The 69,618-nt window shown below is 44.0% G+C and overlaps 6 protein-coding genes across 9 annotated transcripts; 2 read left to right on the forward strand and 4 right to left on the reverse strand.

Moving 5' to 3' along the window:
* The first annotated feature begins 4,239 nt into the window (after nt 1–4,239).
* Nucleotides 4,240–6,141, forward strand: LOC133924790 (RHOMBOID-like protein 2). Its single transcript, XM_062370498.1, has 5 exons — nt 4,240–4,769; nt 4,855–5,018; nt 5,130–5,293; nt 5,386–5,627; nt 5,733–6,141. The coding sequence occupies exons 1-5, from the start codon at nt 4,441–4,443 to the stop codon at nt 5,842–5,844; spliced, it is 1,011 nt and encodes a 336-aa protein (XP_062226482.1). The 5' UTR covers nt 4,240–4,440; the 3' UTR covers nt 5,845–6,141.
* A 245-nt stretch (nt 6,142–6,386) lies between these two features.
* On the reverse strand, nt 6,387–12,209 carry LOC133924789 (probable pectin methyltransferase QUA3). Its single transcript, XM_062370497.1, has 7 exons — nt 11,728–12,209; nt 10,775–10,978; nt 10,484–10,694; nt 10,147–10,408; nt 9,677–10,048; nt 9,032–9,127; nt 6,387–6,846 (listed from the first exon to the last, which is right to left on the reverse strand). The coding sequence occupies exons 1-7, from the start codon at nt 12,100–12,102 to the stop codon at nt 6,624–6,626; spliced, it is 1,743 nt and encodes a 580-aa protein (XP_062226481.1). The 5' UTR covers nt 12,103–12,209; the 3' UTR covers nt 6,387–6,623.
* Nucleotides 12,210–22,648: 10,439 nt separating this feature from the next.
* LOC133924791 (protein IQ-DOMAIN 22-like) lies at nt 22,649–25,457 on the reverse strand. 2 transcript variants are annotated; one of them, XM_062370500.1, is made up of 5 exons: nt 24,905–25,457; nt 24,210–24,386; nt 24,059–24,136; nt 23,237–23,982; nt 22,649–22,925 (listed from the first exon to the last, which is right to left on the reverse strand). In XM_062370500.1, the coding sequence occupies exons 1-4, from the start codon at nt 25,295–25,297 to the stop codon at nt 23,266–23,268; spliced, it is 1,365 nt and encodes a 454-aa protein (XP_062226484.1). In that variant the 5' UTR covers nt 25,298–25,457; the 3' UTR covers nt 22,649–22,925; nt 23,237–23,265. The 2 variants fall into 2 exon arrangements, with proteins under 2 accessions (XP_062226484.1, XP_062226483.1); XM_062370499.1 differs by lacking the exon at nt 22,649–22,925 and having other exon boundaries at nt 23,018–23,982.
* A 6,466-nt stretch (nt 25,458–31,923) lies between these two features.
* Nucleotides 31,924–34,340, reverse strand: LOC133923624 (cytochrome P450 87A3-like). The gene is made up of 9 exons (XM_062368907.1): nt 34,129–34,340; nt 33,683–34,007; nt 33,446–33,592; nt 33,075–33,359; nt 32,914–33,009; nt 32,631–32,709; nt 32,341–32,447; nt 32,124–32,254; nt 31,924–32,014 (listed from the first exon to the last, which is right to left on the reverse strand). The coding sequence occupies exons 1-9, from the start codon at nt 34,338–34,340 to the stop codon at nt 31,924–31,926; spliced, it is 1,473 nt and encodes a 490-aa protein (XP_062224891.1).
* Nucleotides 34,341–46,886: 12,546 nt separating this feature from the next.
* On the reverse strand, nt 46,887–50,534 carry LOC133924792 (probable methyltransferase PMT15). The gene is made up of 6 exons (XM_062370501.1): nt 49,715–50,534; nt 48,677–48,887; nt 48,289–48,586; nt 47,808–48,200; nt 47,636–47,713; nt 46,887–47,367 (listed from the first exon to the last, which is right to left on the reverse strand). The coding sequence occupies exons 1-6, from the start codon at nt 50,432–50,434 to the stop codon at nt 47,145–47,147; spliced, it is 1,923 nt and encodes a 640-aa protein (XP_062226485.1). The 5' UTR covers nt 50,435–50,534; the 3' UTR covers nt 46,887–47,144.
* An 11,407-nt stretch (nt 50,535–61,941) lies between these two features.
* LOC133924793 (E3 ubiquitin ligase BIG BROTHER-related-like) lies at nt 61,942–68,002 on the forward strand. Of its 3 annotated transcripts, none has more exons than XM_062370503.1 (8): nt 61,942–62,368; nt 62,891–63,068; nt 65,719–65,938; nt 66,027–66,091; nt 66,164–66,208; nt 66,581–66,705; nt 67,094–67,202; nt 67,688–68,002. In XM_062370503.1, the coding sequence occupies exons 2-8, from the start codon at nt 62,925–62,927 to the stop codon at nt 67,724–67,726; spliced, it is 747 nt and encodes a 248-aa protein (XP_062226487.1). In that variant the 5' UTR covers nt 61,942–62,368; nt 62,891–62,924; the 3' UTR covers nt 67,727–68,002. The 3 variants fall into 3 exon arrangements, with proteins under 3 accessions (XP_062226487.1, XP_062226488.1, XP_062226486.1); XM_062370504.1 differs by lacking the exon at nt 67,688–68,002 and adding an exon at nt 67,355–67,560 and having other exon boundaries at nt 61,943–62,368; nt 62,913–63,068; XM_062370502.1 differs by having other exon boundaries at nt 61,946–62,368; nt 62,913–63,068.
* The last annotated feature ends 1,616 nt before the right edge of the window (nt 68,003–69,618 follow it).

The following is a 69,618-nucleotide window of genomic DNA, read 5'->3' on the forward strand; positions in this document are numbered from 1 at the left end:
GTGCGCGTGACGAAGAAGAGGTGTACTATGTCGGGAATCTGCGATGCACGCTCGGAGATGACGACAATGTGACTAAGGACCGGATGATCCACGCATGTGACCGAGGCGGAGGAGGCGGATCCCCGGAGAAGACACGAGAAATGGCTCTGGCGGCTTCAACATCAACATCAATGCGTAAGTTTTTCCTCCCCTTAGATTAGGGTTATTGATTTGGGGATGTGGTTCGGATTTGGGCTCGAAATTTGAGGAATATCCCTTTAGGTTTCGGTTAAGGACAAGAAATTGGAGATTTTAGGGTTTTAGATTAGAGAATTGGGTACTTTCTTTAGGATTTGCATTAGGGTTTCTCAAATTTCTCCAATTCCCCTCCTTCTTAATGCTACTGAGGCTAATTCTTGCCCTAAAGCTCTTAATTCGAGCCCATTAGCACACAAGAACACATAAACACGCATGGATAGAGTCTAATACGTGATCTAAAAACTCTGATCCGAGCCAAAAACTGACAAAAACACATACATAAACATTAGATGGAAACCTAATTCATGAATACATAAGCATAAGGGCCACCTAATTGTATTGTTCCAAGGTCAATTAGGGCTAACTGGGGTTAATTGATCCTAAATTAACATTAATCAGTACTAATTTGATATACTTGAGACCAATTAAACATAATTGATGAACAATTACGCATAATAGTGATCTAATTTCACTAATCTGAGCCTAAACATGAGTTAATCATCATGAATTAACTTATACAGAGGCATAAAACCCATCACCCGAAACAAATTAAGACTATTAATCAATAATTCACATTAAACATGAATTAATTGGTCATAAGATGGCATCAACCGAGTATAGTTGAACTTGATTAACACTAATTCATTTTCAATTGGATTCAATCTTGAGCTAGACCGGCTCTGGTGCCAAATGTTAGGTCTAAACTTTAATCTAATCTTCATGAACACTAGCTCTTGAACACCTCTAAACATTAGTGCGGAAGCGTGAGATCAAACCTGAGTTCGGCCGATGCCATTAGGCCTTGATGTTAGGGCTCGGTAGATGATGTTGCAGCGGATGCTGGTGTGAGGAAGAGGTCTCGGCCTGGTGTTGCTGCGTGTTGATGATTGCCGGTAGGTAGTCGTGACGAAGCAGCCGGCCGTGAAGGAGCTGTTAGTGGTGACAGCGATGGTGACGACGGTCTTCACCCTGTTATCTATGACCCTCTGATCGTCTTAGTGTTTGGGAGACTTGATTCAGCTCAACCTCACGGGCTCCCCTTTATCTTATATAGGCACAAGATGAAATAGGATCGCAACTAAAACATCGGTTATGCTTCCTATCAAAGTACTTACGTGAGGGACGTAGTCCTTCTTAGTACTCGGTCTCCAGTTAACTCCTGATGAGAGCTGAGATCACACCAGCAGATGCACAACAGCTGCTGCACCTAACCTGAATTGACAAAACCGTGACGTGTTGAAACGTTTCCTGAGCTTGCACGAGGATACACAAATACTTCAAAAATCCACAAGAAATCCTTGTTTCCCGAGTGACCGGAAGTTCAGATCGGATGAAACACACACCAGATCCTTCTTACAGAGCTTGCACGAGGATACACATGCACTTCAAAAATCCACAAGAAATGCTTGTTTTCCGAGTGACCGGAAGTTCAGATCGGACGAAGCACACACCAGATCCTTCTTGCAGACGTCCGCATGCAGCGGACACTCTGCCTGCAGGTTCGTTGCCAGACGGCGACAATTTACATTGCTGTTGTTGCTAGGATGATCAGCTCGCACACAACGAACATGACCGACATCGCTTGACTTTGGCACCGCACATTATTCTCTCTTCAGTTAGCATGGTTGGTCGGTTTGAGCGGGTGATTGGCCGTATCAAACGGCAGCAGACAGTATCAGGGAAGTACCTGCTCTTGGACTCTCGCGTGGTTTAATCGTTTACGGGCATCATCATTAACAACAACAACGACTAGCGGTTGGAGGATAGATTATTCGAAAGCGTAGCAAGAGGCTAGTCGTATGTGTATGCACGAAGGGGCTGACGCCTGATGGCCTGCTTGCTGCTATGTACCAGCAGACGTAGCAGCAACGCGACGAAACTGCAAAGCGTACGGACCCGGTTTCATTCCGTAATTAACCCGTGTTTAACCGGCTCCGACTGAAATTTTGTGTGCGTATTGCTCATGCAATCTCGTGTGACCATGCTCCGTTCCTTGGTGCCGTCGCCGTGTGTTCTCGAGTCGGCTTGAAAAGTTGAAGCTGCAAACCATCGACCATGCGTTTTGGCGCTGCTGAAGCCAACGGAATGTTTTTTTTTCAAAAATAAATAAGTATAGAAGCCAACGACGTTGCAGTAGCATTTGGCGACCCAAGCATAATAAAGGAATATAGAACGAGAAATCTTTGTGGACCAGTCCGCGTTTTCCATGGGAATCGAGAGAAATGCTTCCAGTTCAGCGTAAGACGGATTATCAATCCACGTTCCCTCTTCACATTTCCTGACCCTTGTTTAAAACTTAAAACTGGATACAGAGGCCAATACACGGTGACATTTGTCTTTGTTTAGAAGACGATGAGTGCGATCCCATTAACCTTGGTAAGCACTATCCAGCAACAGCGTGATGCAACTATAAAGAACATCTGGCAAAAATGGGAAAAGAAATGCCAGGCCGGCACAAGCAGAAGGGAAGGAGAAACGGAAGGAGCCTTTGAGAGGAAAATGATTACAACCTTTCGGAAAATGAGAGGAAAACGATAAGGTACAGGCTGTTTCTTGCTCTACGTTAAGGAAGAGGGGAGAAAAAGCAAGGATGAGATGGCTGTATGGGTCAGTTTGGGGGCGCGCGTCAACATCGGAATCAACATTGCACCGATGGTAGGTGAAAACTTGACAATTTTATGAAAGGTTAACCGCACCCAAAACCAAAAAAAGGGGCTAAATATGGTTCAGAAAGAGGGAAAATGATTTAGTTTGCAGAAACGCGTGGGATGGTTCGTTGAAATGGCAATGTTGAACTAACGCGCCTCTCACATCACATTCGCCATCACAAAGAGCTTTCAACCGTAACGATAGGTGGATGAAAACTACCTCGCACTCCACAGAACTAGCTAAATTTCCTAGAGTTAACCTTAAACTAGCTTGTCCAAGCTATGAAAAAAAATTCAAGAAGTGTAGCCAGGGAATATTGAAGACTATAGTATAATCTGAAGATCGTAAGAAAACATTGCAATTGGCAAAATTCCGGTTATAGTTGACCTGTATGTTGAGAGTACTTTAGCCATTGTTTAAGCTAAAGGTTAGCCAGGTAAAAAAATTGCAGCAGCTGTACCGTAGCATCAACGAGAGCCGACAGTTCAACTCCTAATTGCATCACCAACTAAACTCGAACTCCGCAGAAAATGCCCCGCCAGCTTAGCCTTTCCAGCAGCTACGATTATAACACACAGACACACGCCTACACTTATATAATATCTACTGAAGACCGAAGATATAAAAGCTTAAAGATTTACAAAATTACTATAAATATTTTGCTGTTAATAAATACATCATCTATCACTGAAAGAAAAATCCACTTTAGCGAGACACATAAAGAACAAAACTAAGGTTTAGTCTCTAATAGGTAGAAGATACAACCACATCCGCTAACTATCGAACCCAGGCTTGATTCTCCCAAGTCCCAACAACCACTATTAACATATATATGTATATATATATATATGTATATATAGGATTATCACAAGATTACGTGGAGAAACTTATTCTCACTAGATCGTTGATTGTATGGACAAGATTATGTGAGAAAGCTTATTCCCACTAAATTATAAATTGTATAATTTTTTTATATAAAGGTCTGTTTGTTTTAACTGAAGATTTTAAAAAATAGCTTATAGATTATGAACCGTAAAAAGTTAGATTATAAAAAACTTTTAGATCGTGGATTTAAAAAAAATTAAATACAATTTAGTAAAATAAATTTTTATAATTTATGAAAAACTAAAAACACTAGCTTCTTAAATCTCACAAACTAACAAACATATTGTAAAAGTTATGACAAAAAACTGTCTATTTATTTTAACTTCGGACTATAAAAGCTAAAAGTCACAATCTAAAACCAAACAAATAAATTGTAATTTAACTGGTGAATGATGAGAATCTGCTTTCAGAATATGATCAAAGATAGAATCCATAATTAGGATAAAAAACAAACTGAACTTTAACCTAGCCAAAAAAAAATATGTAGGCAAAAAGATCAAACAAGAAAGATGCAGAAGCCCACCGATTAAAACCTCCCCGAACACCGAGTCTCTGGTCATCTCCGCGTCCAGCCTCCCTCTTCATCTCCACCCCAGGAACCGAACCGACCATTGCATTGCACCGAGAGGAGGCCAGCCAAGAAGCGCGTCCGTTGCTGGTTGCCAGGCGATGTCGAACGCCGATGTGGAGGCCGGCGGTCCGGCGAGGGCGGCGACGACGGGGATCAAGCCGCCGCCGGGGCGGTACAACATAACTAGCAACGGGCCGTACGTGCCGCCGTCGCCGTTCTACTACGACCACGCGGTGGCGCACGAGCGGCACCACTGGTCGTGGCTGGTGCCGCTGGTGGTGCTCGCGAACGTGGCCATGTTCCTGGTGGTGATGTTCAACAACGACTGCCCGCGCAGCGGCGGCGACTGCGTCGGCCGCGGGTTCCTCCGGCGCTTCTCCTTCCAGCCGCTCAAGGAGAACCCCCTCCTCGGACCCTCCGCCACCACGTAAGAAGCATCCTTCAGTCTAAGGCGATCGCGTCGTTGGTCTCATCTCATCTGGTTCCTAATCTCCAAAATCATCGCGCTGCAGGCTGCAAAAGTATGGAGCCCTCGACTGGTACAAGGTCGTGCACGGGAACCAGGCGTGGCGGCTCGAGAGCTGCACCTGGCTGCACGCCGGCCTCATCCACCTGCTCGCCAACATGATCAGCCTCATCTTCATCGGCGTCCGCCTCGAGCAGCAGTTTGGATTCTGTAAGCCCCCAAATACCCGACCGCTGTGTCTGTCAATAACGACAGGTCCCTCTGCCTCTGCGACATGAACGCGGTTCCTGACCGGCATTTGTCGCCGTCATCCTCCTGCAGGGAAGGTGGGGATGGTGTACCTCGTGTCGGGCTTCGGCGGTAGCGTGCTCTCGGTGCTCTTCATTAGGAAGGGCGTCTCCGTCGGCGCCTCCGGCGCGCTCTTCGGCCTCCTCGGAGCGATGCTATCGGAGCTCATCACCAACTGGACTATCTACACCAACAGAGTACGCGTCTCATCCCGACCATCTTCTTCAGTTCTTGGAGCAACTCCTCGCCATCGTGTAGCTGATCCTGAATCCATTGAATTTCACCTCAGTTTGCAGCCGTGGTGAACCTGATCATCATCGCCGCCATCAACCTAGCGTTGGGGATACTCCCGCACGTCGATAACTTCGCGCACATCGGCGGGTTCGCCACCGGTTTCCTCCTCGGGTTCGTGTTGCTGATCCAGCCCCAGCTAGGGTGGCTGGAGCAGCCATTCGGTGGCAAGTCCAAGTCCAAGTACAATGCATATCAGATCATTCTCCTGCTTGTCGCATTGGTCTTGTTGATTGCAGGGTAAGCATAACTCTTGGCCCTACAACTCAAAAGGTTCTCCAAGAAGGGCGTATAAATCTGATCAGAAACAGAGCCAGTCTAACATGAGCTCATGCGTGTCCGCAGGTTCGCTGTTGGATTGATCATGGTGTTCAGAGGAGAGAATGGAAACGATCACTGCAGCTGGTGCCACTACCTCACCTGCGTGCCGACGTCAAGCTGGAAGTGTGACAATTGAATTGAACAGAGATCGATGACGCATTAGCTGCTTCCGTCTCACAGAAGTGGGAGAGAACATGCGTCCCCACCATCGAAGACAATGTCGAGGATACGTGCTCCTCACCTTCGACGACATTGTCAATGTATTGCTTTCAAGTTTGGTTTCTTAAACGCTACATTGTATAGAACTTCTAGCTTGCCCCTTTTGCATTCTTCGCCCATGAGGAGTTGGTCAGTAATTGTAATTCTTCTTGTAATATGTTAGAACTCTGTAAATCGCTCTGCCTATGCTCTGTTTGATGGGTTTATTCCTTGATTTTTTCTTATTTCCTGCCCCGTTTGCAATGTTCAAACTCGTACAGGTTACACCTGACAATTGAATCACTTCTTTCATGTTGCTGGGTGGATCAGGTGCAAGCCTTTTTTGGTAAGCGCGTGAAACAGATAACGGTTGGTACACAAATCGTGTCAGGATTGAAGCAATCTCTTGTACAGCTAGATCGATTGGTCTTCTGATCATTGGGTGCCGTAGCCCCCCACGGAATAAACCAAATCACTTGAAAAAGTGTTACGAGACTATAACAACATCAATCAGAATTCTTCTGTCAAATGGGATGGAGCAATTACAACTAATTTTTCACTATAGAACAAAAATAATAATGAAGAAAGAATGACTACCTTGATGAAACTTTTTCAGGAATCAGCATTAGCATGACATATTTCCCTCCAGTTCATCCCCAAAAACACAAAATCAGGGGATGTTAAGAGAAACGAGATTAAACAACGAATAGAGTTAGCCTATCGTGGTGTTAGTGGTAGCTTCCAAAATGTTTTCGTAGCTACAAGTATTTTCTCAGAACTACCTGATTCAGGCTCACTGTCGTGCACCTGGACATTCCACCTAATCGACTGAGCAACCTGTGATGCCTTGCCGATCACATCTGGGGATCCCCTTATAACAGCAGTTCCTTCTGGGCGCAGCATGCGGTCCATCTCCAACATGACATCAAATAGGTCACATCTGAAAAAGAATTGGAGTCATATCATATGTACCTCTTTGTATGATTGCTCTACTTTTTTTAGGTAAAATTAATCTAGTTCATGCACATGATTAATAAAGGCAAAACTATAAAATAATATTTGCTTGAATGATAGCAAGACAGCGATAAATTGTATTTTGAATATATATACTAGAGTTGCTAGAGGTCAACACATATGTACAGGAACAACTCCTAAAGTACTTCAGTTCTCTGTGCTATAATTGTTCACTTAAGTCAACTGTAACTCAAGCCTCTGTAGATTTTTTCCTCTGTTCTTTTTTATTTTTCCTTTTAGGATCTATGCGGTCAAACTTCTAAATGTTTGACCACTAATATGTCTAAACTAGTCAAGATTGACTATATGAAAATTATATCACTAGATTTGTCCTTACAAATGCTTCAGTAAAAGTACACATTAATTAGTGTATATTGATAAAAGTTATAGTCAAAGTAACAAAGTTGTATTTCAAAGACCGCGAACAGTCAATAAGGACAAATAAAAAAGAAAAAAAGAACAGAGGTAGTATTGCACTGACCATTGAAAACAAATAACCGATTGGACCCAATGGACCTAACATTAAGCAATTGGAACACATGCCGCAGAAAAAAATTGGAAACAAAAAAGGATAGAACTTAAACTAAACAGAAAATAAGTCTTCATGAGGTTCGTGAGGAAAACAAGGGTTCTTGTTCATTTATTTGGTGAGTGGTTCACCTTTTTTTTCTTTTTGTGAGGGAAATGATACATATGTCAATGGTCTTTACTTACTCGGCAGTACAAATTGATGCTTGCACCATATCTTATACACTGCCATCAAGATAGTAAACCAGTAGTGGATAGCAGGAAATGGACCATTTCACCATAAGTTAGTAACCTACCAGTGGGCATAGGTTTCAGGAATAGCTCACTTAGACTCACTTCCCTAGTGAAGGTCGATTGTTATGTCACCAATATACATTATACAATTATAGTGAAGGGGATAATTTATATTGCAGAAACTTTCAACGATATTTTTATAGATTACGAGCTCCTGTAGAATGCACCACTAAAATTGTACAAACCATGAAGTTTGCTATCATGGCAAAAAATAAATAAAAAAATAAAGCAGGGCCAACGGAGATGGGTAGTGATGATGATTTAATAATTAAGGGTTTATTAGAAATACAGTATATCTTGAAGATATATCATTGTCGTACACGTGTTCTTTATCCGATATGGTAAGTTTCATAACCGTCATGAGATAAATATGGCATGTAGGTTTCATAACCACCATGAGTTAAATAGTGCATGTGCCGATATTTCAGGTAGTTCATCGTGTTCTACACAAAAATCATCCCCGGATTAGGAAGGGTCCTCCAGATATTCGGAAGTAATACAATCCGAGAATGTTACACTCAGAGACTCCGAGTATGGTACACCTCCCCGATCTGACTATATAAGGAGGGGAGGGGGTATCCAAGGGGGGATAAGGGAAGCTAGGTTGGAAGCTGGAAGTCGGGCAAACAATATGAAGAAAGCCTAGTCGGATAGAAACTGAAACAACTTATTAAGATTCACAGCAGATTCGAGGCATGATTAGATTCATCCGACAATAGCTTCAAGATTTAGAACACGAGAGAACTCGTCGAGATGCTTAGGATTATATCTAGACACCCCCCCATTGTAATTGTTTTCTCCTGAGATAAAGACAGAACAAGATATAAGGCTATTATCCCAAGAGAGATTTGAACCTGTATAAAATCATGTGTCCTCTTCGATACGCACAGTTGGTGAATAGGTATCCCTACTTTAAATAAGGATAAATCCACAATATGCCACTGAATAATTGTTTAATCCCTAATATGCTATCTATTGTGAGGATTACATGTGGGATTTGGACCCATATGCCATCGACACAACGATGTCATTGGCATATAAGGGACATGGCAAGTTATCAGTGGCAAATTGTGAAATCTCCCAAATAAGTATTTGCATAATCGAACAGGTAATACTCATGTCAAACAGCTTAAATGGAGTATGAGATAAAAGACTTCCCTTATGACACTTATAAACCGAAAATCAGTCCAAGTATTTGAAAAATAAATTACTATAATAAACAAGGGGAAAAACAAAACAAGACGAGGATACTTGAACACGGGACCACCCCAGGTTCATGGCTGGTGTACCTGTTATTCATAGAAACCGGGTCACTTATCAAGGAGTTGATTCCATCAGCATGAATGAGATCATAAGTTCGAGGGTACGTTGAGAATGGTTCACACCTGACATCAAAAGCACACAAACAACACATTTCAGGACCATAATTGTATGCATCAACATGTGTTTCTTCAATATATTAGAGGAGCATTTGCTAGTTGATCAAATAAGATTTGAAATTCAATGGATAGTGAAATAACCAGATCTTGCAGAAAGTAACAATGTAAAGGCTACAGGGTATCTCAGGTCTATTACTAGAGGTGAATACCCAATGTGTAGCAATAGTATCAGGAAGACAGTTCATGTTGAGTGCGGCAACCTGCAACAGGTCTGAGCATTTCCAAGCATTGTAACTTATAAACTTCATTTGTCCATACATGCTAATTTGTCAGATGAGCTCAAGCAAAGAGCTGATGAGTAGCAACATGGTAATTTAAGCTAAATAACCCATACGACTAAGTCCAACAAAATTCATAAAAGTGAAAACTTATAGTTGAATAGGGCATTAGCATCCATAACTTAGAATTTAGCTGAAGATAAAAACGCTTGAGCAGCAAGGCATCCCTAAACTTCAACAAATTTGAATAAGAAAACAAATAGTGTTAGATTCATACCAGTCATGATAAACTCCAATAAGCCCCCTATCATATATTACACCGAGTGTCAATGGTTTTTGAGCAGGAACAACGTTCATAACCCATACAGGATCAGACACTATAGTGGCTGCAAATCCTCCAAAGAATGCATTCATGTCCATGACATTGCGTACATGTGTAGTCCCAAGCTTCACACCAAGTGATTTCTTATAATATGATATTCTTCTAGCCCACTTCTGATTATCTACTTCAAATAAGCTTGCTCCATTGTTGATAAGTGATGCCCTAGCAGAAGGTTTAGACAGCCTATATGGCCACCTGTGGATGGAACCTATGGCTATTTCTTCCACCATAGAAACTTTACTGATGCATTTCTTCAACTTGAAGTACCTGCGTGAAAACCCTCAAACAAATCAAAATATACAACAGGCTTTCTGGCACACTCAAAGGCAAAAATATGCTTTGCATGTACATGAAAAAAGAATTACCATGCTTCATCTGGATCATCATCAGTGCTACAAAAATCAAGGCCAAATTCATTTTGTTTAGGAAGAAATGAAGCCACTGCAGGTTTCTTCCAAATGGCAGTATTACCATCTACAGTGATCAATTCGTAACACAAAGCTTGTGCCATTGCTTGAAGTTCACCCCATTCTTTCTCCTGCTTCTTCCATCTCACCGGGGGTCCTGATATGATTAGATACCCCCCTGGTCTAAGTAGACGGTCAACTTCAATAAAATAAGTTCCATCTGCCAGTGTGTACAAGTCAGAGAGGTATACATGTTCATGCAGCATATGAAATGCAGAAGATGTAAATTACTTACTATAGGCAGTAAAAGGTATCAAACACCGGGAGCAATGGACAAAATCAAAGGCCTGTGCTGGAAATGGAAGACGGCGTGTACCCAACATCAAAAGAAATGCAGGAATTCCTCTCTCCAAAGCAAATTGTATTTGAGACTTATGTGAATCTCTTGGTGCAAATGAAAGCGTCGTGATATTCTCCTTAAGCAAAAAGCCTCCAAAACTAGCAACCTTCAGAGAGGAGAAGATCGTTATATCCATTGTTTCTTAAATAAAACCTAGAATGTTCCAAGTAAAGATTAACTTATTACCCCGCATCCCATATCAAGACCTATCCTGAGCACACCAGTTTTCAGTGGAACGTACTGGGTAAGCTTTTCAATGTATTGTTCAGCTCCATCAGGGAACATAGTGCCACCACCAGGGAAAATAAAGTATGAACCTTCATGCTTCATCCACCCTTGGTGACCTTTTCTTTCAGCAATCTTACCATAAGGCATGTTGTCATGCCAGATCTGAATGGAGAACAACAAATATGACTAATATCAATGAAATATATTTAATTAATCTACATCCTATTTTAACACATGCAAAGAAAATCACTGTACTTAATCAAAACTGTAATCACCAGGCCAATTTTGCATCCCTTGTGTAAGGTAAAATTAACCAACTCAGCACTGAATGTTCCAATAGATAGGCTTAAATTTTGAACTATTTTGTTTTGATAGCTCAAAGCCGTCACGCCCGGTGACCGGTGTCTTATCGTTTGCTTAATCTTATCTTTCCAAGAAACTGTTACCTAAATTGAGGATGCATATTTCACCTCGTAACCCTAAAATAAATCTCTTAACTAAAACGAAACCACCAGTAAGCAAATCCTGAACCAATCTAGCACTTGGCATGGAGAACTCAAATACATAAGTGCATACCAGGAAATACATTTCTCACCTGAATGGCATAGAAAAACAATGAGCATTTGAGTACTGAGCCCTAGATGCAGAACCCAGTCATACACTAACACCAAACTACAAATACAATACACCACCAACCAAAGCAACAAATAGCCACACTTCAAGCTTAATAACAAATTAGCCAAATCGACATCAAACTACACATATATCAGATCAAAGTAACCACTCAAGTTTACGTTTCACATCAACCAAGTCCTAACCCAGCATTTGACTTCGAACACACTAACCGACATTCCAAATAGGAGTGCTAAAATTAACTAGCGCTTCGAAAGGCCAATGCAGACACCACGCACCTTATGGAGGCTCTCGGGCCAGGGCACAGGGACGCGGTAGCCCCGCGGCGGCGGGACGAGGCATGCGGGCGCCTCGCCCCGCGCGGGACAGTGGCGCTCGCGGTAGTAGTTCATCTCGCGGCTGAGGCGGGAGCTGCGGCGCGGATCCTCGCAGGGGAGGAGGTCCACCTCCGAGGCGGCGCACGGCGGCACCGCGCCTCCGGCGCGGACGGAGGCGGCGGCGAGGGGATCACCGCGGTGCGGGGTGAAGACGAGCGCGAGGAAGACGACCACGGCGAGTAGGAAGACCGCCCAGACGACGTCGAGGAACGACCACTGCCAACCACCGGAGAGGGCGCCCCGGCGATGCGGCGGCAGGGAGTTGAGGAGCCCCATGGGGAGTGGGAGGCGGTGGCGGTGGGCCGGTGGCAAGTGTGCGAGCTCGATCGGATCAGGCCATCAGGGGTTTGGTTTCCGTCCTTATTTCTGTTTTGCGTGTTGGATTTCGGTGCTTTAGCGGGATGAAAGAACGTGGATTGTCATGCTTTTATTCCTGATCCGTTAGATTCGTCCAATTAAACAACCATCACATCTCCATATAGATCTAACGGCCACAAACAAAACTGGCTTACAAGAAAAAACCAGACGTTTTACAAAGGCAAAAATCTGCTGAAAACTTTAGGCCCTGTTTGTTTCAGCTGTAGATTGTGAAAAGCAGCTTATAGATTGTGGATTGTAAGAAGCTGGATTGTAAAATCTGGATTGTAAAAAGCTGGATTGTGGATTGTTAGAATCTGGTGGAAAGCAGATTGTTGGATTGTTAGAATCTGTGTGTTGGATTGTAACAATCCAGCTTTTCCAACCAGCTGTTTGTTTCAGCTTTTGGATTGTGATCAGAATCCAGCTTTTACAATCCAGCTGTTTGTTTCAGCTTTTGGATTTTGATCATAATCCAGCTTTTATAATCTGAAACAAACAGGGCCTTAGTCAAACTTTTTGACTACTACTCCATTCCACTACAAATACATGTTGTTTTGAAAAAGGTTTAGTCAAACTTTTTGACTAAGAATAGTTTTTAAAATATTTAGTTTGAAAATCTTAAAATTATTTGTATAGATTTATCTTGAAAATATCTTTTATACTATCACAAATTTAATAGATTTTATAAATATATTCTAATAAAAAATACAATTTTAACTACTACTTCTGTCGATCATAAATACATGTTGTTTTAGAAAAAGTTCAGTCAAACTTTTAAAGCTTTGACTAATAATAGCTTTCAAAATATTTAGTTTGAAAATCTTAAAATCAAATGTATAGATTTATCTTGAAAATATTTTTCATAATATTATAAATTTAATAGATTTTATAAATATATTCTAACAAAAAAATAGTGGTCAAAGTTATGTATTAGAGACCATGTCTTATCCGAAATAACATGTGTTTATGACTAGAGAGAGTATTTTTTGTTGTAATATATTGATAAAATATAGCAAAAATATACTATTCTAAGAATATTTTGAGATAAATCTAACCGTCTCATTTTTAAGTATCCAAACTCAATACATAAATAATAATTTATAGCTAAATTTTAAAATAGTTGACTATATATAACTAAAATAACATTTATTTTAGACTAAAGAGAGGACATATAACCTTAATAAAGCCGAACAGCATATGTATCATACTATATGCCACCCCACCTCGTTTGGGGGCCTCCCACCACCGAGACTCTCTTAGGACGCGTTTGGTTCAACGGATGATGCGAATCAGGTGATGGCCATCCATCAAAACGCGGTGTTTGATTGGGAGCGTGGGTGGACGGGACGGCCGGGTTAGTAGCATATTCGGTGAAGATGCTGGATGAAGCGATCCGCCAAAACGGTCGGACCAACCATCCAGTTCGCTCCGCTCCCATCTCGTGTTATGTAATGCGTTTAGTGATTTTTTTTTATTTAACTCACGATTTTATTTAGAAGTATAAAAATAGTCTAAATTTTTTAAATATTTTTATGAGTAAACTAGAATTCACTAGCAACCTGTTTTAATTAGTTTGATCAAAAAATATGAGCTAATATTTAATTAAAATTATCAAAAAACATACTTTTATAACTTCTAGTAATTTTTAATGCCTCAAATAAATTTCCAAAAATCTAAAAAAAAATTACTAATATTCTTCTCATATGATGTACTATAAATATGAATAGATCATACTATCTACTATAATCTCACCAACCAAACAGAAAACTGATTTATCATATCTACTCTCATCCCACCAAACAAAAAAAAAACCCGACTCATACCATCCATCTCAATCAAACAGAAAATTGGATTATCACATCCAGAAATATATGAATGGTTTTATCCCATCCAACCTTGTCCTCCAATCAAATACACCCTTAAAATCCAAAAGATATCGCACTTAAACAATAGTGCAAAGCTAGATGGAGCTAGAGTGGTGCATAGGCACTAGGGTAAATCAAAATTTCAGTAAATCAACTTATTTTCTACTATAACTTTTAAGCTAATTTTTTTTTTATGATAGCACACCATCATTATTTCGATTCTAGTTTCGCTGACACATCATTGTTGTCATCGTTTGGACCATACCACATGTTTCCTCTTTCACTTTAACACCACCAAAACCCTTTTACCAACCATCTCCCATCCATCTCCGGCATCTTGTCATCATTGACGCCTTTCCCTCCTTCACAACACTCTTGTAGTCATGCGTTCGGTGGTGCCACTATCACTTCACCGCATTTGTCTGTGTCACTGCTCGTTGTTTCTATGCCATCCCATGCTATATATTTAGAATTGGAACTCTTTGTGAAACCCGACGCGGTAGTTGCACATTACGTCACCAGGGAGAAAGAGGAAGCAAAACCATACTCAACGGGGATTCAAAGATGGGCAAAATGGTTTGGAATACAAGAACCACAAGTAACCGAATTGTAAAGAAACAAAAGCTTTGAACACCATGCGTCAAGTTTTTGAAACTAACAAATTTGGTCGGCAGTGTTCCATACCGTCGGAGTAGCTTGTCGTTACGAAACCAGCGGAGCTTTACTACATTGTTGTTGGCAGACATCTTATTGAAGGGAAGACGAATTTCACAGATTTAGGGTCACATTTTGGCACAAACAGAACACGCCCCAAACTAACCATGATTCAAGACAAAATGATTTGCAGTTCCATACAGTTAACAAGGGCAGCTCAGACTAGACCCATAAAGGTTGGCATTTCGTTCCAGCCCAACCCAATAAGGCTATCGTCTTGGAGGCCTCATGCCATTTACGATCACTCTCACGTGGCCGTGAGCTGGCGTCTCGTTTTCATAATGGGCCTTTGGCCCATCTGAACTTTTCTCTGTGGCACACATGGTGGCAATGAACAGGCTTTGAGGATTCACGCAAGCAATTTTGTTCAGGAGGTAGGGATGGCCCTGAATCGATTCGTAGATGCACTTTAATCCAACTTAATTAATTAACTTTGGATCAACTAACTAGTCAATTTAATCAACTAACTGATCAATTAATATTATAGTATTAAATCTTGTATATCTATTTACGATCCAACAGCTCGAGTGCCCGTAAAGTCAAAGGGATCCCATCCGAGCATCTAAAGTGAATCTACTGATCCATATGTGCCCATCCCTGACCTCGCTGTCACATTGTACGTACTATGTACACTCATCGTTTCTGAAGCAAAAATACATCCGGTTGACCTAGTAAATCTAGGTCAAGAGAATCTTTTAAGCTGACTAACTACTAGTACTTCCACACCAGTGTTAACTGTTTAATCCACGTTCTCTGACCGTACGTAAACCACTATGCAAATCTCCGGTGCAAACACTTCCTCCGTCCTTCATTAGGTGACTCCGAGGATCAGGCTAGGTGACGAAGAAGACATGAATGAAGTACCACTGTCTCTGTCTGTCCAGTACAATGCATCACATCTGTTCCATGAAAAAGTTCTTTCCGAAGAACAAGCTGTGAAACGTGCGGTCCTGCACGGATTAATGGCGTTGAGATAGAAACAGCAAATGCTTTTGTGCACTGTGCCGCAGTAGCAGGGTACCCTCGTCCCCCACCATGGCCGCCAGGTCCAAGAACAAGGTGTGGACTGATGCTCCAGTTTGGTGGTTACGGCCACCACATGAACTGATGTGAAATCGTTGAAGCGGTGGCCGTTTTAGCTACGAGGAGCAAGGGTCACCTACTCCGCTGTCCACTTGCAGTAGCAATGGTAGTGGTAGTAGAGTATCGTTGAAAATGTGTTGAAGGAGCAGCGACTGATGCACGTACACAAACAGTGCGCGTAGTACAAGATTATCAGAGTTCACCGTTAACGCGACTAGCTCACAGCCGTCTCAGTTGGATACGTAGGATCGAGAATGTGAGTGAATAAAAGTATTAATATTTTTTTAAAATAGATAATTTTTTCTATTTAATCATCTAACGTATCTCTAAAATAAAATCACAACAAAATATAACACAAACAAGTAATGGAAAATCTTCACCTAATATAGAAGTCCCAAAGGTTCCAAAAAATTATCCAAAGAGTTCGAAGAATACGGAGTATCTGAAGTTAGGTCTGTAGATTCCGAATTTTGCAGAACAACGAACGAAAAATTAAAAACCAAACTTAAAGATCCAATAAGAAGTGAGTCTCACATACTCATGGTTAGAATAGAGCACAATGTGTCTCTGGTTAGAATAGAGCATAATGTGTCTCAGCAAATCAATTCATGATTCAACCTCACACAAATATGGGATTTTGAGAAGAATCACCAAAAGATCAAAGATGGTCATCGGGTGAAGATGTTCCCCAGGTTGATGATTTAGATGTAAGGGAACTCATATACATGAGTATATGAGATTTATGCATCTAGTAACAAGAAGAATAACTCAATAGATTAAAAGATTGCTGCTCAAAGGCAAAAACAAAAATCAACTTGAAAAAGAAAAAACTTAAATGAAAACAAGGGAACCAAAAACAGGAGACTAAAAGGAGATGAGCACGAGCACAAATATATGCAAGAGAAACATCTTCATTAAGCACAAAGATCAGCCATATTTTCGGCAGATTATAAAAATTTCTCTCACAAAAGCTCTAACATATTACAAAGGTTATGCCTATCATCTTTTCTCCTCAAAAACTATGTCTAGTCACTCAAATGGCTGGCTCAAGTGGTTACACAACCCTATCTCTCTATTTATAGTCCTAGTGAGCTCCTTAGTGGACAAATTTTCTTGTTACCGAAGTACCCATCCTACCTACCATCTTTCAGTGTACTCACACCTACCACTGAGGATATTTTCACCCATTTTTAGCTTCAATCATCGAATGGTCATGACTTCTCCACCACTTAGCTTTGCCTCAAGCTTCAGATAGTGTCATGTGGTCCTCCAGCTCTTTCATGGTTTGTTGCCCAATCCGTAAAATTCTAGCATGCTTTTCAAAGCGTGACTAGTCGCTACTTGTTTCTCCGTAAGCAAACGCTCTGATATCAACGCGTGTTCTCCGTCTTAAGATATTGATCGCCGGCAAGTTATTTCCGCTCCTGATCCCTCGGGCTACCTTGTCACTTGCACCAATATTTCCTTAGCTTTACTTCGTCAACACGCCACCTTCATCATCCTTCATACTATACCTTGCTCGACCTCTATGTATACTGCTAGTATCATTCTTAACTCTACTCGACCTTTTCGATCATCTGACACTAAGTTCCCTGCTTAACTCTGATCATCCCACCGTTGATCGCCAAGTTGCATCCACCACATACACACCATGAGATAAGAAAGCATATATCTCCAACTCTAATTCCAGTTAATTTATAACCGAAATGCCCAATTAAAACCTCAAATCAATTCAAAACACTTCCAAAAAATTCCAATATATATAAAAAATTCAAAGCTGAAAATACTACTCATCATTACCGAAAATTCTGTTCAAATATGGACTCTCTGCTCAAACTATTCAGACACTTGCAATAGTACGAACTCTACGTAAAAATATATGGACATTCCGTAAATCCCAGATAACTTCAATTACATAGATCCTCCACACATGTCAGGTAATCAGAAACAAACTTGACAAGATAAAATGACAACTCTATCGACTTTCTCATGACCAATCGCACTTACTGACACCACGTTGTCTTACCCGGCTGGACTTTTCCGGAGATAAAAAATATGGTCTGATCAGAGCTGATGGCATTTTGTTCTCACGCCGGGCCGGACCGTTGTGGCCTGTCGATCCGTCAAGATTCCTGCACAGTAGAGCCTGCGGTTTATCTACGACGCCGTACAGAGCATGTGAATAAGGTAAGGGTATAGCATGTACATCTGTACCAGTCCCTCCCTAATCCCTATGCTACTCCGTCACGCTTGCTTGGCTTTGCCTTGGTGGTAGATGGATAGGCTTTAAGGGAGCCGTCGCGTCCTACACCTACTCGCGTGCAGGGGAGCAAGGCTCCGGCTCGGCATTTCGTGCTCGTGGACGATTTCGCGTTTGCGGGTGCATGCGCTGCACGCCCGTCGGCCCGTCGTACGTTTCCCACTCTGTTGTTTTCGGTGGTGCTGTGCTTCAGGACGTCGGCGGCAGCGACCTCACGGGCCCCATCCCACATTGTCTTTGACCTAAGACCCCTGTGCTGCATCAATGATACTGGCACTTTCAGCCGGCTGTATTGATCGTACAAGAGCAAGCTTCATCAAGCCAGGTGAATCCGCAGCAAATGTTCGTGCGAGTACTATTTGGACCTCAGTGTCGGTTATTACGTGCCATGGTACCAGCATCCGCGGCAGAAAAAATGACAAAGATGAGTGCGTGTGGATGACCCACCCGTGCCGACGCTAATTAAGGAACGTTAATGAATGAGTAAAAGAGCACGATCAACCACAAGGAAGCTACGCAGCGCCCCTTCTCAAGACCGGCGCTCAAAACCGAACCAAAAAGAAACGCCCCCAACCCCTGCCCTGCACAGACGCGCAGGCTGACAGAGACGTGGAACGAGATGCATGACGCGCAGGGAGGCAGAGAGGGGCAGCCAGGCTAGCCAGTCAGTCCTTGGCCTCTGGCCTGGGACGAGCACCACCTTGCCAAACAGAGCGTTCCGGGGCTTTTTTAAGCCTCTGCAGCCACATGCTGCCCTGCACACGACGACACAGCGTGAGGCGCGTCGAAGCAACCGGTTGGTTGTTGGCTGCGCGCACAAAGGAGGAGACGACGACGGAAGCAAGGACATGCAGCGTGGCGCGGCCGCGGTGTCGCGTACCCGGCGTGGACGCTTGTACCGCTGCGCCGCGCGCCACTGATCGGGCAGATCCGCCGCCTCCGGCCGCTGCTGCGCGCGCCTGCGTACACACCGAGTTGCCCCCGATCGGTTCAGCGAGTGGAGGCAGGTTCATGTGCTCCCGGGGGCCGCGATCTTGGTCGCATGCCCGGGCGCTACGGCATTCTCGTGGCGTCGCTCGAGACCCGTGCTCGTGTCTGACGCTGCTGTTCCCGGGTCTATATGTTCAACAGTGTGGCAACGGCGAGTCGATCGGCGGTAGATTAATAAATGGCGCGTGTGACATGAGGCGATACAGTTCCGGCTGCAGATCGAGTTTCCGACGCTGGTTCCCGGACAGGCAGTTTGCGTCTTCGGGGCAGTGTGGAGACTTGCCTATGAGCATGACGAACGGATTGTTACTTTGATCAAATTCACAAATATTAGCAGTGCCACTACTTCAAATAAAAAAATTATAATGTACTATGCATTATAACAGCAAAAGTTGTCCCGTTGATTAACACAAGTTAGGACGTTTGCCCACTGATCACACAATCATTCCAATTTTGTAGAGTACCAAGATTCTTTGGGTCAAGATCACTTAAAAATTGGCCCAGAAAAGCTTGACAGAAAGGGAAAAGGGCCATCATCAATCCCTAAATAGTCTTTGCCTCCATTTCAAGGCCTAATGGCCTAAAACGTCAATTGGGAGCGATGGTTGGAGCCACGTAACTTTCGCTGCGGTTTCATCAGGCATCACAATGAGCCGGGTATGGCACTTCCATGCATGCCAGGCTTTCCTTGGTCCCCATCGGCTGCTAACAGACACTCATCTCTATCTTCTCTATCTAAAGCAGAGCCGTGTGCAACTGTGCATGGGTTCTTAGATTATTGGCACAGCCAACAGGCGCCAAATCCAGCTTAATCAGGACACAGGGTTTCTCATGCACAATGCCACAAACAACTAGACTACTGCATAGCATTGCCATTGACAGCTTCGAGGAAGGTACTACCACGTACCATCAAGCTATGGATGTGTATGAATTGAATACAAGCTAGATTGCTGTACAAGATGTCAACGAAAATATTGGGGAGCTGTGACCACCCACCAACTTTACAGGACGAGCATGCATGACCATGAACAAGCAAGTGGCAAGTGGCAACTGGCAAGTGGCAACAACCTCTTCAAGGCTTCGTTTTTTGTTTGGTGCCGCAGTTGTCTTCGAAAATAAAACGCTTATTGTGCTATTATCGTGGTTAGCGAGTTTACCGGATCGTATCAAATTCATAATACAAACAGTATTTGAATTTAAATTCAAAAAATTAAAAATTAAACAATCTTAAAAAACTAGAGACAATTCTAAGACCTTCTATAAATTATTTTTTTTCAAAAATAATGTTGTTTGCATTATATTCTACAGGAAGAAAGTTAAAAAAAAGAAAAAAGTTGAAACGTGCACCTCATTTATTAACTTATGTTAAGGAACAGCTTAACATGCAAACACATATTTTTCTTGTGTAAGACATATCTGAAGAGGATCTTTAAAATTAGTTTAACTTCATTTAGAGTTTTATTATTTTCTCCATAATATTTACAAAGTTTACAAGCATAAAGTGAGTATGTTAAGAAACAACGCTGTAATTAATTTTTTCATGTCTACCATTATTTTTTACAAAGTTCACAAGCATAAAGTGAATACATAAAGAAGGCTAACAAAATTAATTTCATGATTTTTGATTAGTAAAGAGTTAATTATACATTTAACTAGGTTTAACAAATACATTTTATCACAGAAAATAATCAACTTTTTTACGAGTATAAATACTTTTATCATGTAGATCATATTACAAGTAAACCAACAGAATTTGTTTTACTTGATTTGAAGCTCAAATGAATTAGTTGTTGATTTTATAAGGTTAAGCTATTTTTTTTTCTACACTATAAGGTTAAGCTATTTTATAAGGTTGAACTTCACTGAAATTAAAAAAACCACTATATAAATCGGAAAAACAGAACAGTTACCAATGCGAAAAATACGAAAAAACCGATTAATAAATCAATGAATTCACTCGGTAACCAGTCCAATTAGAGCGGTTACCGAATGCCAATTCGATCGATTTTTCCTTAAATTACAAAATTTAACTGAGTAAATTTTGAATGAATTCTCACCGAATTTTAAACGGTCTTCGGGATAACCACGAATTTTAGTTACCGACAGAGACCGGTTTTCGTGGCTCAATCATATTGTGAACCGAACTCTCCCCCTGCTTCACATCGTTCTTCAATCAGTCCTCCTTTGTTTTTTCATGTTAAGTCACATTAATCGCCGACTCCTCTGGAAAGACATCATGCTAGTACGGAATGCATATTGCGACATTCGGAGATAGCGGAATTCATGACAATCCCCATCGCTCATTTCCACTAGACTATAAACTATCTCCAACGGTTTTTCTTCAGAGGACAGAATCCCTTCATAACGGGATTTTCGTTCCTTTCAGCGTTCCAACAGTTTTCCTTCACGGTTCCCGTCACGATAGGATTCCCAGGGTCTACCCTTCAGGACGGGATTATCTCTCTATTCCCTTCGCGATTTCCCTCGAGGGAAAACTGTTGGAGATGAGAGGAAATAAAGAGAATGAGAACGGGGAAGGGAATCAGGAAGGGAACGAAATGAAGAGAATATGGTTGAAGGTAGTCTAAGGTTGATAAAGACATCTACTGCTCACTTCAGTATTAAGCTTCTGCTGCACGACATTAAATCATATCCACTGATGGAATAGCGACTGCAGCCAACTAAATTGAGTATACTAGTAAGAATAAGTAGACCACCATGTCCGATTATAAATTTGCCCTGATCCTTCCTCCCTGTCTGGCCTCCATTTGTTTTTCAACCATCACACGAGTGACGAGCCGAAAGCCAGTAGACGAGGGTCCTAGATGAGATTAGTATATGCATGCATGGGCGGAGGGCGGTGGAAGCACACATAAAGAATTCCACGGCGCCGTCCTCACTCCTCAGGGGCTCCATCCGGCCATTCGCAGCGGAACGGCGAATGCTAAAAATAATCTGGTGATGGCCTCGGAAAGCTCAATGCAGCAGCAGCGTTGCTTCACCGGCCCATCACAGTGGCCGCACCTGCTCACCGACACCTCCCGTCTCCCTCACCGAGTGCAAAACCCCTCCTGCTCGTCTCCCAAAACACGCTCCAAGGCTCCGTTCGAGACAGCAAGAACGAACGAAAGTTTCTGCACCTTCACACTCCGTTCTTCGGAACCTGGCGGCGTCATTGCGTCATCTTCACGCCGGCCTGCGGTTAACGATGAGCAGGGTTGCTTAGCTCTCGCTTAAGCTCCTCTTTTCAGGGTGGTGGAGAGTACGAGTACCACGTTAGTTTAACCCCATGCTGGTGTCTGCTCTCGATGCCGCCATGGCTTATCGGCTTTGTTTTCACACCGGTGGTTGGTACGAGCGAAAAGGCAACTGATTGGCGATTGCCCAGCGTATCGCAGGCTCCAGTAGATCCAATGGCTACGGGGCGAGAGAGCTAGTGCCATTAAAACAAGTCACAGCTCACCAGATAGGCCCGAGACCGGGACAAACATACCAATCGGTCCACCAATGGACATAGTAATAAGGCACCTTTCGCTCAATTCTAATGAAATGAAGGAGTACGGTACTATTAGTACTAGTTGTAGCAGCAACGCATCTAATTGTTAGGTCTAATTGAGCACTAATTTAATGATTGCTAGTCCTTAGATCAGACACCTATGTTATTGTGGATGCGTGACGACTTACCTGAACCGGACGATGCCATTAGTGTAGGGTGTGTAGTAGATGTTGTGGTCACCGGTGTGGAGGACTATGTGCAGTTGCGACGGCGGCAATCTTCGCTCCGTTGCGGCGCGCCGAGAGGACAAGAGCTCCATGCATCAATATTTCTGAAGAGAATTGCAGTATGAGAACATTCGTAACTAGTACATCAGAGTGCAATCCAGCTTCAGAATTTACGCATGAATGAAGGCATATAGTATGTATCACGGAAATGTAGACTGCAGTTGTTAGCAGTTAAACTGTTAACGCAGACATAGTATATTACAGCAGACTAGCAACTTACACTCCGCTACTCAAAAGCAAGAAACAAAAACTGTGACGGTAATAGCACCATATGAAGGCACAAAAACCTAATGACCACTACTAAATTTACTTCATCCTTGCTTGAGACAATGATCAATCACTTAGGGAGCAACACCTTTTTATCATGATGCAAATTTAGTAGGATCAGAACTTGACAGGCATGCCAAGTCGATCCAACATGCCGGAGCCTGGGTACGCCTTGTTGGTGAACTTGGCATGCAACGAGGCCGACCTCTGTGCCGCGGCGGCCGTCGGCGCGCATGGCCCCGCCGCCTTGCGGAGAGAGCTGGACTTCTCGTACTGCAGCCTCTGCTTAGGCGCGCTCTGGGAACGCGCCTTGGCACGGAACGACTCCGTGTTCGCCATGTAGTTCGGGTAGTTGGAGTAACCCCCGAAGAGGCTGCGGGAGCACTCGCTCTTGGTCGGCGTGAATGGTCCCCTCCTCGAGCTCCCTGGCCGCGACGTCGCCGAGAAGAACTGCGGGCTGTCGCACAGGTCGGCGATGTCCACGGGCATGCGCAACGGACTGAGGGCCTCAGCCAGGCCCACTGACGACGGGCTCGGCACGGACTGCTGGGCGGTTGTGGAGTCCTTGGACGGCGACTCCGGCATGGTCGCAAAGCTCCGGCTGTTCTGGTCAGACGTCATCGTCGAGGACGGCGACTGGTGGTGCTTGCCGCCGCCGCCGCGCCTCTTGGAAGTATACCGCCCTGGTTTGCCGGTGTCTACCTCAAGGATCTTGGCGTTCTTCTCGTCATCCACGTACCTCTCCTCCACCCACCGGTCCAGCCAGTTCCTCCCGCAAGATTCTGACCTCTCCCTGCCTAGCCTCTCGCTGCCCGGTGTCTTCGAAGAGGCCCCCTGCACAGACCGCCTTACCATCGTTACGGCCATCACAATGCACAAAGAAACATTAAAAAACAGAGCAACGACTCACCTTTAGAGAGCCAGAACGCCCGTGCCTGGCCGCACCGTCGAGAACCGCCTGATCGTACTTCTCCGGCGTTGGCGGCCCCTGCAACCATAAGAACGCGTCCAGAACGAACCTCGCAAAGCGGAGCAAGCCAGCGAGTGTGATCTTCACTTACCGGGTGAGCCGCGACCTGCTGCGAGCGAATTGCGCGGCAGGCGCGCGCGCGCGCCTGGACGCGTACAAGAGCGTGCATGCACCGTAGCGTCTCGGCCGCCTGCCGCCGTACGATGTTGCCCCGGACCAGCGCCTGCAGCTTCACCAGCCCCCGGAGCGCCTTCAGTGCCCGCCTCGCCTTCGCACGCAACCCCCAGCAGAAGCAGAGATTAATCAGTAATGGTCCCATGGCCATGGGCATCTGCAGTGCAAACTGGAGGCTGGCATGCCAACCAGCACCACTGCCATTACTACTGCTACGGCGCTAGCAGCTTCCAAGAACAGTAACGCAGTAACTATGTGCAAACGGCAAAAAAGGGCTTCCCATTTTTTGTGAAGGAAAAGGAGTTAAAGCGGCGATGGCCATGCCCTGCTTCCAGAGACGAAGCCTAGAAACTAGAGGCAGTAAAGACGCTGGCAGACCAGCCGCTCAACGTGGCTTCTACTATCCGGAGGGGAAGGGGATACCACAGCAACTGGTACGTTACACAGGAGTAGAGAAATCTCTATCCAAGCAAAAAGGGAGATTTTTTGAACAATACAAGTTCCTCCTTTCGCTGTAACGGAAGAGTGAAGCTTAAAACGGTTTGTTTTTCTTTGGAATTTCCACGAAAGATTAGTTGTAACGGAAGAGTGAAAAGTCTGGGAGAAGCTAACCAGGTAGCCACGGAAAGCAGCCTGGATCCGAACCGCCGCCCACTCCTCCCGCTTCGCGGCGGCCGGGGCGCACCTTCCGCTGCTCGTCAGCCGCACCACGGCGGCGGCCGCCTGTGCCGCGGCGACGGCCGCCTCGGCCACCGCCGCCGTCGCCGCGGCCACCGCAATGGCCCGCTTGCTCTGCTCGTCGTCCCCCTGGTCCGGCGACGCGTACCCCCGGCGAGGCGTCATCGCGCGCTGCACCGGAGGCGTGGGAGGCCGCGCCGGCGCCTTCTCCCGGAAGGACTTCCCGAACCCCCAGCGCTTCTTTTCCTTCACCGGCTTCGGCTCGCCGCCGCCGGTTTTCTTGCCGCCGCCGAGCAGCCCGCGCAGCCACCTGGGCGCCCAGCTCATCTCCCCCGCTCTACCGCTGCTCGGCCGGCCACATGGGCTTTTCTTGGTTCCAGCACTTCGACGGAGCAAGGGGCAAGAAAGAGCGGGAGATGAAACCAAAACAGTGAAACACGCACACGCTTACACCGAGAAAAGAAAAAGGCAGCAGGAGAGAAAAGAAGAGCCTAGTGGAGGATTAGAGGGGCTAGTCTTATAGAGGAAGCAGAAGCGGTGGGCCCCCTTTGTGCGAATAGTTTTTCCGGGGTGATAGTGCTAAACGGCTGCAGTGTTTTTCAAGGTGAGGACTGTAAAGCTGTAAAATAAGATTCTTTTGAGGGCGACATGGGGAAACTGGTAGGTGCTGATCATCTGCTCCGCCGAGGTCGTATAGCCGGAGTGCCTGACGGTCGGATTGTCGTCTCCTTGGTCAAACGCTGCCAGATATTCATCCGAGTTGGCCGTTTTTCCGGCTCAAATCTGCATTTTTGGCACAAAATGAATGGACGAGCAAATTCGTTTCTTTAGAGTACCAAACTTTAGTAGTACTCTAAATGGTACCTGCATTAAGTGAAAGACCAGATTTTGCAGCATGAACCAAACGTCTCCTGTATGCTTTATGCATTCTAGTGGCCACCCCATTGCAGAATTGCTAACGGGCGTTTGAGCTCCCTTCCCTCAGAAGATCCTGTCCTGCTCTACTGTTTCCTTCCTTGAACAGCTCGGATCGGCCCACCGAGACCACGGCAGCCGCAACAGTGTGATTCCCCGCCTCCGTGACGACGCCTTCTCCCGTTACCCCCGGCCCGGCGCGTCGTTATCCCTCCCGACCGACCCGCCACCGCGCCACCCGTCTCACCGCCGCAGGCACCAGCCTGGCGGGCGTCCCTTGGTAGTACTATGCCAGTTGTGCTTCCTCTCCTGTTCGTGAGAGACTGTAGAGAACCAGACGAAAGGGCTGGGCTCGTCGCTCCTACCGCTGGGACGTGACGGGGCCCGTGCCAGCAGCCTTTGCCCCGGAAAGAGCACAGCCCTACCTACGCAGGCAGGCAACAAAGCAGCTGCCAGCTGGGACATGGGGAGGTGGCGTGAGCGCGCGAAAGGCTACGACGCGGGCGCCCCAGAGCAGCCGCGCAGGGCAGGACGGTCACGTGGCCGGATCGCCGGATTCGTGCTTGCGCTTGCGTCTGCTGGCCTGTGGGGGCGGACAGAGCCTGCCAAGTAGGCTAGGCGGCTTGGATTCCCGGTGCTGAGATGGCGTCGTCATCTACCTGGACCGTAGTTGGGTCGGTCAGCAGCAGCTTAGCCCTAGCGGACCTCTCGGTTTAGATGGGCTGCAGCCTCGAGGCCCAGCATGCCTTCACACTTCGAATTTTTGCTACTTTAGAAGTGAGGTTTTTGAATAGAAAGCAGGTTGACCACCGCAAATCAAGCACGATCGTGGGCGTGTGGGCCCTTGACTTCTCGCTCGCAAACTACACGATACAATGATCGTGGCAGATGATGGGGGTACCATTAAAGGTCGCTTTGCTAGTGCGATGGATAGTTTCGGTCATGAAAGACTGGTACCATCATTTCTGATGGCCTGCTTGAGCGATCCTCGTTGCTCCGCGCGGCCTCGGTATTTCCAAAAGGCTGTTGCTGCTGGCTCAAGCGACAGCCAAATCGAAGGCAACTCAAGCGCTACTGAGTAGTACCACTGCGACTCTGCGAGTATTCTGTTGCACAAACCACCAGTGCCACTTCATTTGGTTCGTCTGAACCATGCGTGCAGACTGTCGAGTAGCAGCAGCACAAAGAATCAGCCAGAGTAAGATACGTAGTTAACTAGTTTCTCTATGAATCTGTTTCGACAATTAACAGGGAAATACCAGTTAGGCGCTAAGGATTTGATGCTGTCGTCGTGTCTTTGTTGACTTGGATAACTGAGTGAGCAAGGCTAACCTTGTCTTCGGAACTGTTTTGTCCGAACTAACGTTTTTCACCCTGCTCTTGTGTGTTTTTTTCTTATCTTTCTCCCCTGAATATTCTTGATCCTAGCTTGTTCTAACGTTTGAATTTTTGCGGCCCAGCCTAGTACCTCAGCTGCAGCCTAGCTCCTGACCCAACCCGTTTCTTCAGCGCAGCCGGCCCATCTCTCTCTCGCTGACAGCCGGGTCCCGCTTGCCAGCATCTTCCTCGCGCCAGCGCTCGTGACCGCGCCAGCAACCGCCGCGCGCAGCTCGCCCGATTTCGCCAGCACGTCCAGCCCGCCCGCGCCCATGATCTCCGCAACGGCCTGCACGTCCCGGGGCTTTAAGATGCGCCGCAGCCCCTGCGCCTTCCCCACCCCGCACTCCCTCATCCATTCCCGAGCGCCATTGTTGCCGTCGTCGAGCTCGCCGAGCGCCGTCCGCCGCGTCTGAGCTCTCCCCTTCGCCTCTGAGGCCGTCGCCAGCTTTGCCGAAGCACGAGGGTCCCAATTCATCGCTTGTCAACGCCTCTTCGCCGCCGGAGCCACTGTTTCACCGAGCACCGGTAAGGCCCGCCGCCACCTCGCCGTCGATAGCGCTAACCGAAGCAACCCGCAGCAAATTGACCCCCTTTCCGGCACCACGTGTTCCCCAGGAAGCTTCCCCGGCTATCGGTTTCGCTCCTTCGTCGCTATAGCCACTTTTCTCTGAGCTCTGATCTCTGCCGCCGTTCTTCTCCGTCGCCGACCACCGCAGAGGCCCTGCCGACCGTCGAGAACCCCAGGTGAGACTCCCCTTCGCCGTCTCGTTCGGTTGTGCCAAAAATCGTTGAGTTTGGTAGCCCGTAGGGATAGATCGAGCCTCGTCGGCGATGCTCCAGCGAAACCCGCGGCGGCGCCGCTGTTCGCCGGCCCCTGTCGCCCCCCTCCCTCCCTAAACGCCGAGAGCCGTTGGATCTCCCACCAACGGTCCAGATTAGATCAGTAGAGCCCGTACCGTTTCGGTCTACCATGGACCAGTGGACTCAGTTCGTGGCACCGATCCACCGTCCCTATCAGTAGCCCCGTAGGCGCCACGTCAGCATCTGCGCTGAGTCCGCAGCAGCGTAAGCCGCCACATCAGCCCACCGAACCCAGTCAGCCTGCTAACGCAATAAATAGGATTTCCAGTACAAAAATAATTCCCTTATTCCCAAAATAGGTAATTTTACATTTAGGCCCCCAACCTTTTCTATTTTCATAAATATAGCCCTGGTTAGTTCTCTATTATGCTTTAGCCACCTGAACTTTTGTATAATTACAAATAGGTCCTTGAATTTTAAATATATGTCACTAGATATTTCTATTTTTACAATTTAGTCCCTATAATTTTTCAGAAAAGCCCCTGTAGATTAAAACTATCACAACTTTTTCATACGAGCTCCGATTTAGGCGATTCTTGCGCTCACGTGATCGTAGCAGCGTGTACTGTCCATTAGTAACCTTTTTAGAGTGCTTTGCCTCTATTTTGTGTGCTATAATCAGCTGTTGTGTTTGTTTACTTTCTGGCATGCGCAATTATTTTAGGAGACGAGCAGTGTGTCAGCTTGCAGGACTAGGCATTCGAGGACTTTGAGCAACCTGCATTCGAAGGCAAGTGCTCTTGACCACTTTAACACCATTGTAGGATATTGTAGTTTTTATTTTTTCTAGATGCATGCTTGTTTAATATGGAATTTTATGGTTAGAGTTTTACTAGAATTTGTGTGACATTCCTTGTAGCCTTTGAAGGGATAGGGAAATAAAAAAGGCTAGCTGTGTTAATGCTATCGTGGTTGGAGTAAATATTAATCTTGACTAATGTTTATGTAACAAGAAATTAGGTATAGTAATCTTGTAGTAATATGGAATACGGATCCCAACTGGATGGCTAATTTGAGGTGGAGTTGCACAACAGTGTTGTGTTTATTCCTGTGTGGGATCCTAAGAACCAGTTTGTGAAGCCAGTTACTCGGTATAACGGCACAACTACGAGGCCTATATGGGTACGGCCTGGCTAAATAATTAGTTATCCTTCATATTCTGTACGCACCACTAGACGGTTAAGTGGCACAATAGGGGGGCTCTGCAGTTGTCGGTGACACAGAAACTGGGGGTCCCCGAGTCCCGAGGCCAGAACAGCAGAGTGCCACGTGACGCCCTCCCTCAGGGGTTATCTCCCCGAGTACCGAGAAGACCAAGTTCTGGGAAGAGGGTGCTTAGGGCCATGCATAGTGGTCCCCGAGCACCCAAGTTTCCCGATGACAAGAAAAGCCAAGTTTTGGGAGAGAGTGCTCGGGGCTGCGAACAGTGGCTCCCGAGCAATCGGTTCCCCGAGGACCCGAACAGTCAGTTCCGGGAGAGAGTGCTCGGGGCTGTGAATAGTGCCCCCCCGAGCACTCAGTTCCCCGAGGACCAAGAAAGGCCATAACCGGGAGAGAGTGCTCGGGGCTACGAACTATAGCCCCCGAGCACTCACAGTTCCCCGAGGGCCTGAGAAGTCCTTCGCCAGTGGTCCCCACAGAGGCTCAGCGGTGTGGTGTCAACTGGTGAGAGGTCAATGCTGCATTTAAGAGGGCACGTGGTCTGTCACTTCCAATGACTCCCCCCACGCTTGCTGTCAGTCCCTGCCACGGTCTGGCAAGGAGGCATGGGGACATTTAATGCACGGGTCCCATCGCGTGTCATCCGGCGCGCCTCGGGATAACGTCGCAGAGCTCGAGGCACACCGCCTGCCGCCCTCTGTGTCAGGCCTGCTCTAACCGGCGGGCACGCGTGGCTGCTCGATGGCTGCCCGGTGGGCCCTCCCCGCAGCACTCGCGGAAAAGCCGAATGATGACGAACAAGACCGGACGGGGGCGTGTTTTCAACCCTCCCCGTCACCTCGCGCAGTAGCCCATGTTGGTTGCTTTCCATTTATGACGCCTTAGAACTCGCGTCATCCTTTCTGGGCATGCTACCGCTCCGACGGGTATATAAGCGGGGCGAGCTCCCCGGAGAAGGGGAGAGAGGGGCTTCAGAGACAACCAACGACCGAAGCACAAAACACATCGACGAGTCCCGAAGAACAAGGAGCTTGAAGCTCTAGAGTTAGACAAATATTCTTGTAATACAGCAGATCCTCAGAGAGACATTCTCAGCGTATTTATAGCATACACACAGAAGTAGGGTGTTACGCTCAGTGCGGCCCGAACCTGTCTAAAAATCCCCTGAGCATTTACTCCTACTTGCATCCGATCATTCCACCTCCACCTGCATCTCATTTACTCCTATTTATTTCACTTACGAAGCATATTCAGAATCATCCACCCGGCCGAATCTCAAAGGGGTCCCTCCGGATCCCTCCTTGAGGAATTCACCCTCCGACAGCAGTGGATGGAATCCTTGTTAGCGGTGAAACCTTAGTGGGTGTATATAGATTTGGAGGTGTTTTTTAACGATCTTGTAGTGAGACCCCAGCTCTACACCTTGGAAGTGTAAAGCAAAATGAGAATCACGACTCGTGGGTAAATGGTGCAAACACTGCAGAGTAATAAAACTGATCAATCAGCCGTACTCACGGTTAAGAGCGGTCTTGGACTTCTTCATAATTAGTAGGGATCCCGAGTGGTTGGTTTGGGTAGTCGGGTGGTGGAACCCCTGATGAGTCGGTTGTCGGATATAAGATGTCTGGTGAGTCTGGTAGTCGAATGGAACCCGATGAGTTATTTTCTTTAATGTTAGAGTCATAACCTAGTAAATAGGTTGCTATATCTTTCAAGTCCTAGTTTAGTTTGGCATAGTTGCAGTTATCCCGAGCCTAGTTTTTTCTTATCATAAAGCCTGCATGTCATATTTTTTCCTCACTTGTTGAGTACTCTATGTACTCACGCTTGCCTTTTCATAACTTTCGGATGCTGCTCAGAAGTCGAAATTTTCGAAGACCTCCGGGAAGATGGTGCCAAGTTCTAGGTGAAGGAAGGCGTTGCTCTAAAGACTATGTCATAGGCTGGCGCTCCCCGGACAATGTCTGTGGATGGATGGAAGTCCTGCTGTCACTGGATTTCTTAGTGTTTTTTTTGACCTGCGGGTTCTTTTGTAAGGAATATTTTCGTTAATTAATTGCACAATTATGTTATCATTGATGATGTCACTGTATATATGAAAACTTGATTTAGGTTGTGCATTTTCTTAATACTTGAGAACAAACCTCAAACATTAAAAGAAAAAAAAGATGAGGCGCTGCATGTATACGATGCAAGAACAATTTTCAATATTGTCCAATCTAACCAACCGCGGATGTTGGCGTGTGCTATGTCCGGTGATCGAGCTAGTTCAATGAGACCGACGCCACCTTTTCTTAGGAAAGCCAGAGCCCAGATCTCTTGGCATTATTATTTTTTAAAAATACACATCAAATGATTGTTATTTGCTCATGGTCCAGCTTAGATTTTCCTCGAGCATGGCTTGAATGCACAGAGAGTGAATTTAGTTGCAGGGTTCCGATGGTCAAACATTGTACATTGTACATTGTACAATTGTTTCCTCTGTATACTGCATGGCTTGAATGCACAAAGAGAGTGAATTTATATCACTAGACGCTATAATAATATGGGACATCGTCAAGCCATTAAAATAACATCTAGTGTAAAAAATAATTTTGCGACTTTTTACTTCTAGCAGAAGGTAAACTAGGCCTTGGTTAATCGCGCTGTCTTGTTTGAATGTGGTAACCATCAGGAAACTCTAGTCCCGGAGTCCGGACTATCTTGCCTCCCTCAAGTGTTTTCCACCTGAAATGATGTAAAAAAAATGGGTGGCAACATGTTTGCATGGAAAACGCATGTGAAATTGTGGATTGCGTTATGAATCCCTGACGAAGCACGTTTACGAAAATAATACCTGTATCTGGTGACGAGGAAATGGAGGAAAATGGACATTTGTAGCTTGCTGAAGTCTGCTCCAACACAGAATCGGAGGCCGCCTCCAAATGCCATGAAGTGTCTAGACCCCCGGTTTATCTCCGGTTTATCCTTTATGTGGACATGTGCAAAAAACAATTTTACAAGGTATGTACACTACATATGCAGCTATGAATAGATGGGCTCAATCTACAAACCTTGAATCTTGAAGGGTTAAAGGTGAGGGGATCTGGGTAAATATCTGGGTTCAAGTGCACTGCTGGAGGGCAGACCATCACTCCCCATCCTTCTGGGATTGTGTATCCTGCCACCAATGTTTGTCAGGGGAAAAGAAAAGCACTCAGTTATTGTTCTCCTATTCTGAAAGAATTTCCGGATGCCACATGACGAGTCATGTCCAAATCTTTAGGTAGTAACATCAAGAATGCAATGCTTTAGTTTTGGATGAGTGGTCAGTTTGCAGTAATAGATAGGACTTCGGCCGCACCTTTGAACTGTATATCTTTCAGCGCCTTTCTGAAGATACCAGGCGCAATGTTGGCCAATCGGACGGTCTCGTTAATGACCTATAAAAAAGGATGAATCCTGGTGTGATTGTTGTAGCTTAAACATATTTTTCGTACATCAAGTCGAAAAATATAACTGAATAACAGGTTGAAAACATATTTTTCGCACACAGAAGTATAACTGAAGCCAACTGCTGCAGTAGTACATGTTCTTAACGCTAGCTGATAAGTAGTTATCGACCAAATTTTGTTCTAGACGACAACCTGGGATGTGAATGTCATAGACTTGTACTCCATCCATGTGATTCCATCAGATTCACCACCCGCCTTACGGTCCTTCAGAATCGTTTCATGTTCCACCTACGTCCAAGCCAGAATTAAATAACAAATACATCTGTGCCTATCAACGACAGCATGCTACTCACCGTGAGCTCCTCCAGAACGTGAGGGTGGTCGGCGAGCAGCTTGACGGCCAGGGTGAGCGCCAGCGACGTCGTGTGGAAGCTGGCGAAGAGGAGCACGAACATCAGGTCAAGTGCCATTTTGTCCGTCACGAGCGGCTTCTCCTTCGTGATCTCCTGGATGACGTGGTCCAAAAAGTCGCCATGGCGTCGTGTCTTTTCCTTGACTCCTCGTGCTCCAAGCACCTGTACCGATCTCTTCCTCTCCTCCAGCACTTGCTGTAGCACCTCCATTGCACTCTGTCGCCCCTGAAAGTCACCCCAAAAAAATGACCAAAGTTGAGCAGACTTAATTCGTGATACGCACAGCAGAGCACCGCGAGTAGTACGTATACCTTCATGCATGAGTAGTATGCTGTTCCTGGCAAATACAGCGGGAACGAGATGAGCCCTCGAACAAAGTCGAAGAAGCTCTTCCTCAGGATCTTCGACCTCGACTGCTCCAAGCCGAGCAGCTTGTTCGCTGAAAGATCAAACACCATCTACGTGCAGATAGACACATATTCAGTGGACAAAAAAAGAGCGTTGATCATTTGATTGTACGTAGTGATGTCTGTGAGACTGTGACGTACTGTCGAGACGGCTTCTTTCAACTCGACGGCCGGCAGGGTGGACCAGGTGCAGAGGGAGTTCCTCACGGCGTGCTCGACGTCGCCGAGCATGGACTCCCTGAGGCTCTCCGGGCCGAAGTACCGGAGCACCATGTTCTTGAGGTACTTGAACATGGCGCCCTGCTGCTCTCCGACGTTGTCCCTGCCGAGGATCTCCACGAACGAGTCCGGGTACCAGCTCTGGAACAGCTTCCCCTCCTGCTGGAACACCATGTAGTTCAGCTCCTCGTCTGCGGAGACGACGACCGGGTGCCCCACAAGACTGGTCTTGAAGATCGGGCCGTACCTAGCTTGCACCCAAAAATAAACGGACGACACAGATTCAGATTGAGATATGCTACACAAGTCCGGCCCATCTTCTAATTAAAACAGGCGACGGCCCAAAGCAACGTGCCAAAGAGGCGTGCCTCGTCAGCCTGTGCCGGACGAAACGAGGGACGTCGAAGGAGGCGTCGGGGGAGAAGAACTGCAGCGTCTCGCCGACGAACGGCAGGCCCATGGAGCCCGGCGGGAGCCGGCCGCTGGAGCGAGGGTTTCGCCACCTGCGCACCGCGTACAGCAGCAGCAGCACGAGTGCAGCAAAGGCCGCCGCACCGGAGAGCCTCATGTAGGCGCACATCTTGGCGACCGCGTGCGCACAGCCTTTTACTTGCTCGGAACGAGCGGGCCGGCGGCGGTATGTCAAAAATTCACAGTTGCTTCTGTGTGACGGCTCGGCTCGGCTCTACATGTTTCGCGTGATCGAAAGCCGGCACATGGACACCGCACCAGAAATTTAAGAGCACCGACTACCTCGGCTGGCAAGCTCCATCGATGGGTAAAGAGCATGACCCGGACTTTGACCGTGGTTTGGTGAAGCCGTCCGTCAATGTAAAGGTTGTGAAAACCAGTGATCGCTGGATCTCCGTTGAAGTTGGTAGATTCGAATGTTCGATGGTTGTCTGTTCTTTCGTGGGTTGTAGAACTAGGTTCAGTTAGCCGCTTTGTAGGCTGTGGATCGTAAATTCGTGATGCAGTCACTCACTTTTAAGACATTCGTAATGCAATTCCCACCACGCTGTGAAAAGGGTATATTTTTTTAAAAAGAGAATTTTGTAAAACTACAAATATTTTAATAAAATTATCATAAAACTACAAATTTAAATAATAGATTCACAAAACTACAAATTTAGTGCTAATTTTATCGCAAAACTACATATACTTTGATAAAATTATCGTAAAATTATATATTTAAGCAATAATTTCATAAACTATAGATTTAATATCGCAAAACTACAGATTCTAGAGAAACTGTTCCTAGTCTCGTTACTATAACGACAGGATCTTGCTTGCAGTCTCATAGCAGCTGTCAGCTCTGAAACGGACCGTCTGGGAGTTCATATGACTGCAAATAAGATCCATTCGTCAGGTTAACAGGTCTGCGATAGAATTTATAGTCTTACGATAAAATCGACACTAGATTTGTAATTTTATAAAATTGTTGCTTAGATCTGTAATTTTATGATTTGCGATAATTTTGCTAAAGTATTTGTAGCTTCATAAGCTTCCATACGGTACATTTCATAAGCTAGCAGCTGCTGTGAGATTACAAGTGGGATCCGTTTGTCATGTTAACGGAGTTAGGAATAGCTACTCTAGAATCTATAGTTGTACGATAAAATTAATAATAAATCTATAGTTTTATGAAATTGTTGCTTAAATATATAGTTTTACGATAATTTTGTTAAAGATATGTAGTTTTACGATAATTTTGTTAAATTATCAATAGTTTTATGAAATTTATTTTTTAAATTATTTCGTTAGGAGCTCATTAATGAAAAATATTTTAAAAAAGGTTAAATCGTAAAAAGTTCCCCGTGGGTGGCGCGAGGGTCTGTGTCGGGCTGCCAGCAGGAACGCGCCGAGACGAGCTTGCACCGTTGCACGCCGTCGTCGCGCCTCATGGGCAAATGAGCACACAACGTTGGGCGGCCTCGACGACGCCACATGGGCGCCTCAACGGAGCGCGAGCGGCTTCAACCGTGCAGCGCCGAAAGCACCTGCTGAGAACAAAATGAGTAGATCACCAGTTCACCACCAACCACCGCAAGCACTGCGCAGAGCTGATAAATGCACCGGCACGGCACTGGAAAGGGTGCTGCTCAGTTTCCTGCCGTGCCGGACTGACGGTAGCTTTACCTTTTGCTGCTGGGCAACAACCGAGGCATAAAATTTTTGTTCTGCCCTCGTACAGCCGTACTGCGCAGCGCGTGAACGGCGGGTGGCCGATCCGAATGTCAGGTTCCCTGGCAGTGCTAGGATTCTCCTGTCCTGCCTCCAGTCATACCATACGTTTAGCCCGCGTGTGTTCTGGTCCTATTCGCAGTAGCCTACGCAGGGTCGTTGGAATAGCAACGCACCGCCGGACGCTCCCGGCCAGAAAGCTATCCCTAGTATAGGTGGTACCACCGAGAATGAATAGATGCTTCATAAGTTTGTATGATGATTTTTTCATATTCTGGTAACTCAACACGGTTTAAAATAAAACAGAAACAAACATCAGAGAGATATTAGTTGTTATGAAAAACTCAAAGCACGGCTCTTATAGGTGAAAATGAACTTTAGGTTTTATTAGCATATATCCTATTGATAGAAATAGTAATTTGAAAAAAAAAGAAACATTGGATCTAAAGAAAAAATCAAAGGAAGAAGAAATTCTCTGAGTTAATGATCTAGAGACAAGAGATTTAAGACCCATATATATATGTTTGTATGTTAATTTTATGTCTCTAACAATAAGAAGAATAACTTTTCAACGTAGAAAAATCTTAGCTTATCAATCAAAACGAAAATCACAGTAAAAAGACAAAAAACTCGCAACAAAATATGAGAGCCAATAGAAAAAAACTAAAATAAGATGAACACAAGTATCGAAAAAAACATGCAATTTATTTCTTACATGACATCTTTTTTTTGGTAGATTACAAGTTATCTTTCTCACAAAAAGCTTCAACATATTACAAAGACTATTTTTTTTCTTATTTTTTGTAAAGCCCTAACATAAAAACTTAAGTAGTTGGCTCAAGCCTCTCATACAGCTCTACCTCTATATTTATAGGTCTATAGAGGTTGCTTAGACCTTAAGCTTCCTTATTACCAAAATACCTATCTCTTTCAACAACCTTATACCTACCACTGAGATATTTTGATCCATTATTCGCTCCGTCCATCGAACGGTTGTGACGCCTTCACGACTTAGCTTAGTATTGATGCTAGCTTCGCGATGATGCCATGTGCACTCCATCCTTCTACGGTTTTGAGGTCAAACTACGAAACCGCTTCGCACGCTTCTCAAAGCATGACTCGTTATCACTTGCTTTCACTTCAAGCAAGCATCTCGTTGTCGACATGTGTACTCCATCTTACTATCTTGATCGTCGGCAACTCTCTCCCGCTCCCGATCCCTCGGATCGCTTTATCACTTGCAGTAGCATCCACTTAGCTTGACTTCGTCAACACGTCGTCTTCATTTAGATCATTTTTAATCAATACTTAGTTAGATAAATTGATTAAAATAAAATTGATCATTTAGACACATTTTTAATTCAATTTATCATCAAGTTGACTTTAGCAACCACATATTTACTTCTTTTGCAAACCACATGAAGCATCAAGAAAATCGTATTATATCATATTTTTAGCATAAGAAACTTGATTGCTTAAGAGTATTCAAATTGTATAATTTATCAAGTTTTTACTTAGATCAAGTCAAGTAGTGTCTTTACGATATAAGTAACACATGTTCCTCCAAGGTTCTATTATTAGCTAAATATTTGACAAAGATAGAAAATATAGTGCAATATTTCTTAATCTACTATCTTAAACCAATAAACTTAGAGCAAAATATTCATCAAACTAGCCTTGACAGAAGCATTGACTAAGTCAAAGCAATTACAAACATGATGATAGAAAATGTTACATTTCATAGTTTACATGATTAATAAAATTGTCAAGTTTCATCTTTAGGAAAACTAGCTTGCTTGAAATGATTCATGTAAGACATCAAGAGGAGCCTAAATTTAAAAGATTGGTCCGCATAACTACTTAGTCAAATTCAAGTCTAGCAACTGAAAATGTTAAAGATGCAAGTTCAAGCTCAACTACAATGATTATCTTATAAGATGAGATGCAATGCAAATACAACAAAAGTAAGATAGAGTATGTACGGCTGCAACTCTCTTTCACATAATGTTATAGGGATGGCACACTCCAAGCTCTCCCCTCAAATAGGTAAATGTTGTTACATCTAGAGGCATGATAAAGATATCAACAAGCTGATATTGTGTATCTATGTATCTCAAGTCAATATCCACTTTCTCATTATGATCTTGTAAGAAATGAAAACTCACATCTATATGTTTGGTTTTGAAGTGTTGGACAGGGTTATTGGCTAAGTTGATGGCACTGTTGTTGTTACACAAAAGTGAAACTCTTGGAGTCTAACCCAAAATCCCTCAAGGTAGCAATCATCCATAAAATCTGAGAACAACAGCTAGCGGCAGCAACATATTGAGCTTCAGTAGTTGACTGCACAATATTAGACTATTTACGAGAAGACCAAGACACAAGAGAAGTACCTAAGAAATAACAAGTACCAGATGTATTCTTTCTATCAATTCTACAACCAACAAAATCCGCATGCGAAAATCACAAAGAGAGAGAAGAAGATGTAGAAAGCCAAAGACTATACTTAAGGGTGTATTTGAGATATCTCAATATGTGTTTCATCGCTTGGTGATGAGATGTCCTTGGTGACGCTTGTAAGCGTGCACACAAGCAAACGACGAAGTGGATTTTGGGTCTTGTCGCTGTCAGGTTCAGGAAGGAGCTAATCATGCTCCTATATTCGCGTTGGTCAACCTCCTCGTCAATTTTATCCGGATCAAGCACAGTCAAGGTAACCATCAGTGTCACTAGGGGCTTCGCATCACACATATTGAACTTCTTCAGTAAGTCCTTGGTGTACTTCATATGATGGACGAATGTAACTTACTTGCCTTACTTGATTTGTAGTACAAGGAAGAAGTTGAACACGCCCAACATCGATATCTCAAATTCCCTGTTTATAGTTTCTGCAAACCTGCCCACAAGAGCATGAGAAGAGCTAAAAAAAATGCTATCAACCACGTATATCTGAATAAGTAAGAAATCATTGCAATGCCTAAAGATGAATAAAGTTTTATTAACCGACCCCATCACATACACATGCTCTAACAAGAAGGATTTGATCCTATCATACCAAGCTATAGGTGCATGCTTAAGCCCATACAAAGTTTTCGAGAGCGTGTATATTTTATGTGGGTATTTGAGGTGCTCAAAGCCGAGGGATTGCTTGACATAAACCTTTTTCTCTATGAATCTATTTAGGAATGCACTTTTGACATCCATTTGATATAACTTGAAACCTTGGGATACCGAAAATGCAAGGAGAATCCTAATGGCTTCTCATCTAGCTACCGATGCAAATATCTCTCCAAAGCCTATCCCCTCTATTTCAGTGAAACCATGAGCCACAAATCTAGCCTTGTTTCTCACTACAGAACTACCCCCTGTTTGTTTTTGAAAACTCATTTGGTGCCTATGGTATGAACATTTGAAGGTGGCTCTACAAGCATTCAAACTTTATTTCTCTTAAAGTTTTCTAGTTCTTCATACATGTTATTGGCCTAATTTAAATTAGAAAGAGCGTGTCCAACATTATAGAACTTAAAAGAAGTAACCAATACAGAATCTGTAAAATGAGCATGTTGAGCAGATTTGGATCTTGTTATCCTCTCATCAAGGTCACCGATCATCAGCTTTAGGGGATGTCTCCGCTGAATGTGCCGAGATGTCTTGCGTTGTGAGACAATATCCCCCTCAAATGTTGCTGGTGCAGGCTCAAAAGTAGCTAAAGTGAAAGTAGATGTTACAGGTTCCTTTGCTGGCGTAGAAGAAGCAACAGCCAGCTCTGAAGAAGGTGCAATAGCAGGAAGTAGTGTATCATCCTCATCATCATCGAGAACGGGAAGATTGCCATCTACGAAGATGCTTTCGCCAATCTCTTTATCACCTGCACACTCAAAAGCAGAACTAGCACACGAAGTTGATTCACCAAAGTCACATTACAGAATTGCATGATGGTATTAGCATCAAGATTATAAACCCTGTAAGAATGACTATAAAGAGAATAACACAAGAAAATCAATGAGAAGAACATAACTCAAATTTTTCAATATTGCCATGCTTTAGGATGAAGCAACGACATCCAAAAACTTTCAAATGAGAAACCTTCGGCTTTCCCCTAAAACACAGCTCATAAGAAGTAACATTCAAGATCGAGCACAAGAAAATCCGATTAGAGATGTAGCAAGCAATGCTAATAGCCTTAGTCCAAAACTTTTTAGGAGTCATATGCTCATCGAGTATTGTCCAAGTCATCTCCATCAAAGTTTGATTCTTTCTTTCAACCACATCATTTTGCTGAGGAACACATAGAGTAGAAAATTGATGCTCAATGCCATGTTTAAGGCAGAAAGCATCAAAGAGATAGTTCTTGAATTCAGCGTAATTATCACTGCAAGTAGCTTTCAATGCACTAGGGAGTTATTTCAACAATCTCAAAGCTAAGCTTTGAAAGTGTTAGAATACTTCATTCTTGCTCACAAGAAAGAACACCCAAGAGAGAGTAGTCATAAATAATGACAAGTACATATCACTTCCCACCCGTCGAACGAACCCAGGAAGGACCAACATTGTGCATATAAAGAAGTTCTCTCGGTCGTTCAGTCATCACCAGATTGACTGGTGGGTGAGAGACGACAACCATCTTACCATACTGATAAGGAGCACAAACAAGATTCTTCTCAAACTTGAGCTCGAGCGATCATCGGTCAAGCCTAGGGCACTCAAACGAGTGAACAAATTAAAACTTATGTGCTCTAGCCTCCTATGCCACACCCACAACTTAGAAGAGGGTTGATCAATCAAGAATCAAGAAGGACCAAAAACTTAGAAAAATCGGCTCTAAAAACTCTCCCAACTCGAGAAATCCGATAAATCAAAGAGTCTGAGGAATCAATAACTCGGGAAGCATCACATTTGAAGCGCACTTCCAAGTCCTCATCCAGTAACTGAGATAGAGAAAGAAAATTATATCCTAGATGCTCCACCAAAGCCACATCTTTGAGAGTAAAACTCTCACTCACTCTTACCATACCTGAATGTGATGTACTCGTGTTGCTTCATCGGGTGAGGCTGGAGAACCATGATACATCTCCAGTCATATGGCGTGAACAACCGGAGTCGATAGCCACTTGTTCTCTAGGTCTCTGTCTGCCACCTACATATGAAAAGAATAATAGGTTGATGGTTCAGTATTAGGGTTAGATAAAAATCTCTTGGGAATTCAGTACTGGGTCATCCGTTCTGAAGCAGTAAAAGCAGGTACATGCAAACCAACACTAGTGCGTTGAGGGCAAGTACCACAATGAGAAAAACATGTTCCGCCAAAGTGTTGTGACTCAAAGTTTCTGACATGTGAGCCAAAATCACATGAATCATGGTAAGATTCATGTCAGACACCACCTCTAAAAACTGAGAAGCACCAAAATCTCGTGAGTAAGAGCGAGAAAAATACTCATGTATGCCAAAGAGCGAGAAAAATACATGTCCCGCCATTCCCACTCACGCCGTTCATCCCTCCTACAACGAAAGTAAAAAACCCAACTAGATGACCCTCTCTTCAGCATTATGTGCAGTGGTAGCGTTTCTAAAAAACTAGACTGTCGATCACTTTGGGCTCTCTCACATGGACTTTCAACTTTGATTGTTGAGCTCTCCTAGGTTATGGTGTGAGTTTCTTATTTGTGGGTTATAATGTGTGTTTCTTCTATGTGGGTTATAGTGAGGTATTGATCTTGGATTTCTCGGCCTCAAGGGTAGTAGATATGGTGAAAATAGTCTTTCCATCCCCATTGTAAACCACCATCTCAAAACTCAATCTCAAAGCTGAACCCGCCTTACCTACGCATATTTTGGTCCTAGCCAAAATCAAGTTCATCTTGCCCACATCATTAAAATACTCAACACTCTCTAATCTAGACTCTAGCTCTTTTATACGTTTGACTTTCATCTCAACATCCTTTATGAACAAAGAGCATTTTTTGAAAGCGTCTAAGAGTAGGTCTAGACTCCTACTCAAGGAGCTTCTTCTCAGTAGTCTCAAGATGACCAAAAACTTGAGCATGTAAAGCCTGAAGCTCAGTAAGCTCACATATGACAACTAGGCAACTATCATATTCCTCATCTTTGACTCTAGACTTAAACAAGGCAAACTCAGTTGTCACACACTCATACCTAGAATTGATCTCCTTCAACTCACAAATAGCTTTTTTAAGCAACTTATTCTGACTAACTAAAGCATCATTCAAGGTATCAACCTGAATAGAAAGCTGGTCATAGGTAGGTGATATCTTTAAAGAATCAAGCTCAGGATCACTGTCATTATCGTCCATCATGAAGCAGAGACCGATGAAGTCCTTGTTCTTCCTCTTGTGCTTCATGGGCTGCTCCTCCTCCTTCGAGCTCTCGTCCTCGCTTGGAAAGTGTCGACGTCGCTGAGTGCCACTACGAAAGCTCAAGATTCCACCTTGGCCGCTCTCTTGGGTATCTTGTCACGGTTCTTGAAGAAGGATTTTTTTTTGTTCTTCTTGTGATTGTCATTTTCGTGGCTGTGATCTTCCTTCTTCTTGAGCTTTGGACAATCCGCCTTGAAATGAGTGGTATCACCATACTCATAACAATCACTAGAGTCACCTCTCCTTCGGTCTCTTTTGTTGTTATAGAAGCGAATAAACTTCTTCACAATCAAAACCAAATTATCATCGTCAAGAGTGTCCAGCTGCTCTTTAGTGATAGAAATCAAAGAAGATAAAGTAAAACTATTGGGTGAAGGGTTAGCACAAGAAAAGCCAACTCCAACAGGACTACCATCACTAGGTCTTGAAACCAACGTCATGTTCTGAGACAAGGGCTTCCTAGGCCTATTCTAGCTGTCTTGGCTATCTTGGTGGATTTGAGCTTGCTGAAGAGTTCATCACATGTCAACGTATTGTAACTGAATGACTTTTCAATGCTTAAAATTTTCACTTCCCATATACTACGGTCAAGAATATAGAGAAGCTTGATCACACTCTCATGGTCAGAGTAGGACAAAACTCCACTTGATCTAAGATTGTTAATAATCCCATGAAATCAAGCAAACATGACATTCAAAGACTCTTCGAGTCCTTGTACAAACATATGATATTCTTAGTTGTACGTGCTTTGATGCCAAACTTTGATTTGGTTAGTGCCCTCATGAAAGACACTAAGAGTGGACCAAATCTCACCAGCGGTGTGGAGGTGTTGAACTCTATCAAAATCATTACGATTCAGACATATTATTCAATCTGGGCCTGAGAAGTGCGAGCGATAGGAATCTCATAGTTGGAGTCTACAATCTTCCATATGTCACTTCCTTGCTTAATATTAAGTCTCCATGTGCACCTTTCAGTATAAAAAGTCATGATCTTCAAAGAGAGGGATTTTCCCATGTCTCTCTATTGTCGTCTAGGATCACAAAGCCGGTAAAGGTCAATAGGTGATTAAACCAGCTCTGATATCAATTATAGGACCGAGAATAACGACTAGAGGAGGATGAATAGACGCCTCACAAATATCTTTGATGGCCTTCTCCTATTCTGGTCACTCAACGCACCTCAAAATAAAGTGGAAGCAAACATCGGAGAGACACTAGTTGCTACGAAAAACTCCAAGCATGGCTCTCATGGGTGTAAATGAACTCTAGATTTCATTGGCACATTTCCCATAAGTCATCACCATAGAAAGATAACAACTTTAAGAAAGAAATCTTTGCTTCAAAGAAAAGATCACCGGAAAAAAAAAGTTCTTTGAGTTGATGATCTAGAGGCAAGGAAATTGAAGACCCACTTGTATACATTTGTATATGAATTTTATACCGCTAGCAATAAGAATAACAACTTCTTAATGTGGGAAAATATAGCTCATCAACCAAAACGAAAATCATAACAAAAAAGGAAAACTCGCAACAAAACAAGGAACTCAATAGAAGAAAACTGAAGGAAATGAATGCAAGCATCGGAGGAAACATACACATCATTTCTTGCAAAGGCCAACCCTTTTTTCGACAGATTACAAGGTATTTTATCACAGAAGCTCTCACCTATTATAAAGGCTAAGCTCTCCCATCTCTTTCTCTCTAAAACCCTAGTATACAAACTCAAATGGCTGGCTCAAGCTTTCCACATAGCCCTACCCCTCTATTTATTGGCCTAGAGAGGTTGCTTAGACATTAAGTTTCCTTGTTCCCAAATGCCCCCTATTTTCCAATGGTCTCCTACCTGCTGCTGGGGAATTTTAGTCTATTTTTTACTCTGTACATCGAACAGCCGTGACACCTTCACGACTTAGCTTCGCCTCGACGCTAGCTTCGTGATGATACCACATGCACTCTATCCTTCCATGGTTTTAAGTCTAAACTGTGAAACCGTCTTGCACGCTTCTCATAGCGTGACTCATTGTCACTTGCTTTCACTTCAAGCAAGCATCCCGATGTCTACACGTGTACTCTATCTTTCTATCTTGACCATTGGCAAGTCTCTCCCGCTCCCAATTCCTTAGGCCGTCTTATCACTTGCACCGCCATCCCCTTCGCTTGACTTTGTCAACATACCATCTACATCCTTTCTTCCATGCTTTGCTTGATCTCCATGTGCATAGCTAGGATCACTCTTAACTCCGCCTGGCCACATCGATCGTTCAGCACCAAGCACCCTACTTGGCCCTGATCATCCCGCTGTTGGCCTCCAAGTTGCATTCATCACCTGCACAAATAAGATAAGCACACACATATCTCCAACTCCATTATATATTAGTCTATAATCAAAATCCTTAGTTAAAGCACATCTAAGAAAAATCGTGAACGCCGGATGTTCCGGCGTTGTCACCTCCTCAGCGCCGGATCATCCGATGTGTTCAATCTAGCAAACTAGACATATTGCAACCTCTTTGCAAGAAATGCTCCGGCGTACACTTCATCCCATCACCGGACCATCTGGCGAGTTCACTTTCACCAGACCACCGTTCTGCAACCTTTCTGCAAGAAATAGACCGCCATGCATTGCCCTCCATCGCCGGACCATCCGATGAGTTTAAGTCCAACAGAGCCAACTTACAACCTCTCAGTAAGAAATGCTCTTATGTGTATTGTTGTCCATCATCGGACCATCCGGCATGTATTTCAATTTTTGCTTCTGAGTTGAAAAACTCCGATGTGAACCTCATATGAACACCGGACCTTCCGGCGTGTACAAAATCCTTAGTGTTAGATTATCTGACGTGTACAATTTTTTTGACTCAAAGACAAACACGCCAACTTCATTTCTTCTGTAACTTTGATTAGCTATAATCATAATTGCAACATATATACATACTCGTGCAATCCGTAAATCAACAAAATAAAATAACAATATTATCAATCAATCATCATATATAAATCAAGATACATATCAACTTAGCTTCTCACTGGTGTTGTTGCAAAGCTGCAAGTCCTCTTCATCATCCCACATGAAACTCTGGTACACAGGACAATGAATCAAGTGAACTTTCTCCTGCAGCCCTACTTCGCCTAAAAGCATAGGTTGTTTCCTCGACTAATTGGCTAAGTTTCAGCATCTCCAGAAGCTAACAACCACTGCTATATACTCCTAGTAGCGTAGTGAAACGTGAAAGGTTACCGTGTCACGAGTCATGGCTAGCATTGCCCTTGGTGCTGCTGGATGATTATGCTTTTTCATGTGTATCATTGGCATCCTCTTATAGATCCTTTTGGACATCGGTCTCTGACAGAGATTCTTAACCACCAGTCCACCACTAGCATCCTATCTAGATCTTGGCAATTGTTCAGGCACTAACCCGCGGCCAATTATACACAGATCTTAGAGAGGCATTCCAAACTCTATAATGCAGTGTTAGGTGTGTTTAGAACTTTAACTACATAAAAACCGGGACACATTTCTGTGCAGTCCAGAACATAATGGAGAATCTCATATGACTACGTGAGGGGGGGGGGGGGGCTCCTGTCATGTGTCTTTATCGATCTCAATTCAGTACATGCACCAATTGACCGTTAGTGTTTGTTCTTTTGCTCCTCCTGTCCGGGACCAGTATGGCAGAGTGGCAGTTGCATTGCTTCCTCTATGTGCATGCTAGTGGACATAACTCGTCACTGTTGCTGAAGAAGAATCTGCCCGTTCCCAACTCTATTATTTTTGAGCCAGACGGTTAGCAGATGGGTGTGTCTAAACTATTCATGCTTCTGACTGAAACCACAATTCAATCACCGACAACATCGAAACATGATACTAGCTTTACTAAGGTTTGTTTTGCTCAAAAACTTCGGTCGTTTGGTACTGGCTATTAAGGCTAAGTGGACAAAACATATATGGCGTCAGTGACAAATTGGAGTTATATTGGTGCAAAAATCGCTTTCCGATGCTGGTGGAAGTCGAGTGGTTATGTATTATTCACCCTTTTCTCAGCTTAGCTGGCTCTATTATCAGATTGTTCTGATATTTTTGCTTGGCTTGTCGTCCTCTTCTGCTTGCAGCACCGACACTGATCCGACACTGATGTTGGCAGAAAATAACAGGGAGATGCAGGCGCTCAAAAAATGATACGTAACCGTTTCACCTGAACTTTGTAGTGCAAGGCGTGACGCGTTCGGTGTGGGGCGCCGAGCGCCCAACTTATAACCAAATCAGTGGTCAAAGCAGAACGTTTAGTTGCATGCTGGGGCAGAAATGCTGCGAATGCATTCTGCACGGCCGGCGGGCATTTCATGACACGGTGAGGATATCAGGTTCTGGTCAGTTGGACGTTAGGTTGGTCTGGATCCAAACTATCTGGATTGTTGAAAGAGTCCAGGGTATCACTTCTTAATTCTGATCAGTCATGAATAGATGATATGGTCTGTCCAAGTTCGGATTTTGGTTCTGTGGCATTGGAGGATCACACAAAGAGCATCAAAGAACAACCAAACAATGTTCATCCGGATACAAACGGATTGACCCCAGAATAAACTTTCTATTTACCCAAATGGCACAATTTGGCGTTCTTTTCATGCCAAAACTTTTGCTGGGTTTCCCTCTCATATGCATCCTCTTTCATAGATTAACATGGAGAGCATATCTCCATTATGTGAACTATTTCCCCAAAAGAATACCCAAAAAAGAAAACAAACTCCAAATTCACAAGGCAGGTAAACCAATCATGAGATTGGCCCAACATGTCAATCGTTCTAACTCTTTATTTCACGTTATCGCTATTGTTTGTTGTCCCCGAGTGTCCAGTATGTCTTCACAACAAGGAGGAGCTTCTCCCGGACGAGCGGACCGTCTTCGTGATCCACGATCTGACTATTCCATCTCATCCCGTCCGCGATGCTCTTTATCTTCACTAACAGGTCGACATCATCTCTGATGATGACCGTGCCCTCCGGCCTCAGGATTCTGTCCATTTCCAGCAGAATGTTCTCCATCTCACATCTTGCAAGCAGAGGAGAAAATTGTCAGTCCTATATGGGGTTAAACGGAATCTTGAAAATAAACTTTCAGCAAATAACAGTTGGCAGTTCATACATTAACCAAGTTCATGTGGGACTAGATTTTTCCATAAAGCAGCCATAACGGTGAAGTTGCTAACGGGGCAAGCCAGTTTGGCTAAAATTGATATCGAGAACAAGAGCAGAAACCACTATCTAAGTAGGACAAAATTTGCAGTGCCAGACTGAATTCTACTGCAACTTGTATTTACCTGCCATTGTACAGCGTGAATACTGAATCGGCATGAATGAGGTCGTAGGTCCGTGGATAAGTGGACATGCCCTCACACCTGCAGTGAATTCAGAAAGAGAAGTCAGATCCGATAACTACGAATACATAACCATCTACCACGGGGCAGCCAAGTTTGCAGTATAAGAACTCACCAGTCTTGGTAGCTTCCAATGAGGCCACGCTCGTATATTACCCCAAGGGTTGTTGAGTTCCCCACGGTTGGGACCATATTCATGACCCACACCGGGTCATTCACCAATGCCGCAGCGAAGCCGCCAAACTGGGCATTCATATCGAGCAAGTTGCGGTACCGGCCCTTCTGCCCAAATTGACTAATCACGGACTTGTAGTGTCCAACTCTCTTCTTCCATAACTTGGTATCTTGCACAAACATCTCTTCCGTGATCCCCTCAATGCTGCCACTGGCAATCCTGGGCGGCACTGCAGTGAGCCTCTCCGGCCATTTCTTCAACTCGCCACCGGCAACCTCCTTTATGCCATTAACCTCTGGGAGTGGAGTTATACAAGGCTCCATCTTGTCATACCTACAATCAATCACATGAATATGGTTAGTGATTTCCATAAATTATCAGGAGCTGTACTGAAAAATGGTTAACATGGTGCTGTAACTACCAGGCAGCGTCTGGGTTTTTGTTAGAGCAGAAGGGTGGGGACTTGATAAGCCTGCGGGAGGCCTTGCAGTGAACGTGGTTAGTAGGCTTCTGCCAAATAGCAATGTCGCCGACCTCCTTGATCTTCTTCCAGCAGAGGCTCTTGGCAACGGTCTCAATGGCTTGCTGCTCTGCATTCAAGTCCTCCTTAGTCCTGTCCCAACCCTTCCAGTGTTTCTTCCAGTTGATTGGTGGTCCGGACAAAATCCAATACCCTCCGGGTCGTAGAATGCGATCAACCTCAATCAAGTACAGCCCATCTGCACGTACACGAGAACAATAAGTGATGAGTAATCAAATGAATTTTTCTAAACCTTCGCGGTATTGGGGGCAATAACAGTGCAACATACCGTAGAGCTGCCATGGGATGAGGCAGCGGGAGCAGTGCGCCATATCAAAAGAACGGGCCGGATATGTCAGCCGATTGGAGGCGAGCACCCCAACCATCGCCGGCACACCACGCTCCAGTGCAAACTGCACCTGCGCCTCGTGGGAGTCTCGCGGGGCGAAAGACATGGCCAGGATGTTGCGTGACAGCAGGTACGCTCCCCAGCTCGCCACCTGCACAGAGCAGCACAACATGCCTCATCAGGCAACAGTAAATTAAGTTCCCAGAGTTTTTAGTTGCCCAAAACAAGGGGCGCTAGAATAGTACAATAAAAATCACTATGCCTCAAGTGCAATGTCTCTTGCAAACGGGTCAAAATGCCCAGGTCAACATGGCTCCTAGCACAACTGTTCGATGTGCTGTTATGCGTGACAGCGGCACTGTATATAAGGCACCCCATTTCAACGACGTCAGTGGTTCAGTGCACACAACAGATCCACCTTCCTGCCGTTCACTCAATAATTTGATCCGTTAAAGATTGCAACTGCAAATACCGGGCCGGCTATGTCCAGATGTAGTTTCTGTGCGTGGGATACTGCTTCATAGAATAGGACAAGCACGTAGATATCCAAGTAATCAGCAGCATTACTGCAAAGATTTCAGATCTACTCCTACGCTTCAGCAGTGCTCCCGTTCAGTCTCTCAAAGAAAACAGTGCGTTACAGTCCACTACAGCCTGACTACGTTACCAAATGCGAAGGGTTCAACTCAATGCTCTCTTATTGGGTAGGAGCAGTAGATTCTAACGGGGTTAGACCCGTTAGCCCTTTCTCACCCTCCGACCCGAGATCGTGGTAGAGATTGGAAACTTCCGACACCCGCAAAGCGAGAAAATGCCATTCCAGAGATCTCCGTTTGTTATTCTCAAATATCTGACTCAATTTGACCTCAAATTTGTACATGCTTGACGAAGCAATCCTTCAGATTAAAGTCTTTTCGTGTGCATGTGATCATCTCAAGCAAATGGAATGTGTTCATGTATGGTTAGGAAGTGGCTTACCCCGCAGCCGGTGTCGAGGGCGGTGCGGATGGATCCGTCGTGGAGGGGGATGAGCTTGCTGATGTCGTCGATATAGGCTCCGGCGCCGTGTGGGAACATGGTGCCTCCACCGGGGAATCGGAACTTGTCGCCGTCGACGCGGACCCAGTTCTGCACCGCCTTCTCGACAGTGAGCTCCTTGTGCGGCACGTTGGCGAACCAGGCGACTTCGCGGCTCGTCGGCCACGGGAACGGGTTGCGGTAGCCCTTGGGCGCCGGCACGAGGCACCGCAAGCGCTCGCCGTCCGACGGGCAGTGGCGCTCCCGGTAGATCAGCTGGTCGCGAGGGAACCGCAGCGAGCGCTCCACGTCCTCGCACGGCGTGTACTCGGAGTACTTGGCGGGGCACGCCTCGTAGGCGCGCTGCGCCGGCGCGGACTCCGTCTCCATCCCCTCCGCGGTGTGGTGCGCGGCGAAGTCGAGCGGCGCGGAAGACGAGACGGGGGATGAGACGGTCGGGGTAGGGGAGGCGCATGATACGGCGGCGGCGATGGAGACGGAGTCGCCGGCGCCGGCGCCGCCGGCGGGGGGCGCGGAGAAGCCGCCGTGGTGCCAGATGCCGAGGAGGTACGACGCGGAGCAGAGGACGGCGACGGCCGCGAGGTGGAGCAGTGACGGGCGGCGGGCGGCCGCGGCAGCGGACGGGAGGTGCAGCTTCGTGGCGGTCGCGCCCACCGCCATGGCGGCCCGGCTACGGCTGCTGCTCTGCCTGTTGGGTCGGGCGTCTGCTTTTCTCACTGCCGCCTCTGTGTGCAATGCGTCCGTGTGGTGCGCTGCTTTAAAAGTGCTCGCCTCCGGATTGGGATGTGGGGTGCTGGGGATTGGGTGGAGGTGGGGACGGGGGAGGCCGTGTGGGGACCCATACGCCAGTGACCACGTCACGGAGAGGATCTCAATCCCCGTGAAAGGTAGGCGCATGTGCCTTCGATTTGATTGCCACGGGTGCAGAGGCAGGCGTTTATTCATGTGGAGCGGCTCGGTTAATTTCTGGCATGCAAACTGTCGCGCCATGGGAACACCTGCTGCTGGTCAGGTGTTGTCTTGGCAACTGCAGCGTGGCTGGCCTCCCCCGCCGGTTGCCACCGCTCCGTGTGGTGCGTGACAGGTGTGTTACCTGCAGTTTTTTGTAAAGCATTGATCCACTGGAGTTACTAGAAAATCTTTTTGCTGATATCCTTGTTTAGCGCCACATAAGAAATGACAGGATTATATATATATACTCACGCAATCACGTTGTGCGTCTGCTTTACTGGACCAAATCACTCGAACTACACATGTTAGCCACATAACCGGTGCCTTGTCGATGGTCTATCTTGGTTTGAAAAATCTTTGGTGTAAATAAATTATTTAGAGTAAAGATGCAAATATTGATTCTCGTCCGATCAATTCTCATACGAAGACATCTTCCTTTCTCATCCCATATAATATGAATTGATTTATGATTAGAGATCACATATGATTTTTTACAAAATAACATGTAGCCTGTTGGGAGGAAGAGGTGTCTTTAGGCTTCAGACCAGAACTCTTAGTTGACAGATGTGAAAAGATTTTTGATGATACTAGCTCAATATCCTATCAACATTCACAATTGATTAAGAAGATGCGTCTTCTCTATTAACAAAGTGCAAGTTTACGTGTATTGTTACATGATGAAGGTATTTTCGCGCTCTATGGTCGCTTGTGTTGTGACGTGCTCGTTCTGAACAGGACTATTATAGCTGTCTACTGAATTCTTGTGTCCTATAGTGTTAGTAATTTTATCAAAGCTTCTTATCAAATTCTGGTAAGATTATATATATAGATGAAGATCCGACGCTGGGCGTATGCGAGCATTGTATTTATGGGTTGGCTTTGTCTTCTACCGTCGATGTTTTTTTCTTGTGGATCGTGAATTGTAACCTATGAGCTTTCCAAATAGAGTACATCTACTAGTAACATAGTACCAACATTTTATTTTGCGAACAAATACAAGATGGTTTTTGAAAATAATAGAAAAGGAACGGAAATCAAAATTTAGCTGAGAGCTCTAAAAGGGAGCAATACAAAACTGGATATACTGCGGGCCACGAAAGGGATAAGGATGCGAGCCGTGCTCTTCTTACCTCGCCTGGGCTGTCCTCGGCGACCAGGATTTGCCTGTAGCCCCGTACTGTGCACGAACTGCCATGTCGGCGTGCCGTTTGGGTACAGTACCACTACTTGCCACTGGGGTTACTGCAGCGCAGTAATCGGGACCTCCGGATGTTACGGCTTGAAATAGACACCTTGTTTGGACTTTACCTGCGTTACTGAGTTTTTTTTTAAATAGATTCATTATTACATCGTACCAGCACAACTGAGAGTTTGACTAAAGCAAATAATAGATATCGTGATGTGTGATATATCATCAAACACAACATTAATTTATTTCTAAATCTATTGTTGTTAGATCACCAACAGATAAAGGAATTGGACCTTAAAAGTTGTTTCCAAAAAATCTTTTATGGTCAACCCCGGAAACGGTTCCACCTTATAAATAAATTATCTATCTTTCTTTATCACTTTAGCTTTCTAGAAGAACTAATTAATGCATATAGTTTAATATGGTATCAGAATGAGATATCTCGAGTTCGAGTATTAACGGATGCATTTAAACAAAAATTTCATCTGACTCCTATTTCCACATCTGATGCCTGAGGAAACCTTCGTGTGAGGAAGAGTATTGAATTATAAGTGAATTGATAATTTTTTGTTATCGACTAAGGTTTTTGGATGAGCTGATTAGTTAAAAAATAGATGTTGAATGCTTTCGTTTTGATTAAAAAAACTACATTTGAGACTCTCGTTCCAATTATGTTTTGCTATATTATATTTAGTCAAGATTTCTCCTCTTCCTAAATGGCATAGAAATATATTTGATCTTTATAGGGAGCTTGACAGGCCTCAATATTTGGTGAGAAAAGAAAATGGATTGCACTATCATTTGTTGATACATTGAACGGACTGGAAATTGACCATCCGTATGTAGTTTCCACTTATAGATATCTCTTTCTCGAGATATATTAATATCGACTAATTTAGACACTAATGATTATCATACAATTAATTTAGAAACTAATGATCAGTCTGCCAAATAAAATATTAAGTGGTATGACCAAAGAAAATATTAAGTGATATGGTACTTATCATTTCCATAACTGTGGCATGCCTTTTGCTCACCACCTCCAACAGCGGTAGATATATTTCATCTGCGTTACTGAATGATAGCCGTGGTGGGTTTAATTGTACGACTGTCATCCTTCAACAACACGCCAAAAAGAGGAGTGAATCACTGTAGTACTCCCACAGTAGGAGTTTTTTGAGATTACCGGTTCCTTGGCCCCGGTTGATATAGGTCATGTTTGATATAGTTTAAATTTATGAGTTTTTATTGAAAATTGGTTTTTTCTAAAAGCTATATATGCTTTATACTAAAGCGGTTGATTTTTATATAAAAAAATTAAGTTCTCAGCACATCAACTTTTTAGAAAATTAATTTTCAGTCAATTTATCAACTTTTAGTTTATTTTATCATAGGCCGATTTTTTTAACTTTTTTAAAATCAGCAATAATTAATTAATTAATTTTATTTTATAGCTTCTGATAAATAAAAGTCACTAAGAAATCGATACTGTGGTTATCTGTTCCTGACGGAATCACTGATAGCACGCCCTAAAAAAAAAAGTCATTGATAGTGCTACCTTGACTGTATGTGGCGTCCCAAATCCAAACTGTTCCTTACTGGAGTGCCATGACATGGCTTCTCTGTTCTCTACAGGCTACTAGAGCCCAACCGCCCAAGCTCGGAGAAAAGCATCCGAATAATGCTAGTCGGCGCGCTCCTGTTTCAGCGACTACTCTCATCACATTTGTGTGAGATTGAAGCAAACTCAGTAAAGCGTGCTATCTGAATGGTTCAGAACTTCAGGGTAAATCGCAACTGGAGCGTTAGAACGTAAAGCGCAATCCACGGAGGAAGACTGCACGGTGGGATAAGCATATTTTCTGCGGCACTGACCACGTGCGAAGAGTGAAGAACATATCGAGATACCCAGTATCCTATCCACACACTTTGGACTCTTTCTTGGACGACAAATCGGCAGACGGAGAAGCCATTTGTGCTCCAAACATGGATACGCCTCGTTCTGAGTTCTGATTATCATGTCTCCATGTGAAGAGTTCTAAGCTCGATAGCCGTTGGCCCACCACAAAGATAAGCTATACCAATAAGAGTTCTAAATTCCGTGAGAGTGTTGTTTTAACATTGATATGGTCAATAATATATTACTTTTAAAACTAATTACTAATGAAGATCAGGACAATGATAAATAATTGAGTTTTTTTTTAAAAAATAAAAATAAAAAACTAATTACTAATATAAAATATATGCCAAATATAACGAAGTAGTAATATTATATAAATATTTTTAAAGACAAATTTAGGTATACCAAATTTAAAAATTCAACATAAATATTTAAAACGACATAGATAGTTAAAATTTAAACACGTTAATTACACATAACCTAAAACAATAATATTTTATATAGATAATCAAAATTCAGAAGTGTTGACAAAGGTACGCTCTCTTCCCAGAGGAGGGAACAGTAAGTGCTAACAGGACTCTGCCTCTGACAGGGATGTCATACGATACTATGCTCCCAAATTTTAGACGACACACTGTACTGCCAAATCGCACTACTTCACTGATTATACTACTACTGTGCGTCGGCCGGGTACTAGAAAAGACTGTTGTTGAGCAGTCAGAGTGCCTGAGGGCACATGGGCTGGTCAGGTTAGTTGGGGCACTCACCAGCCGAAATCAGTGCACTCCCCTTCTTGGATCTTGGAGGAATTTCTTTACTACTCGAGTACACCAACACTGTTACAAGTACAGAGCTCCAAAACCCAGGCACCCACTCGCCTGCCGCTACCTTTTCACTAGAAACGACGGGAGGAAGGAAACTACCCAAAGGCCACAGCATGCTCTCACGGGGTTCACTTGAGAGAGCTCAAATACCGTAATTATTTTGACCTTTTTAGTGTCACCTTTGGGTGCAAAGCGACTGTCTCCTTACTGCTTTCTACTGATCGTGAGCAGCAATTACCACTAGTAGAAGTCGCGTCGTGTTGTAACAAGATTTTGAGGCACATGCCTATGGGATTACAACAGGGCCGACACTAGGGCAGGATAGGCAAAACGACCATCACGAGTCTCTAAATAGGTATGGATATGTATTTATCTATTGTATTATCTATTAATACTGACTAAGGTTGCCGGTAAGTAGCAATCAAGCTTAAGTAAATCTTTAAATCTATAAATAGTTTATGTTCTAATGTTACGTTAGTTAATAACCTAACCTAGCCAAACCTAGATGATGTATCGTTTTCAAATTAACAAAGCATCATGCGGTACTTCAATCATGTCATCGTCGATTCTAGTCAAACCGATTCCAATTTCTAGCAGTAGTAGCGATCACAATCTTCACCTGTTCTTCTCTCCTCCTCTCGAGTCTCGACCTCTCCGTGTCTCCGTCCAAAACGACATGTCTGTATCAGCTCGCGTGATCCTCCTCCCAAAGCTCATGATCGATCGTCCAAAATTGACAAATGCCTAATCACCAACCTCAAATCGCGGTAAGCCATTGTTCGCCTGTTCCTGTCCCCTCTTCTTCTCCTGATCGCCAGCAGACATGGTCCCTATGCCCGATCAAATCAAGGGCTTATCCCTAACCGGATGATTTTATTTATTTGATTCAATTCTTTTATAGTTTTACACTAGTTGTCAACTGTTAATGACTTTTTTATTTTAATTTTAAAACTGTTTGTACCCAATTATCATTGTGTGATAATATGACATCTAGAAAGCATGTATCTATAAACGAAAAAAAGAAGAAAAAAACGAGTTGATAAAGTCACATAAAAGAGACCATGACAAAAAAATATTAATGCCTAGAGTATTGTATTTAATTAATATATAAATATTTTTATATTTATGTTTAATGAAAACCCCTGTTTTAGTTTTGTTCCGGGTCACAGAAATCTCAGTGCAGGCCCTAGATTACATCAAGCCGCATCAGTTATTCAGCTCACCGATGATCAGAACTAGGAGCATGGTCAAGTCGTTGAAGACTAAAGCGTTATTTTTACTGCATTTTTGAAACTGCTTCTAGGAGAAAGGAAGCACACGCACACATCCCATGCGAAATTATTCTGAAGCCAGAGTCCATCCACTAACAAGTAAATTTTCGCATGGATCGCGAAGGGAGAAGTCAATACCGCACGAACGAGGAGCGACCAATTTTTGGGTTGCCGTGCATACCTGCAGTCTTGTTCGCGTTTTCCCGCGACCCGTGCTGGCATACTCCCGTTCTTGTCTCTCATCTCTGGCAGTACACTAGTGCAAGACTGCCAATTCTCCCCTATTGTTTCTTTACAAGTGGCCAACTATTCGTGGGTAAAGAAATTAGGGACGGTCTATTCATCCGTCGACAGGTTTTCAGCCTAATATCTATGAAATTTTGAACCGTCCATCTCCAATTTAATAGCTCGTTACTTCCCCTCCGCTCATCTCCAATCCCCTTAACCTCTCCTAAGCGCCTGAGCGCCTCAACATTATCCACTCCCCGCCATCGCTCCGCCCCCGCCTCGCGCGCCGCCTAGCCGGCGCCGTGCCCAGCTCCAACACGGCCGGCCCACTTCCGCTGCCCCTCTCCCTCCGCCGCCACCACCGCTTGTCCTCCCCGCGCTCCCCCACCGCCAACACCTCCCCACTGGCTTCGGCGGCGCCCCAACACCGGATCTACTGCCCTCGACCACCACCACCACTAACCACTCCAATCTCGACACCCCCGCAGCCATCCCCGCCCAACTATTGGTCCTCCGCCGTCTCGCCACCTCACCCCCCACAACCGCCACCATCGTTGGACCGGCAGTCTCCCCGGAGCTCCCTCTACAACCAGAGAGCAAAAAAATCCCCAACCCAAAATCCTAATAATTGATAAAGGCCTAATCACCAACTTTAATCAAGGTAAGCCATTGTTCGCTTGTTCCCCTCCCCTCTTCTTCTCCTGATCGTCAGTAAGCATGGTCCCCATGCTAGATTGAATCAAAAGCTAATCCCTAACCAGATAATTTTATTTATTTAATTTAATTATTTTATAGTTTTGCATTAGTTGTCAAATATTAATGACCTTTTTATTTTAATTTTAGAATTATTTGTACCAATTATCATTGTGTGATAACATAATATCTAGAAAGTATGTATCTAAAAGAAAAAAAAGAAAGAAAAAAGAAACGAGTTAATAAAGGCAAATAAAGGAGACCTGGAAAAAAATAATATATAGAATATTATATTTACAATTGATATATAAATATTTTTATGTTTATATTTAATAAAAACTCATGTTTTAGTTTCACTCTGAGCACTAAAATCTCATAGCCGGCCCTAGATTACATCGCATCAGTTATTCAGCTCACCGATGGTCAGAGCTAGGAGCATGGTCCCGATGATCAGAACGAGGAGCATGGTCAAGTCGTATTGAAGACTGAAGCGCTATTTTTACTGCATTTTTGGAACTGCTTCCAGGAGAAAGGAAGCACACGCACACATCCTATGCGAAATTATTACTATCTTCACTTTCTTTAACTTATCGTTTAAGATATCGATACGTTTTCAACAAACACGTTTAATTATTATTTTTAACAATTAATTTTTGATAAAAATTAATAAAAAATTAGATGATGTTAAAGTATTTTTTACGATAAATTTACTACTATTATTTTTATATATAAAATTATAATAATTTTATATATATTAGTGATTAGAATTTTTAAAATTTAATTGCGTATATTTTATGATGATATTTATGTGAGAAACGGAAGTAGTAACCGAAGCCAGAGTCCATCCACTGACAAGTAAATTTTCGCATGGATCACGAAGGGAGAAGTCAATACCGCACGAACGAGGAGCGACCAATTTTTGGGTTGCCGTGCATATCTGCAGTCTTGTTCGCGTTTTCCCGCGACCCGTGCTGGCATACTCCCGTTCTTGTCTCTCATCTCTGGCAGTACACTAGTGCAAGACTGCCAATTCCCCACTATTGTTTCGTTACAGGTGGCCAACTATTCGTGGGTAATGAAATTAGGGATTGTCTATTCATCCGTAGACAGTTTTTCAATCCAATGTCTATAAAATTTTGAACCATCCATCTTCGATTTAACAGCCTATCATTTCCCCTCCGCTCATCTCCGATCCCCTTAACCTTTACTGAGCACCGAGCGCCTCAATATTATCCACTCCTCGTCGTCGCTCCGCCCCACCTCACGCGTTGCCTCCTTGCCGCCACCACCTCCTCGCCTAACTTCGGCGGCGCCCCCCCACCGGATCCATCACCCTCGACCGCCGCCATCACTAACTACTCCAATCTCGACACCCCCGCTGTCATCTCCGCCCAACCGTTGGTCCTCCACCACCCATGACTGGCAACGCCTCTGTCGCCTCGCCACCGCGATCGCCACCACTGCCGGACCGACATCCTTCCCCAAAGCTCCCTCTATAACCAGAGGGCACAAAAATCCCCAACCTAAAATCCTAACCCTAACGCTAACCCTAGTCGTCGCCGGAGAAGACGAAATTGTCAGAGCAGTTGCGGGGAAGAATGCGGCACGAATCTTATCACGAATCGTACGATAAGAAATTTGACAGATTTTGACTTACTTTTTTTTTGACAGATAAATAGCAGTTCTGAATTATTGAAAATTATGTTGTTAGTAATTTGCTAAAACAGCCGGAACATATACTAGCTACGGAAATTTCGCAGACAACTAACTTTATGGGACAAAACGCTGAACATTTGATACATAGAAGTGCGGCGTAGCGGCGTGCATGAATGTCTTACATCTATCTTAGACCGTTAGACGAAACTTTAAGCATTCCGTGTAGCAAGAGGTAAGGGCCAACCTCATTTTGACAAGAGGAACGGACGACGATGGCCGCCGCCCAGCTCGGTGCATCCTCTGTAGGTCAGGAGTAGGGTGCAGGTGTCAGCATTACCAGACCTGAGGGGAAAGCTAGCGGACGTAGATGGAGTACCGGAGACGGAAAGATGGAGAAGCAATTCTTCCCGACGCATGACGCAACGGGGCTTGTACGTAGCTTCAGCGCCCGGCAAAGAGCAAAGAGGATATTACGTGGGCCCAAATTTCGCAGTGTTAAACGAGATACACCTGGTCTGCTACACAGTTTGGTAGTTCAGAGACTTGGCTAATTATTTCCGCAGCTATCGCACGACTCTGTCTTCTCCTTGAATGTAGCTCACACTCTCTGTAACGTGTATAACTGAAAAAACTTAAGATTCGGTATTGTAGCTGTCCGGAAAGCCGGCATGATTCTGTGTGCGGTACTCTTCCCTTGCTTTCTGAACTTCTACATGGTATCCAGAGCCATTCGTTCCCAATCAAATCCATGGCCACCACTCCAGCACCGCAACCATGAATTCCTCTTCCACCGGAATTCTTCCAACACCGTCATTTGGTCATTTGATCACGGTGAAATTAAAACCATGATAACCATCTTGTTTGGAAAGCCCAGATTCTTCCATTCTTGCAGAGTCAACAGCTTCTCGGTCTTGTTGATGACTCCGATCGACCACTGGTGTGACGTCTCAAACCTGTGATCTCCTATACCTCCTATATCGGTCTCTAAATTAAGTAGCTGATACATATAGTATAATAATCGCGATATTACAGTCAAACTTCGTACATAAGATATTATAAGATTCAGAATACAAAATGGTTTACCAACCATATAGTATATTACAAATTTGGCTTAATAGCCAACAAAAGCTTAGCGGAAATAACTATCCAAGACACAGACATCTAAGATACGAATGTGACTTCTAACTCTGCTCTTCATCCGTGTCTCCAACCTCGACGTAGTCGACAATGGTTTTCTCATTTGAATGATAGCAAGAGTAAGTACGAAAGTTACTCAAAAAGTCATATACACTTCAAGTGGTTGATAGATGCATAAAGGGTATTTCAAGTATATGGTTTTACGATTTAGTTTTAAGCGTAAAGCAATTTTATACAATCATTCAGTTGTATTATCTACCGATAGCTTTAAAACAGTCTGAAGTAGTTCAAAACCAGGCAACAAGTCGTATCTGGGGTTTTTCGGTACTGGGAGGGGCTACATCTCACTCCGTAGTACCTATCATCATATCTGATGTATCTTTAGTACCACACAGATCCTGACGGATTGAGCCAACAACCTCATCACACGTATATCTAGTCCATATACTCACTCATCAAGACATACATACCTAGAGTCTAATCAAGTGTGACCATGTCTTCGTATGTACATGACTGTGGATAAGACTATTTGAATAGGTTTACAATCTGCAGAGGTAGTACACTGTACCCATGCGATATGCTCAACCTACAACCATTGCAAGTGGAGGTGCGAATCATACCGAGGCACTTCAATCACCTTTCCTACCGAACTTTTATATGAGATTTACCCCAAAGTACTAAAAGTCTTGTACTGAATGCATATTCTATTTTTAAGCACTTGTCGGTCCACGTACATTTAAACAGAGGGCTAGATAGTCACTTGACTGCTCGTGGCTCTTAGCCTCCTAGTATGATACTCAAGTCCTGCCCATACAGAACACATGGTTGCACAGGGATGGCCCAGCATTACGGCTCAAGATTCGGTACTTAAACGACCAGGATAGGTATATTCTAGCAATAAATACTACAAAAGTAATTTAAGCCCTCAAGAGCATCCTCGACTGGAGGACTACTCTACCTACCTCGTCAAAACAGTTTTTACCTATTTTTACACATCTTTCGCCATGACCCATATGACATCAAGAATTTCACAACCATCATAAAATTCACAACCATTAAGGATCCATGGTATATGGGTTAATTTGATAAATAGCGAACGATATCTTCAGAGAGATGCATTTTAAGGCGATGTCTCTGAGGAGACGTATTTAATCCTAAGAATGCTAAATAAGGTAGTATTAGGTTTAGTTTAATCCATAAATTATTTATGAGCGTAATCTGATAAACTAACATATTCATATTATCAGAATATAATCTAGACATTTGTATGAAAGTATTATATATGATTAGGTCTACTATACTTAAAATTAGGAACCGTGAAAAATAAAGTATGAGTAACATAGTTTTTACGTACTGATCCTACGTTGTGGAGGTTGCTAAAGATGCTAGTTTCACTGTGTTGACGGTGCGATCGATCTCGCTGATGACGTGCCTAATTTATTGACGATGACAGCGAGCAACACCCAAGCGATCAAGAAGACGAGCCGTGGTGAAGAATTTGAGTAATCGTGTGGAGTGTTTAAAAAACTTATTCCAGAAAATATATATAGGGAGAAAATCTTTCAACACCATCTTCATTAGTAATATAGTATTAATAGAAGGTGAATCTCATCAAAACTCTTCTTTCAACAATATAGATATTTAATATTTATTAAGAATTATTATATGTACCAGCCCTAATAATTCAAACATCTGGTACGGGGTTTAGTAAGAGGGATCTTGAACTAAGAAATAGAACTAGCAGCCGTTTTCTTGGTTCGGTTGCATACAGAAACGGTGCACGAACCTGAAGCTGCTCTGCGTTTACTGATTTGTTGGCACAGAGATAAATATGTGTGGTCTCCATCTACGTCCACTGAAATTTACTGGATGGTAACTAGAGTTGAACTTGAGTATGGTTCAGACCGAATCAAATTATCCTAGGACGATGTCACAGAACTGCCGGGCCGGTGGCTGGGCCAGCGCGGCAGCCCTTTACTTGTTTACGCTCGTAGTAGCTGACTGGGCTACGTGCCATGCTTATACGTCTACCGGCCTGGCGTGCAAACAGAGGTGTACCTGGGCCAAATGGGTAGATGGGAGTATTTTTGGGCTAAGTTTTTTCCTTTTATTTTCAACTTTCAGAATATTTTTGGAGAGTGGATTCCACTTGATTGCATACTTGCATCTGGCGACAAGGTTCGTCAACGTCATTTCGTTAGTGTCACTCTGACATGGACTTGGCTCTTCAGAAAATCACTCGAACAATCACCGTATAACTAACGGATGGTCGGTACTATCTATAGCACGGACCGACGGAAGGCAGTCTCCATAGAGACACCTCCGTGTCAGCGCCTGAACGGCCCGCCTGCACGCGGCGGCTGGCGGATGACCTAAGCCCATCCGCCGGCCGACGACAACTCCTACGCTCTGACAAGTGGGCCCTCATCTACTCATAACTGCAGGCCCTACCACCGCACGCCTGCCCTCCGGAGTCCGGTCTGACGCCGGGTGGAGTACTGGAGTCAGTCCACCAAGACCGTGAGTACAGCAGCGCTGCCGCTGAACAGCAGCCGCGGTGCGCACGAGTGCACGACGCTGCTGGACGCGGGGCGAGGCGATCACTAGGCAAAGCTGTGGACCGCACCTCCTCCTCTGGAGGCCCCGAGCCCCACCTCCCTCCTCAGTCCTCACTCGTCTCCTTCTAGCTTTCGCCGAATCTCTCCGATCTGTGCAGCGATCTCTCTTCCGCGCAGTGCGCACGAGGTGAGTTTCCTCTTCCGGTTCCTAAGTTCTTGTAGATTCGTCGGTTTACTTGCGCTTAAAATGTTCTGAGAGTGAGAGGGGTGTCGGCCAATCGGGTGCTTGATCTGTGGCTTGTTGGGAGGCTTTGTGTCATGAATTGGTGGTAGAGATTTATCTCTTCGTTAGACTAGAATAATCATCATGGGCACTATTTTCAGACGGTTTGATAGCACTGTTACTGTTTACCTTGTTTTACTTACTCTATTATTTGGCTCCAGAAAAAAAAGGTTTTGATCTGCAGTTGTCGCTCTAAAGGGGTTGCAGCTCTGCTCCTCATGTTAATTAGGGAGGAAGAGCCAATCAGTGAGATAAAGTAATGTTCTAATGTTTGACATAGCAAGATCCTCGCTGTTAGTTGGTAGAACAAAAATTGTGAGGATCATATGTAAGTTGCAGAAATGGGTACAATTTGAGTATTTTCTATATGCAATGAGGCAATGCAATTGTAATGTGGTGCGTTTGCATGGGTCTTGCCTGATCCAGCAATGCTCTGTTCCCTTGTTAGGTGCTTGTGAGCATGGATGTGCTACGCGACACAACTGGAAAGAAGGAAGTGACTGTCTGTTATATGAATGCCGCTATACCTTACGCCATTGAAGAGAGTTACGGTGGATGCTTCTTTGATGATGATGTTGATCTTGCACAAGTTCTTCAAGATCAGGTTGGGTACCGTCTCATGTTCCCTTTTTGAAATGGCTGAACATGTGTTCCTCATCTGTGTGCTGCCGCTGTAATGGGAAGCCTGACCAAGCATAATCAAAATATTGCAGTCCTTTTCTGTTTTTTTTAATCAATGTAAACTAGCTGGGATAAAATATCCAGTATTGGTGAGATTTGCCTTTGAGGAATTGATTGTAAGCGCTAGTTATATTGGTATGGTATTGAAGTGTGTTGGTTAGTCAATCCTAGATCTGTAATGGGCTAGCTGAATCATTATAAAAAAAATATTAATATTTTGCTGATTATATGCATTCACACAGGCTTGTCATGTGTAAGATAAATGATTCAAAAATTTCTTTTTCACTAGGGCGATGACATTAAGATTGAGAATCTGGGCTCAAAATTAGAATATAAGATTACACAAGTATTTTAAAATTTTCTTTTTCACTAGGGTGATGCGCCGGTGACAGCTCTTTCTGGTTTTTATCACTATAAACTAGTTGGGATAAAATATCCAGTGTTGGCTAGATTTGCCACAAATGGTTAGTTAATGCTTGTTTTGAGGAATTGATTGTAAGCTCCAGTTATATTGATATCGTATTGAAGTGTGTTGACATGTCAATCCTAGATCCATAATTAACTGATTCTCAAATTTCTGTTTCACTAGGGTGAAAACCTTGAAATTAAGATTTAGATATGGGCTCAAAATTAGAATTTACCGAATACCATTTTCATTAAATCTACGTTGCAACACTGTGTAACTGATCACCTTTTGCTGTGTGATGCTAGTGACCATTGTTCACCATGTACACCTTCCAGTCACAAGAAAAGTGTCATTTTGTGTCGCGTGCAATTAAACATTTTAAACTTCGGCTGCTGATAGCTTTTTAATATTGAGTTTGAACATTTCAAAATGGTATGAGCAGGTCAAAGTTATTGAGGATGGTAACTGAGATAACTAGATCGCCCTACCTAGCAGGCTCTGATCTTTACTTTGTTTATTTTCTTGCTTGCAGATTACACCATAAGGCTCTCTTTATATAGAGACCCAAACATAATCCTATTCCGAATCCAACTCTAATCCTATTCCGAATCCTACTCTAAACCTATATTCCATATTGACTTGCAGATAGAATATGACTCTAACAGTCCTGAAATTAATTATTCCAAATCCTACAAGGAAACTAATTATTCTGAAACCTAAAAAGGAAATTAATTCTTTTCTTCCCTAATTACTTCTATGCGCTCATATCATTTTCCTCCTTGCCATGAAACAGCTTGTCCTTGAGCTATGGTGGTGGCCATGGCTGCAATCCATGGAAGCCCCATGCTGATGAAAGTTTGATGTTCTTGGAAGGTTCCTTGTAGTTCTTGAACACGTCTACATTGTGAAGGATGGAGGCGATATCATCCATGTTTCTCAGCATAGGTATTGTTGTAGCAACTAAGAACAACTGGATTGAGAGTGAGACATTTGCCACCGGCAATGCAATTGAAATCGGAGCAGAAGTAGCAGGTGGTTATTTGATGATCAATGACGCCACAGATGGGAGTAGTGTTGCCTCCTGCTTTGCCTCTACCTCCATGCATGTGACGGCAGAAATTGGTAGCACTATGATAGGCTCTGGATGTGTGGCCACGAGAGCAGATGATAATCCTTCCGCCGGCATTGGTAACAGTGGAGTGACTTGTGCTAATGTGATCGTTGGGGCATGTGGTGACAACATGTCCACTGCATTGGTACTAATTTTTTTTGCCCATTTAAGTTGACGAGCCTCGATTGCTTCAACCTTTGCCAAAACTTTCTCCATTATCTTGCCAAGAAGCTCTATGGTGTAGACGTTGTCACACATGATGAGGGGTGTAGGCCGGCTTGTGTGATCAGTGATGGCACAGAGCGGTGGTGGTGGGTGGCATAGAGTTGAGCAGTGGCTGCGCGTTGCAGGGGAAAACAAACAGCGGTGGCGGCGATGACAGTGCAGGAGCAAGGAAGCGGCGGCGGTAGTGTGGTGGTTGGCGCAGGAACAATGGCTGGTGTAGCGGCGGTGGCGTGGAAGACAGGTCGCAGGAACAAGGACTCGTGATGCCAGATATTAAGGACGGTAACTAGGATAACTAGATTGCCCCGCCTAGCGGGTTCTGATCTTACTTTATTTATTTTCTTGCTTGTAAATTACACCATAAGGCTCTCTTTATATAGAGACCCAAACCTAAACTTATTCTGAATCCAACTCTAAACCTATTCCGAAATATATTGACTTACAGATAGAATAGGACTCTAACAGTCTTGAAATTAATTATTCCGAATCCTACAAGGAAACTAATTATTCTGAAACGTAAAAAGGAAACTAATTCTTTTCTTCCCTAATTACTTTTCTGCTCCCATATCAAAAGTAGTTCCATAGTACTGTAGTTTTTCTATACTTTATGAATGTTTTACAATAAAAATAGTGGTCAAAATTATATTTTGGTGACTGTGTCGATGTCCAAAACAACCCTTGTTTGTGATCGGAGGGGGTATTTTGTACTCATCGCTTGCTTGACTTTTTACGTAGGATTGATATGTTTCCTCCTTTGTAGTGCAACTGTACATCATTTGACAAACATGATAAAAGGTTAATTTGGCTTGCCTGTTCATGCACCCTGCTCAGGAAATATTGTATCAACAAATTCAAGGAAATGACGGTAGCGGTTCATCTAGAACTCATTCAGCTCCCAGTTCTAGTCGCGGCCATGATGGGGCATCAAATGAAAGAAAACCATCAAGAGTTGCAAACTACGAGCTGCAGCTAGCGGTTGATGAAGCCTTAGCTAGAGAGTTGCAAGAGATGGAGGGCCAACTAGCCAACACTTCATTTGGTGACAATAATGGTTAGTTGTATACTGGTATTCTTCTATGTAGGACCCAATATATTTCCTATGGTAATTGCTAATCTGTTGTCACAAATTATCTGTATAGGAAGAAAGACGATGTTGTCTTCAGCATCCAACAGTGTCAATAGTTCTGCAAGCAGGCCTCCTCAGGTATATGCTTCCGTCAAGTATTTTTTTCAACCAATATGTACTTTCATTTATCCTGCCAAGTGCAATGTACAGGTAGTAGTGGAGGATGGCATTGATCCAGATAATATGACTTATGAGGTGCGTTCCATCATGTCCTTTGTTTTGCTTTTTTTTTTGTTCAGTTATGCTTCCATCAACGGGACGTGGCAGCTAGCTTTTGGTTCTAATAATCGATACCTGCTGTTAGGACTTGTATATCTATTATATTATCGATAATGGTATTATAGAGATTTTGCTGTCAAGTACTAAATGAATGGGCTGTTCATTTGTTTCCCACACTAGTAGCGAGTGACTAAGATTGTTAAACTTTGTCGAAATTATTCAGCTGTGTCTGATGAAAGTACTATGAGTTTTCTCCTCGTTTCGAAAGAAAAAACCTATGTCACTATGGTGAACTGGGTTGCTCCTTAGCACCTTGCATTTCACTTGTTAAAACCTTCTTGATTTCAGGAACTGCAACAATTAGGGGAAGCCATTGGTACTGAAAGCAAAGGGCTGCCTGAAAGTGTCATAGCACTCTTGCCGACCTCAACTTACAAAATTGGAATATTCTCAAGAAAGGAAAAACATGATGAGTATGTTTCAACATGATTAGGAGATTACTCAACTCATCTTTTTTCTTTCTTACTAAGTCTGTATAATTTGTGCTAGTTTGATGTTTGGTGGTGGAGGGGTCACCCACAGATTTTACCCTATGCAACACCCTGCCTTACTTATTAGTCATAATCTAAGGGTGTTTTAACCTGAAACCGTAGGGGAGTTCCCTTCGGCATAATCTAGGGTTATTTGAACAATGATATACTCTAATCTTAAGTTGCATCCTATGACTTTGTGCTACCTGGTGGTGTTCCTAGGGTAATAATTCATTTTCTATTTTGCTGTATATGGCTGTATGTTTGTATTAACCTGTGTTGTTTAAGTAGCAAACTATTTTGACACCCACTTCTGTTTATGTTTATGCAGATGTGTGATCTGTTGTATGGCTTACAAGAACCGAGATAGGCTGACTAAATTGCCCTGCGAACATCAGTACCATCAAACTTGTGTCGCTAAATGGTTGCAGATCAATAAGGTAAGCTACCTGGTCTTTAGCTTTTTAATCTATGTAGTGTAGTGCTTGTACAGAAACTGTTGGCATCGTGGTAGCTTCCATTCTTCTAGGAATTGCTGTAGTTGCTGTGAGTGGGACCTGATCAGTTTACTTGTGTTAAAATTATTTCTTAGGGGTAGACTATACATCAGAAAGGAAACCTACCTTGCCTTTGTAAGCTTCTGATCCTTTTTGTATTGCCCAGCAAATTTGCTTGCCAAGTGTAGTTTGTCTTGAGCACAACGCAAGGAGGTGAAAGTGAAACATGAGCTAGAAATCTTACGAGTTCACAAGTTAGAACAAAGGCAAACAGCACACCTTAACTTGGTAATGATGAGGGGGGGGGGGGGGGTACTGTTGAGCAATCATGGTGGTTGGTGGGCAACCCTGTCCATCATTTTTCACTTGTTCTTATCATGAGAAAACGTGCTTACTGCTAAGCCTTAGTGGCATGCATTACGCTGCAGGTATGCCCTGTTTGCAATAAGGAGGTTTTTGGCTCGTAAAATGAACATTCCAGATTCATCTGATGGCCGGCACCAGCAACCGTACAAAGTGTTGCGGTTAGATGTGCATCTTTTTATCAGCATGCTGCATGGTTGCAGAGAGGTAATGCACTGTATTGCTTAAGGATCTTAAGATCTTAATAAATATGATAGTTGCTTCTGAACTTGTCACTGGGACATGGTTTTCAGTTTGGTGCCTCATTATCATTCGTTTTGTCATCTTCTAGAATATGTATACTGGTCATTGATTTCAGTATCTTTGCTGTACTTGGTTCATCCGTTGTGCACAACTTAGGCATTAGTGGTTAGTGAATGTTCAGATTCCTGGGTTCTGACTTGTGATTTCCTGAGCCACCCATTTGGACCATGGTATATGCAGAATTGTCTTCTTTGCGATTGGTCGTTCTACGACAGGATAGTTTCAGGATCATGGATCAAAATCAAACTCATGGGTCATTAGATGATTTCAGAACGATGAACTTCTGCAAGCAAGCAGCCCATGCACGGCCAAACTTGTAAATTTCCACGCTACAGAACAAAGCAATGCTTATATAATAGTATTATGAACAAACAACATGACGGGGAAAAAAGTGACAGAAAACACGCCACGAAACCTTCAGCGTCAAACTCATCTGAAAGATAATGCCAAATGCCATGCACGTAGGTGACGCAAGAGCCATGCACCTTGAGATGTTGCCGCCAAGTCCATAGTTAAAATCATAATGGGCGGGGGCAAAGTACCCGTCATGGCCAAACAACCACCTTTTTAGGTTAGCTTTGAGAATCGAGAGGGATTATCGTTCTTTTTATAGTCCCAAGGCCAAATTGTTGGGGGCTTTATACATATACACACACTCCCTATTATGGCTATGGCAGATGGAACTATCAAAGAGGTTTCGAAGACAAGGGATTTGTAAAGATAACATTACTTCATTTTCACAAACATAGCTTATAAATGATTTTTTCTTTTGAGAACCCTCAAATACTTACACACATGAAGGATTACTTTACAGCAGCAATGGCATAAATCCTTACTTCAATATAACTATTTTACAAGGTGGACTTAATACTAGGAGTGAGAGATGGTGTGTTAAGGACGCTCTCGCTCTTCTCTGGATGCTGCTCGATGGCTGGTGGCTGGTGTCTAGTGGTGTTCAGACACCAGCTACCAGCCATTAAATATAATATCAAAGCAGAGTTCCAAAGGCCTATTCGCCTGGGCGGCGCGTTCTGAAGGAACGAAGGCATCGACTAGGGCTTTTGCCGTAGCCCACAGGTTCCATCATCAACCGAAGCCGGTTTTTGTGTATATCGTGCAAAACAAAGCCCATTATGGCTGCCTGAACTTTCCTTATCGCACCGGCCTAGCCACGCTGTCGGTGGATGAACACCGTAAGCGGGGATCCTGAGGGACCCCCTTTGAGATTCGTCCGGGGGGCTGATTCTGGATCTACCTCATACGTGGGGTTAATGTGAATGTATGGGATCTAGGCGGGACGAATAATCGTCGGCTAGTAGGAGTAAATGCACAAGGGATTTAGACAGGTTCGGGCCGCACGGAGGCGTAATACCCTACTCCTGTGTACCTGATGTGTTATTAATTCTTTTGGAATGCCTTTCTCTAGATCTCTGTGTTACAAGGTCTTTTGTCTAAGTCTTGAGCTTCCTTCTTGAAAGCTTCGATATCCTCAGCTTCAAGTCAAGTCCGGTCTTTCTACGAAGTGCTCCCCCCCTTTTATCCTACCGGGGGAGGCTCGGCTTGCCCAGATCGGGGGCATAATTTCCTGTAAACCATAAATGGAAAATAACCATCATGAGTTTACAGTTGGATGTTACAGGGGTTGAAAATGCGTCCCTTGGATGGTCCTGTCGATCTTTACGCCCCAACTTTA

The sequence above is a fragment of the Phragmites australis genome, chromosome 7, assembly GCF_958298935.1.
Source record: "Phragmites australis chromosome 7, lpPhrAust1.1, whole genome shotgun sequence".
In the NCBI taxonomy this organism is placed as follows: Eukaryota; Viridiplantae; Streptophyta; class Magnoliopsida; order Poales; family Poaceae; genus Phragmites; species Phragmites australis.

What these genes read in the sequence shown, in the direction of transcription:
- LOC133923624 (XM_062368907.1), bottom strand. Translation starts at nt 34,340, where the DNA reads ATGTGCGCCTACATGAGGCTCTCCGGTGCGGCGGCCTTTGCTGCACTC. An exon ending in GTCCGGCACAGGCTGACGAG is followed by an intron (nt 34,008 to 34,128) that starts GCACGCCTCTTT and finishes GGTGCAAGCTAG; the next exon opens with GTACGGCCCGATCTTCAAGA. An exon ending in CATACTACTCATGCATGAAG is followed by an intron (nt 33,360 to 33,445) that starts GTATACGTACTA and finishes GGTGACTTTCAG; the next exon opens with GGGCGACAGAGTGCAATGGA.
- LOC133924792 (XM_062370501.1), bottom strand. Translation starts at nt 50,434, where the DNA reads ATGGCGGTGGGCGCGACCGCCACGAAGCTGCACCTCCCGTCCGCTGCC. An exon ending in CCCTCGACACCGGCTGCGGG is followed by an intron (nt 48,888 to 49,714) that starts GTAAGCCACTTC and finishes TGCTCTGTGCAG; the next exon opens with GTGGCGAGCTGGGGAGCGTA. An exon ending in ATTGGAAGCTACCAAGACTG is followed by an intron (nt 47,714 to 47,807) that starts GTGAGTTCTTAT and finishes AATTCACTGCAG; the next exon opens with GTGTGAGGGCATGTCCACTT.
- LOC133924793 (XM_062370503.1), top strand. Translation starts at nt 62,925, where the DNA reads ATGGATGTGCTACGCGACACAACTGGAAAGAAGGAAGTGACTGTCTGT. An exon ending in CACAAGTTCTTCAAGATCAG is followed by an intron (nt 63,069 to 65,718) that starts GTTGGGTACCGT and finishes CACCCTGCTCAG; the next exon opens with GAAATATTGTATCAACAAAT. An exon ending in CTGCAAGCAGGCCTCCTCAG is followed by an intron (nt 66,092 to 66,163) that starts GTATATGCTTCC and finishes TGCAATGTACAG; the next exon opens with GTAGTAGTGGAGGATGGCAT.
- LOC133924790 (XM_062370498.1), top strand. Translation starts at nt 4,441, where the DNA reads ATGTCGAACGCCGATGTGGAGGCCGGCGGTCCGGCGAGGGCGGCGACG. An exon ending in CGAGCAGCAGTTTGGATTCT is followed by an intron (nt 5,019 to 5,129) that starts GTAAGCCCCCAA and finishes ATCCTCCTGCAG; the next exon opens with GGAAGGTGGGGATGGTGTAC. An exon ending in TTGGTCTTGTTGATTGCAGG is followed by an intron (nt 5,628 to 5,732) that starts GTAAGCATAACT and finishes GCGTGTCCGCAG; the next exon opens with GTTCGCTGTTGGATTGATCA.
- LOC133924789 (XM_062370497.1), bottom strand. Translation starts at nt 12,102, where the DNA reads ATGGGGCTCCTCAACTCCCTGCCGCCGCATCGCCGGGGCGCCCTCTCC. An exon ending in GGCCCGAGAGCCTCCATAAG is followed by an intron (nt 10,979 to 11,727) that starts GTGCGTGGTGTC and finishes TTCTCCATTCAG; the next exon opens with ATCTGGCATGACAACATGCC. An exon ending in GTCTTGATATGGGATGCGGG is followed by an intron (nt 10,695 to 10,774) that starts GTAATAAGTTAA and finishes TCCTCTCTGAAG; the next exon opens with GTTGCTAGTTTTGGAGGCTT.
- LOC133924791 (XM_062370500.1), bottom strand. Translation starts at nt 25,297, where the DNA reads ATGAGCTGGGCGCCCAGGTGGCTGCGCGGGCTGCTCGGCGGCGGCAAG. An exon ending in AGCAGGTCGCGGCTCACCCG is followed by an intron (nt 24,137 to 24,209) that starts GTAAGTGAAGAT and finishes TTATGGTTGCAG; the next exon opens with GGGCCGCCAACGCCGGAGAA. An exon ending in GGCGTTCTGGCTCTCTAAAG is followed by an intron (nt 23,983 to 24,058) that starts GTGAGTCGTTGC and finishes CGGTCTGTGCAG; the next exon opens with GGGGCCTCTTCGAAGACACC.